The sequence below is a fragment of the Cornus florida genome, unplaced genomic scaffold (genome assembly GCF_030987335.1).
Source record: "Cornus florida cultivar Cherokee Brave unplaced genomic scaffold, ASM3098733v1 CherokeeBrave_3.0.0_Hap2_Chr01, whole genome shotgun sequence".
Taxonomy (NCBI): domain Eukaryota; kingdom Viridiplantae; phylum Streptophyta; class Magnoliopsida; order Cornales; family Cornaceae; genus Cornus; species Cornus florida.
In genome coordinates, this window is record NW_026775571.1 from 53,417,955 (window position 1) to 53,490,043 (window position 72,089).

A 72,089-nucleotide genomic window follows, 5' to 3' on the forward strand; every position below is an offset into this window, starting at 1 on the left:
TCTTCCTGTAACATCAACAAGTTCCAGCTTCCATTTGCCATCAAAGAGTTGAGTGTAGCAGTCCTAGTTATTGAGAGACTCCTAACCACTCTGTGACCAAATCTTTGAACCACTGTCTGTCCATCACACCAAGGGTCCAAGAATGCATAGAAAGTTTGCCCTCCCCTAATACAGTAAGATACATGTTGAAGCATTATTTCTCTAATAGCCACAAGAGACCTCCAAATAACAGAAGAAGTAGCCTTAGGAATAACATTCCAATAGGTACAATTATAAGTATACTTCTGCTTAAACCGGCAACCCACAACCTATCCTTGCTAACTAAGAAGTCCCAGGCCAGCCTATATTTAGAGGCTGTTTGAACATCAACCATTTTTCTCAACCTTAGTCCTCCCTCAGCTTTAGGTCTGGTAATAAGATCCCAATTCATCAAATGAATTTTTGAGCATTGTCCTTGCTCCCCCAAGTAAAATCCCTGCAAATTTTCTGAATTTTATTGCAGGGTAAGTAATAATTCCCACACCAAAAATGGACCATTGGAGTCACCATTGCCTCCAAAAGCTCCACTCTACCTGCAGTAGATAGCAGCTTTGTGTTCCAGCTAAAAATCTTGCTAGAGACCTTATCAATTAATCCATGACAATGAGATTTCTTTAAACCATTTGGACACAAAGGCAGTCCTAAATATGTTATAGGGAAACTGTCTTCAGTACACTTCAAAACCTGTAACAGAGCTTGCTTTCTTCTAACAGCGTTGGAGAACACAATAGTACTCTTTTCATTGCTCACCTGCAGACCAGTGTTGTTTTCAAATTGTTTGAAAATGTCAGACATAGTTCTAGGGTTAGAAATAGAGGCTGTGCAAGCTACTAACAGATCATCTACAAAAAAATATGTGACTAATAGATGAGTGAACTTTATTCGCTGAATGGAGAAGTGATAATTCCCTCTTCTGCACAACACCTTGAATTATTTGAGATAAATGTTTTGTAACAAGTGTGAAAAGGAGAGGAGACAGAGGGCAGCCTTGTCTTAGACCCTTACCAGGTTGAAAGAAACATGTTGGAGACCCATTGATGAGAATAGAGTACCTGATAGAATGAAGAATAGTCGAGATCCAAACTATCCACACATCAGAAAAACCATATCCTTTCAAAGCATTGATAAAAAAAACTCCCAAGAGACTGAATCATACGCCTTCTTGATGTCTACTTACATGGCAATAGAAAGGTATCTAGGACAGTTAAAATCATTGACCATTTCATGAGCCATTATAAGTGCCTCCTGAATCCTTCTCTCTTTCACAAAAGCACACTGTTCAGGCCTTACCAACCTCTGAAGCACCACAACCAGTCTGTTTGCCATCATTTTAGTAATAATTTTATAGACCAAATTGTATAGGACTATAGGTCTGTAATCCTCAAGCTTTTCTGCATTACCCACCTTAGGAATTAATGTAATGAAAGAACTACTCATCCCCATAGGCATATGACCACTTTGAAAGAAGTGTTGCACTGCTTGAAGGACATCCTTATCCACAACAGACCAGAAAGTTTGATAGAAACAGGCTGGGAATCCATCTGCCCTAGGGGATTTATCAGGATGAAATCCCATAACCACAGCCTTGACCTCTTTTACGTTAAAGTTGAAGAGAGAAATAGAAAATGAAGCACGCACAAAGCCAAAAGGGCTACATCATCTTTATTTATTATATTCTCTCTTCAACTTTAACATGGTATCAGAGCAATGATCCTAGATCGTTTGCATTTATTGGCTTTGTTCCGACCCACTTTCCCGGCTTTGTTCCGGCCATTTCCCCGGCTTTGTTTTGGCCTTTTACCAGCTTTGTTCCAACCCATTTCCCTGGTGTTGTTCCGGCCATTTCCTCAGTGTTGTTCCGGCATTTCGGATGCTTTTTGCTCCACGACCGTTTTCAACTATTTTCCGGTGTTGTTCTAGCCATTTCCACGGCGTTGTTCGGACCTTTCGGATGTTTTTCTCTCCACCGTCATTTTTAAGGTTTAATCTCCAAACTCAAGTTGGCTTTGGGAAACCCATCTTGACTTTGTGGGAGAATATTGAGATAATATATATTATACATATATATTATATTCTGTTTCCTTTTCCCTTCTTTCCTCCTTAAATTACACATTGACAGAATATTTGATATGAGAATATTATAAGATAGATTTTAGCCAACAATAGAATATTGATTGAAGTGATTTATGGTATTGATTTAATTAATGTATTTTCCATATTTATCATCTCTATTCTTTCCTCTATAAATAGGGGTGATCCATTCTATACAAAGATTAAGAGAGAATATAATTAATAAAGATGATGTAGCCCTTTTGATTTTGTGCGTGCTTCATTTTCTATTTCTTTCTTCAACTTTAACATTTTATAGGTAACAACCCTATCCACCAACTCATTATCCTCTTGGTGTAACACTATATTTGAACCATCAGACCTCTTAGCAAATAACTTTTGGTAGAAATCAACAAACAGTCTCTAATAGTGTTGGGATTAATAGTAACTTGACCATCCTCATTTTTAATAGAAAGAATTGCATTGAAATTCCTACGGCAAAACACCTATCATTGTCCCTTGACCAAAACACTCTGGATTTCTGGGCAATCAAAATATCCTGATCTTTAGCAGCAGCTTGATAGACTTCTCTAGCTTTCTTTTTCAACTCAAAAACTTCCTCTGAAGGATTACTTAACAAGTTTAACTAAGCCTCTTCTAGATGGTGTTCCCACATTCCCATATATATTCTTATTCCATTCCCAAAGAAAGCATACATTCCTTAGACACCAAATTTTAAAGAATGGAATAAGAATATACATGGGAATTTATACTACCCACATTCCCATGTATATTCTTATTCCATTTCTTTTTCGTTTGTTTTTGGCAGTTCTTAACTCAGCCGAGTGCTTGTCTGGTAAAAACTTGAAGATTGGAGTGGTTTTGTCAGGAGCCCAAGCTCCTGGAGGACACAATGTAATCTCTGGGATCTTCCGTGAGGATCTTAATACGCTATATCAGTTATCCGTTTGGATCTAATTTAATTTGGATTGTTAGTGATTTTAATATCTTTTTGATGTCTGGTAGATTACTTGCAGGATCGTTGCAAAGGAAGCACACTATATGGATTCAGGGGTGGACTTTCTGGGATCATGAAATGCAAATATGTGGAGTTGAACTCGCAGTTTATTTACCCATATAGAAATCAGGTTAGGACCCCCATTTTTTTTTTAAGTATAATTTGTAGTTTTTTTAATAAATTAGAACTAGTTGGCTTGAATATTCTCTCTCTTGTCTGAGTTATTTGTATATCCATGATCTCTGTTTGTGTATATTATCTTTTGACATGCTGGACAGACTTCAGTCATGAGTAGTTTTGGTTCAAATTCAATATCCTAATACATTTTGTTTGAAAATAAAGGGACAACAGTACAAAAAGTGAGCAATGGATTGGCAGGGACATAAACCCAGCTCAAATAATCTATTTGTATTTCTTTCCACCAGGGTGGCTTTGATATGATCCGTAGTGGAAGAGACAAAATTGAAACCCCAGAACAGGTGATATTTCTTTTGGCTTCACAAGATATTGCGCGTAGTGATTCTTTTAAATTAGGACAATAGTAAATATATTTTACTCTTATGATTCTTGTAAATTAACCTTTCAAAGTTGAGTCTGACCAAGTTCACATGTACCCGATTTCAGTTTCAGCAAGCTGAATAAACGGCATTAAAACTTCATTTGGATGGGCTTCTTGTAATTGGTGGGGACGACTCGAATACAAATGCTTGCCTCCTTGCCGAAAAATTTAGGTCAATTCTTTATTTTCTATATCAAAACTCTGGTTGTTTTTTGTTTTAATTAAATTTTACTTTTGTGTTCTCTGAATTTTTGAAAATCGGATTATTGAATTGTACTTTCTGTAGTTGTTATGCACTCCTCCTGGTCTGACATTACTTGTTGCATTGTATTCAGGAGTAAAAATTTGAAAACTCGGGTGATTGGATCCCCTAAGACCATTGATGGGGATTTGAAATGCAAAGTTCATCGAAAGCACTAATGAGCAATCGAGTAATTTGCGAGTCTCTCTTTTTTTTTTTACTATTTGAAGCATATCCTTAGGATTTTAGACATTAAATATTCTTTTATTTCTATTGAGACATAGTTACACTCATAAATGCATTGTAATTTTTTTTTTTTTTTTTTTTTTTGACTCTATTGTGGATTGGGTTTATTTGGTTAGTAAATTTGGTTTATGAATGGATTAATGATGATTATAAAAATTTTATTTTATTTTTTTAAAATTGTTTCACTTAAATATATTATTATAGCCTTTAAAAATAAGTGTCTTTATAATGGACTGGATTTGTTTGATTAGTAAATTTGATTTATGAATGGATTGATGTTTATTATAAAAATTTGACTTTTTTTAAAAAAAATTGCTTCATGTAAATATATTATTATAACCTTTAAAAAGTAAGTGTCATTTTTCGCAGCATTTATACAATTGCGGCCATGCCTATCGCGACCCAGCTAATGACAGCAAATAGAAATGTTGCCAAGTAGTTATGGCAGTATTTTTTTATTTTTATTTTTTTACTTTTGACAGCAAATAAAAATACTGTTAGAGACCATAATTGTTGTAGTGTCTTTGTCGGATTTGCGCTCCATCCGATCCAATTGTTGTTTTTGAGTCTTCATGGCTGCCCAAAGGGCCTGCACTCTCCGATCATCGTCACGAGAGTGGTTGCTACCAAAACGAGCAATCGTCATCAAACCAGGGTACAATATGACTTTGACGAAGATTATCTTAAATCCACAAGATAGGTAGTTTAAATTCACAAACTAAAAGAAAATTCATGAAGGAATATGATATTTTATAGATAAAATTGATTGAATGATTGAATTTTTCTTTTGCATTATATGTATATTTATAATAAAAGTAAACCCTAAAATTATAAAGGAAATTAATAACAAAAAAGAAACTAATTGCTTAAGGAAACTAAAAATATAAGAAAATTACCTAAAACTAAAATCTCTCTAAATATATAAAATAAAAATAAATAAATAAACCTAATTTTAAAAATACTAAAATCCGTCCTACATCATTAACCTACAAGTTTTGATTGTTCGTGTATACAAAATATAAGGAAGTAAAACGTTCACTTTTTAAAATTTAGTAAAGATGATCAATCAAAAGTTATATCACTACTCTTTGTGAAGATGGAGAGATTAGATATTTATTTATTTATTTATTTTTCCCTCACGATTTTAGTCTTACTTTTTAAGAAGACAAGCATTTATGATGCGTTTGGTGTGCAAGAATAGAATGAATGTCTATTTTAACCATTCACTTGTTTGGTATGCAATTTAAAGTAGAAATGGCCATTCTGTTAGATTGAATGAAAGTTTATTCCTGAAAATGAAAATCCATTCTACAACTAAACCTGTAGAATGAGCATTTCATTCCCAAGTAAAGTTTTCTTAAAAATTAAGTTTCCCAAAAAATCTTCATGTTACAAGTTCAAAAACTATCACCACCACCATTGCCTTCCACCACAACCACTGCCGCCTTTCACTATTACCACCACTGTTACTACCACACCCACCATTGTTGCTGCCTTCAACCACCACATTACCACCTCCATTGCCTTCTACCATCGCTACCTCCATCGCCGCCGCCACCACTATTGTCTTCCACCACCGCCACCTTCATTGTTGCCACCACCACCACCAACTTCCCCAACTACCACCACCACTACCACCTTCGACCATCACCACCATTACTGTGATACCCCTCGATTCTAGAGTCACGGGTGATCAAGTCCGAGCACAGATACAAGGGATACCAAACAATTAAGTATATAAACAAGCATTTGAATACAAAAATAATAATAAATAAATAAATAAATAGTAAGCTGAAAGAAACTAAATAATAAATCCTTATTTTACAATCCTCAAATAAATAATAATTAAAAATTTAATAATAAAATCCTCCAATCCTCGGATACTAATAATTAATTAAACTACAACCCGGGAATCCATATTGTAGACCCCTAATAATATCCTAACTGAAATAACTGAACTAAAATAAAACTAATAATTAAACCATGAAGAAGAATGATGAGCGCTGAAAAGTGCACATTTAAACCCCTTAAGCTTGGGTGTTCTAGAACCTTTATTTATCTTACTTTCCCACTTTAGATTGATTTTGTATTTTTCTATTTTCAGGTACTTATCCCCAAAATAAGCTAACTCAGCTAAATAAGAGCATAATTGAAGCAATCTTGAGATTAATCAAAGAAAAGAGCAAAATAGGAGCAAAAGGAAGCAAGTGGTGGAAATTCAGCATGTTCAATCAATCTCAGAAAATATTAGATCGATCGAAAGTTTATCGATCTCAGCATTCTAAGATGGATCCAAGCTCTTTTGTCCTTATCCAAAAATCTCACAAAGTTTGATCGATCTAACTTTCTTTCGATCAATCAAAAAGATTCCATCTTATCTACTTGTACCACCCTACCTACCACATTTGTCTCTATCCCAAAAATATCTTCAAAATATCTTAGATTTGTTTTTATCCAAAAAGGCACCGCCATAGAGGATTGATCCAGCTTAAATTCGATAGATCTCAGCCATGTTCGATCGATCTCACCACAAATTCGATCGGTTGAACTTCCCAAAGCCTGAGAAAATCCAATTTCTAGCTCATTAAAAGTTGTCTCATATCCAAACATTAGAAGGAATATTGGTGTACAAGCCCAGCTCATTTGGGGTGATATTTAACCTACCTATATAAGGAATATGAGCCAATCTTGAGAGCATATACTTGATAGTAGATACATACATTAGAGACACAATTTCCATATTCTTAGAGAGGAAAAGAAGAAAGGAGGAGGTTAGAGACACAAGCTTGGAGTTCTTCCATCAACCAAGAAAAGGAGCAATCTCTACTATAGAGTTAGCCCTTGAGGGTTAGAGGACATCATCCATGAGTGGCTAGACATCCTCTTGGGGTTAGAGTTAGCCCTAAGCATGCTTTCTATATCTTGATTTATGTATTTTTTAAGGGATTTGTAATGTGATACATGTTTCGACACTTTTATATATATAGATCTTATTTATTCAATGATTTGTGTGGTTTAATGCTTCCAATTGATCATTTCATTCTATCCATATGTCTATGTATGCTAGAATAGATGTTCATCTGTTTATCTCAATTTTTTTTGTTATTGATGCATGTCTATGTGTATTAATACTCTAGATATTGTCAAGACATAGTGCATGCTTAATGGAATGCTCTTGTAATTTATTTGATTGTTCATACTCATTTCTTGATGGATTGTGCCTCTCCCTTAGTTTAATTAGTTTAATTTCATGTCATTAGCTTAATTGTAATGTAGTTGTAGTTTAGATGTTAAATGGGATGACAATCCATGCTTATTGTTTGATGTTCTATACTTATGAAAGCAAGTAGCATATATCTCTAACCTTGCGATGTGTTTAGATTGTGAGCTTAAAGGAAGGATTAATGGCTTAGTTTGATATATTGTGCTATCCACCATGTTGCTTAGACAATATATGCTTAATTTGTCATCCATACTTGTTGAAATAACCGCACACACATTATGTTGCAATACATGTTTTTCCCCCTCATTAATCATTCAATAAGGGTGTAGAAAAGCTATGCTTAGTGGTGATCTCTAAACCCCAAGATCTCTCTCTTATTTTCTCTCCATTACATTTAATCATTTACTTTGGTTTAAATTGCATCTTAGTGTAATTCAACCACCAACCAATCTTTTGATCACTCAACCTACTAACCTTAATCTCAATTCCAAAACCTAGTACGACCCACCAATCCCTTGGGACTATCCTTACTCACCCTAACTATATTTTTTGTGAAAGGTAGTAGTGGCAATTTCTAAATATAAAACTTGGCCACATTCATCACAGCCCTACACCATTATCTTTTGGTGTACAAACTTTGGATTTGGGGTGCGACCCCCGAGACCACCAAGTTTTTGGCGCCGTTGCCGGGGATTGATTGAAGGCAACATCGTATTTGTGGAATCAATTAGGAATTAGTACTCTTTTGATCGTGCCTTTACTTTGTTTTCATTTTGGTTACTTATTGTGTTGGTTCTTGTTTGACTAGGTGCATTGAAAAGAAGGTGAGCAAAGGAGCATTTCAAGCAAAGAGCTAAGCAAAAGCAAGGAAAATGATAAAATGTAAAAAATTTGTAAGGCTAAAATTGAAAATTAAATTGAAGTGCTAAAGGACCCTTTGTGAGCTCTTTCTTAACTCAATCTTTAGTTAAATCATCGGCCTGCGTGGAGGCTTATATTTCAATTCTTAGATAAATCGTAAACCCACGTGGAGGCAATTTACTTTTCTTTGCATATTGTTGATAGCATGGGAGTATGGGAACATTGTATGTGGAGGAAGTTTGTTGATTGTTGATTTGTTGCGAAGGTGAAGTGTTTGTTCATTACTTGTTGCTTGTTGTGTTTTGTTGTGTATGCATGGTCGTAGATCATTGAAACCTACTATTGTCCCTCTAAATTTTCATCTTGAATCCGTTGTTCGAAACCCTAGGGGAAGAGGAAGTTCTAGTCAATCCATTTTATCAATGGAAGGACATAATGAGGACCACGTGGAGGACCTTGGTCATATAGACCAACAAGACATCCTCCACCCAAATGTGCATCATGATAATATGCAAGTACCATTAAGCATATCGAGGCCATTCATTCACCCACCACAACAACAAGGCCAAGTCCTATTGGGAATGCCAAGGCCAATCTATGCTCCACTACCTCCCATCATTCAAGGCAATCAAGGTGCCCATGTTGCATCTCCAATTGCTAATCCTCCCCTTGCTTTAAGAGATCACTATGTGCCTAATGAATACAATGCACCCACATGCATTCAATTGCCATCATTTAGAGCACACCACTATGAGATCAAATCACAAACCATTCAAATGCTTCATAACTATCATGGACTTCCAAGTGAAGAACCTTACAAGCATTTGGATGAATTTCTTGAAATATATTCCACCATGAGATACACGGACATGCCGGAAGAGGTCTTAAGGCTTAAACTTTTTCCATTCACCCTTAAAGACAAGGCAAAATATTGGTTTAACAATCTTAGGCCTTTTTTAATAACTTCTTGGGCAGAAATGCAACAAGTGTTCTTGAAGAAGTACTATCCGGTTTTTAAAACCAATGCCATGAGAACCTCAATTCGAGAGTTTTCACACGGGGATGGGGAAACGTTCCATGAGGCATGGGAAAGATTCAACGAATTACTTAGGAAGTGTCCACATCATAACATACCCAAATGGCAATTAGTTCAATATTTCTTTGAGTGCTTATCGGACAATTATAAGGGCATGGTTGATGCTTCCATGGGTGGCTCTTACATTGATAGGCATGAGGATGACGTGTGGCGTCTTTATGAAAGCAAGAGTGAAAATTCTTTGCATCGAACTTTATCTTCCAAGAATGGTAGGAATTCAAGTGGAAGGAAGAGTGTTAGCTTACATCAAGTTAACCATTCCAATAAAATAGCCGCCGAGATGATATCCTTATCTCAAAGGTTTGATCAATTTTTGATCAACCAAAACTCGGCAAATCAAGTATCTTCTATCCCTAACCATTCCCATCATGCATCCAATGAGACATGTATGACTTATTCAAGTGTTTTACATTCTACTTCTAATTGTCCTCATGGACATGTGCAAAATGAGCATCATGAACAAGTCAATGCAGCTTTTGTTAATCAAGGGAACAATTCTTATGGCAATCATTATAATCCTAGTTGGAGGAATCACCCGAATTTCTCTTAGAGAAACCAAAGGGAAGGCTCAACCCAAGGTGGTTTCCAAGGGAAGTATGTTCCACCTCTGATGCAAAGCCAAGGTTCCTAAGGTTTTAGATCATCATTTCAATCACAAGGAAATCAATTTTCTAATTCTCATTTTCCTAATCAACCATCATATTCTCAAGGAAATGCTAAGAGTCCCGCTTTTGAAGAGAAAGTTTTGACCGCTCTAGGCACTCTAGAGGCGAACACTCAATTGCTTTATTCTTATTCTCAATCCATTACTAAGCTAGAAACCCAAGTAGGGCAAATAGCTAGTACTTTAAATGCTAGAGAGAAAGGGAAAATGCCTTTAAATGCCCCACAAAAGCAATAATGTGTCGTGGAGACTCATTCCTCATCGGAAGGTCACACAATAGAGCATGTCAACGCGGTGACTACCTTGAGAAGTGGGAAGATGTGGACAACCAAGTGGGTATGTCCAATGAAGAGAGTGAACCGGTGCAACCACAAGTTGACACCCGTCCCGTTTCACATCCTATTCCTCCTTCATTGCATATGCATGATCTTTCAAATAAGAATATCTTGAAAAGTGATTTTGGAAAGAAAATTTGCAAAATGATTTCAAAACTTCTTGTGTTGAAGAGACTTCAAAGAAAATTTCTTAAAAGGTTTTTGAGCCAAGAGCTCCATTTCCGGATGCCTTAAAAGGATCCATTTCAATTGACAAGCAAAAGGCCAAAACAAATGAAATTATGGATGTGTTTAGGTAAGTGAAAGTCAATCTTCCACTTTTAGATGCAATCAAGCAAATTCCGGCTTATGCCAAGTTTTTGAAAGACTTATGCACCCAAAAGAGGAAGAACACAAGCCAAGTACCTAGGAAAGTGGTCTTAACCGAGCAAGTAAGCTCAATTTTGCAACATAACACTCTTCTAAAGTTTAAGGACCGGTTCACCTACCACTTCATGCATCATTGGAGATTATATCATTAATCAGGCTCTTCTTAACTTAGGACCAAGTGTTAATCTTCTTCCATACTCGGTATATGTCAAATTAGGCTTAGGAGATTTGAAACCAACGTCGGTGGTTTTACAACTTGCCGACCGATCCATCAAAAAGCCTAGGGGTATCATTGAGAACGTATTGATTAAGATTGATAAATTCTTCTTCCCCGTTGATTTCGTTGTCATTGACACGGAACCGGTCCCGAATCCTAAGAGCCAAATTCCCGTTATCCTTGGCCGTCCTTTCTTGGCAACCGCGAATGCCAACATGAATTATAGGACGGGGATAATGAAGATCTCATTTGATCACATGAAGGTGAAGTTGAATATCTTCAATCCGACCCCTAATTCATTTGACAAGCATGAAGAAGTGAATGTTGTAGAGAAATATCGTAACCTTGAATGTGAAGGAATAGAGTCTTTGTGTGAAACCAAAATTCTAAAAAGTCCATCTTTAACCCTAAATTCCAAGAAAGTTGTTTCAAAACCTTGTTTTGAAAGGGCATGGAAGACCAAGGATCATGTTGACTAAGAACCAAAAATTTCTCTTGAGCCTAATTTAACAAGTTCTCTAGGGAACCATTTGTTGGGTGGTGTTCAAAACATTTATCACCCCATCAAGGAGGGGATGCACTATAAGATGTTTGATCTGCGCTAAAAGAGCCCAACGTCTTGCTATAGACGTTAAAGACTAGTACATTTCGTAGGGTGTCACAACCCTATTCCTCCCTCATTTCTATTTTAAATTTCATTTCTTGCGAAGTCTAGATATTTACTTTAGGTTCATATACATTGTTAGGAACTGTGATTAGGATTGCATACACTTTCATGTTGAAAATGAGCATTTTGCATAAGTTCGATCGATCTCAAAGGAGGTTCGATCGATAAAACTCCATACCTGCATCCACCTACATCCAATCACCTTTCTGTCCAATCGTTTGAAGAAAACCTGCATATTTCAGCTCTCTGTCCCATCGTTCGAACTTGTTCTTAGATCGATCTTTAGTTCTTCGATCGATCCAACTTCATCTTGGATCGATCTGCAGTCTCAACACTTAGAAAATTTTTGAACCTACATCTAACCTGCATCAAAAAGCTCTATGTCCCGTCGATCGAACATGTCTGCAGGTTTTTGCATGTTCGATCGATCGGAGTCATTCTTCGATCGATTCTGAAGAGATCGATCTCTATTCCTTGATTTACTGTTTCAAGTTTGATTTTTGTTTTGAATTTTAAATTTAAAATAATAAATATTTTATTTTGTTTATTCAAAAAAAATAAATAAATAACTAAATTTTTTTAAAACTTCAAAAACAATTTGTCTTTTAGTGAGGAGAGATCGATCACAGTTCGATTGATCTGAGATTTCAGTTCGACCGATCGAACTGGTAACGAAATATTTTTAAAAATCAAATCTAGTGTTGTTAGATCGATACCACAGATCGATCTAACACCCTCTCCTTCGTCCCTCGCTGCAACTCACCTCCCCACCTTCGACGAACCCTCCGGAGACTCCATCTCACCTCGAATCTCTCCATTTTATCTCGGATCTCAAATCTCATCTTCATCTCATCTCATCTCTCGGTTTGAGGTAAGATCCGAACCCCCCTCTTTTGATTTCAAGCTTTAATTTCATGAATTCATGCTTTAAATGTTAGATCTAAGGTGTTTTAAAGATGAATCTTGCCATTGATGAAGCTTGAAGCTATGTGTATATATGTATATATATATGTATACATAGGTTTTGTATTTTTTTTTATTTTAATTTTGATTTTGGGGGTCACGGGCCATGGAAAGTGACCAAATATGTTGATTTGTTGTGTAGAGGGGCCCACAAGCTTGTTTGTGAGGCCCCCATGCCATCCATGTCACAGATCTGTGACTTTTTGAGTTTCACCTCACAGTTCGATCGATCGAAATTTTTCTCAGATCGATCTCACTTATTCCCAATTGATAGAACTTGCATTGATCTTACATTTTTGTGATCGATCGAACTTCACAGATGTGCATCACACATTTCACACAACATCTCTTGTGTTTTATGCTATCTCATACATGCTCAATGCCTGTGTTTTCCACATTGGATGCATTCCATACTCATACTGTCTAGCATGCTTCACATCATGTCACTTATTCCTTGTCACTTGAATAGATTCATGTTCCTTATCTGTTTTGTCTATCATATTTTGACATACATGATTCTATCAACTGTGCTTTAATTCTTTATACCGGCACTGACTTCCTTTTTGCAAGTTTTCCTTTTATTTTGTAGGCCATGGCTAGGGTAAAAACTGTTGCTCGCGGACATTATCACCGCAGGGCCAGGCGGAGATTGGACGACGAGGTAGGTCCATCTCATGCCCAGGACCCCATTCATGAGTCCGATCCAGAGCCCTCTCATATTTAGGAGGAGCCAGCAGAGCCCACTCCACCTCAGTCTCCATCCGCTGACAGTCGACTACAGTCTTCAACTGAGACATCTTCTTCACAGGCTGACGCTTAGGCTGAGCACATACCATCATCACCACCACCACCAGCTCAGCCAGCCCAGGATTTAGACCGGCCATTGCCGAGATACTCACGCCTTCGAATGGCGCATGAGTCTGTCTTTGACATAGACTACTTCTCCTGGTCTGTTCTTACCAGAGCAGCATATGACGATATAGACCAGAGGGGCATCTCAGCCATTCTAGCCCCTGTTACATACCCAGTGTACCCGAGGTTGGTCTGAATGTTCTTCCATAACCTCCGACCTGCCCTGAGTAACCTGACGGAGCTGCGGACTACCATTAATGGCCACCCTATCAGTATCATGGTGGACACTCTTTCCAGATCGTGCCGTTGTCCACACGTTTGCCCTCCCGATCTCCAGGATACTTATCCTACTCTATGGAGGCCCTCCCATGCAGACATGGCCGTTGCACTCACAGGTCATTATGCCAGTGGCGAGACTTTTGCCACCTGGACTTATCTGCCAGACGACCTGTGGTTCTTCGATTCAGTGCTATACCAAAATGTTTTTATAGCCGGCCACAAGATACAGAGGCGCGGCAACTATCTTACAGCTTTATACGCCTTCTATACAGGGCACCGGCTGTCCATTCCTATGCTCATCTGGAGCATTATAATGAAGCTGTATGTTGACCATATCAGCAAGGTCAAGCCCAAAAGGGCTAACTATCTCCCATTCGGCCATCTCATCACACAGATTCTAAGAGACCAACGCTATCCCTTCCAGCCATGGGAGCGTACTGAGTCTAGGGCCTGCACATTCCAGAAGATGGATTGGGATAAGAGGTACAAGGCTCTTATCAAGAGTCTACAGGATGATGCTGTCGAGGTAGCTGAGGAGCTAGAGAGAGGAGTTGGAGCAGGCAGCGGCAGCAGCAACAGAATAAGCGGCGAACGATGTACCAGTTGATCCGGCTGCCATGCACATTGATATTGACTTAGAGCAGCCCGCAGAGGACCCGAAGCATCACTCTCCGGCTGGGTCGCCCATTCATGGTGAGGAGCAGGCTCAGGATGCACATCATTTTCCTGACCCAGTGGTACCTGAGGCTCCAGCGCAGACACCTGGCTTTGGAGAGTGCATCCAGGCTTTGAAAGATGCCATAGTCTCTATCCGAACAGACATTGTGTCTATCCGAGCTGACATTACTTCACTCCGTACAGATGTCATAGCAGCATTACGTGATCTATCCAGAGACATACGTGGATCACGCCCTACCCGTCCTTCCTCCTCCACTTGATCTTTCCATTCTTCTTATTCCTCTTATATATTTGTGATATCTGCATATTTTTGATACTGTTATATTATTTTTGCGGCCAGTCTATTGGCCTTGATATCTCACTGGATGTACTGTACTTTATTCTGTTTTCTATTTTATCCATGATCTTTTGAATGTCATATTCTTCTATTGATATATCTGTCTGTGACTAACTCCATCAGGTGCATCCCAGTGACTTCAATAAGAGAGAGAGTGTTGCCAAAATTTTTAGGACCACCTTTATACCTCTCTCTATTTTCAGTTGCTATCTCATTTACACTTGCATGTCTACTGTGCACTGTTATTATCCCTTTCGTTATCTGATGAGTTTTATCTAGGTGCCAAATTTTCAAGACCAAAGTTAATCCCAAGTTTGGGGGGGCTATGCCACCTACTTTGCATACTTCTGTCCTGGCTATTCTTTGCTATAGTTGCACTGGTATACTATTTCCTTTTGTTCACTTTGCACATTGAGGACACTGTGCCATTTAAGTTTAAGGGTAATAGTGTGATTTGCAGTGTTTGCTTTAAATTCAAAATTTTGAGCATAACTTGTGTATTTGAGGGATTTTCTATGATTGGTCCATAACTAGCTATGATTTTGATCTTTTGAGGACTATATTGCTTAAAATTTAAAAATTGCTTGACTTGAGAGTCCAATACTCCTTGTATGCCTTGTGGATGCCATTTAGGAGTAAATTTTTTAAAAGATTGATATCATGCTTGCACTTGTGGTCTACATTATCCTGATTTTGTTATTGTTTTGAGATTCACTTTAGGATTCTACACTAGCACACTAGCATTCATTTATGGGGTACATGCTTTGTTGATTATTGAATTGGTTATATCCTAATTGGGCTAGTAGTGCATTGAAAACTTTCATTTTGATAAAGGTGGATAACAACCCTTTTTCACTAAGTAGCTGGGATTCTAGCCTCATCAAGCACTGAACTTCTCGTGCCGAAAGGTGGAGGGCCCAAACTCTAGGTTAATAAATGAACTTGCTTAAAAATAAAAAAAAAATTAAAAAAAAAGTGAGGATTTCTCCCGAAAGGTGAAAAGTGGAAATGATTAGATGGAGGTTGTTTTGATTTGTAGCCTAATTGATTTGAGTTTGTAAGTCCTTAGGAGTGTTTGAACACCTAGTGCCCCAAAGCCATCTGGTTTGGGAGTCATTGACCTAACGCTCAACCTCATGGATCGTTAGAAAACTTAATAGATCAACACATTGCACCATGCTTCTATCTTTGATCCTAAAAAAAATAAATATAAAAATAAAAATAAAAAATAAAAAAAATTGAGTGAAAAGAATAAGCGCACCTAGATCAATAAAGTTTTAATAAAAAGTTCACTTTTTGTCTTGATGATCGGTACTAGATTTGTGTGTTAGTTTATGGGTAAGGATGTGATCATTTCTTTAGTTGGCTAAGATAGCAACATACTTGATGTCGGTTCACTCAAAAAGGATTCTAGAGTTGTTTTGATTTGCATGATCATTTTCTTGATGTGTGGAGGACCATACTTGCTTGCTTGATATTGAAATTTTGGGAGATTGCTCAGAAAGGGTTGAAAAATTGCATACTTGAGGTAGTTTCTCCCAATACTTGTTTGCAATATTGGTGCCTCTTTTAAAAGAATGAGCTTAATGTTTATGGATATTATTTCTGGAAACCCTCACGAGACTTCACTCATCCACTAAGGATAACCTAGGGGTTTAAAAGGCTTGTTGCATATGCTAAATATAATCGTGTTCCCTACTAAAGTGGCGTTATCCATTTATTGTTTTCTAGTTCATAGTTGTATAGTTGTTCATTTCATTCCTTTACTTTCTAGTTCATTGTTAAGGACTAGCAATATTTAAGTTTGGGAGTGTGATAAACACTAAAAAGTGTGCATTTAAACCCCTTAAGCTTAGGTGTTCTAGAACCTTTATCTATCTTATTTTTCGCTTTAAATTAATTTTTTATTATTTCTATTTTCAGGTACTTATCCACAAAATAAGCTAACTCAGCTAAATAAAAGCATAATTGAAGCAATCTTGAGATGAATCAAAGAAAAGAGTAAAGTGGGAGCAAAATGAAGCAAGTGGTGGAAATTCAGCATGTTCGATCAATCTTAGAAAATATTAGATTGATCGAAAGTTCATTGATCTCAGCATTCTAAAATGAATCCAAGCTCTTTTGTCCTTATCTAAAGATCTCACAAAGTTCGATCGATCCAACTTTCTTCCGATCGATCGAAAAGATTCTATCTTATCCACTTGTACCACCCTACCTACCACATTTGTCTTTTTCCCAAAAATATCTTCAAAATATCTCAAATTTGTTTTTATCCAAAAAGGCGCCACCATAGAGGATCGATCCAACTTAAATTCAATAAATCTCAGCCATGTTCGATCGATCTCACCACAAGTTCGATCAATCGAACTTCCCAAAGCCCGAGAAAATCCAATTTCCAGCTCATTAAACGTCGTCTCATATCCAATCATTGGAAGGAATATTGGTGTACGAGCCCAGCTCATTTGGGGTGATATTTAACCTACCTATATAAAAAATATGAGTCAATCTTGAGAGCATATACTTGATAGTAGATACATACACTAGAGACACAATTTCCATATTCTTAGAGAGGAAAAGAAAAAAGGAGAAGGCTAGAGACACAAGCTTGGAGTTCTTCTATCAACCAAGAAGAGGAGCAATCTCTACCATGGAGTTAGCCCTTGAGGCTTAGAGGACATCATCCATGAGTGGCTAGACATCCTCTTGGGGCTAGAGTTAGCCCTAAGCATGCTTTCTATATCTTGATTTATGTATTTTTGAGGGGATTTGTATTGTGATATATGTTTTGACACTTATATATATATAGATCTTGTTTATTCAATAATTTGTGTGATTTAATACTTCCAATTGATCATTTCATTCTATCCATATGTCTATGTATGCTAGAATAGATATTCATGTGTTTATCTCTATTTCTTGTGTTATTGATGTATGTCTATGTGTATTAATGCTATAGATCGAGAGATTGTCAAGACATAGTGCTTAATGGAATGCTCTTGTGGTTTATTTGATGGTTCATACTCATTTTTTGATGGATTGTGCATCTCCCTTAGTTTAATTAGTTTAATTTCATATCATTAGCTTAATTGAGTGTAGTTGTAGTTTAGATGTTAAATGGGAGGACAATCCATGCGTGTTGTTTGATATTCCATACTTATGAAAGCAGGTAACATATATCTCTAACCTTGTGATGTGTTTGGATTGTGAGCTTAAAGAAAGGATTAATGGCTTAGTTTGATATATTGTGCTATTCACCATGTTGCTTAGACAATATATGCTTAATTTGTCATCCATGCTTGTTGAAACAACCACACACACACTATGTTACAATACATGTTTTTCCCCCTCATTAGTCATTCATTAAGGGTGTAAAAAAGCTATGTTTAGTGGTGATCTCTAAACCTCAAGATCTCTCTCTTATTTTCTCTCCATTATATTTAATCGTTTACTTTGGTTTAAATTGCATTTTAGTGTAATTTAACCACCAACCAATCTTTTGATCACTCGACTTACTAACCCTAATCTCGATTCCACAACCTAGTACAACCCACCAATCCCTTGGGACGATCCCTACTCGCCTTAACTATATTTTTAGTAAAAGGTAGTAGTGGCAATTTCTAAATGTAAAACTTGGCCACATTCATCATAGCCCTACACCACTATCTTTTTGGCGTACAAACTTTGGATTTGGGGTGCGACCCCCAAGACCACCAAAGAGTCCTATGTAGAGTCGGAAAAGTGAATGACTGTCTTCGCTCGGCACGAACAATCTCTAAGACTGGAACTGATAAGCACCTGAAAAAATAATGGTGGGTCAGGCCCACAAAAAAGTTCTAATCTACTACATCCCAAACAGAGACCCGGTATACGTACACATCCTAATTAATTCAACAATAACTAAATAGTCCATATATAGATATATACACACTAAAGGAACCTCACTAGACTATAGAGTTGTCTCAACCTGAATAGTAGGCAACATGTAAAATGCACATATAGTGGGCATGAGTACCTAAACCTACCAGGGTACACAACTACATTATATCTAGTTACACATCCCTGGCAATACATGCACCCTAACCACTGATCCTGAGACTCAAGCTCATATCATGGCGTATAATTCTATATGTAAAATCAGTCTTATCCAACCATCAAAAATAAACTATCCAATTATTATTTCAATCATATGTCATCCAACTATTCCGTTGACCTGACATGAATAAGTAGGACTTAACACTGTGAATAATCCATTCCCTTATTAAAAATAGGTAGGACTTAACTCTTAAGTTAATCCATTCCTAATATGCCCCCATCCTATAATGGTGTATTAATCCATATCATAATCAAATAAAAGTTTCAAATTCAAGGATAATGTAAATAATGTTTACATATAATAATCCAAATAAATATGATATAAATCATATATACATCCTTTGTATTTACTTGAGTAAAAATATAAATTCTAAATAGCATGCATTTAATTTATATCATAAGACATTAACATGCATCTCAACTAAATTGTACATCTCCATATTCTGATTAAATTAATTTAAATCTAACAATTGATTAAAATAATTTAATCCAACAATATTTAATTAATTTATCCTTTTAAAATTAATTAAATTTCATAACTTAGCATGTAAACTTAAATCATGCATTCCAATCCTTAATGAATTTATTTAAACTAAATAAATATTTAATTCAGATCCATCAATCAAAACCAAATAAATATTAATTTAATATAAAAATTATCTAATCAAAACAAAATAAATAAATAAAAACATATATAAGATAAGTTAAAGAATATATAATTACCAATCATTATGTCAATCATCTTACCCATCATTATATCAATCATGCATTACATAACAGATTCATTATATAACCATATTAATGTGTTTTCCTTAAATGACTTCCTCGTTCGACGTGCTACTTTAGGAAAACTAAATTCTGGCTTCTTTCACATATTGCACAACTGATTCATGCTACCAATTTTATGTGTTTTTTTCCCTCGTTCGGTGTGTATATGCAAACAAAGTAATCTAGTTACAATTGTATAACAAACTAAAATCTCTCTCCTAAAAGCATTGTTCCTCGTTCGGCATACGCACTCAGTGAAGAAAAACAAATATTGACTACACCTTTATGTAACAAACTGACTCATGCTTTAAAAAAAAACACAAACAATAAAGAACCCAGTTTGGTAGAAGCAAGGAAAAAAATCTAAAATCTATTATTAAAACACATGAAATATAATTTCTAAATCAATTCATGTAATTGAACTCAATTAATTTATTTAAAAACCTAGAATTAATATAGCATGCATAAAGTATGAATCAAATGAGAAGAGAAGAATTAAAACTTGCCTTTAGGAATTTGATAAAAACTCTAACCTTCTTCTTCCTTTTCTTCTTCTTTCTTTCTCTCTCTAAAATATATTACGTGATTATATTTTTTACCCTCTTTTACAACCCTGTAGTTATATATTTATAGGCAAATAAAATAACCCTAATCTTTTTCCCAATCCAAGTCAAACTAATAATTAAAATAAAATAAAATTTAAATACTAAAAAGGTAATTAAAATATATTTTACGTATGTAATCTTTTTTTATATAACATATAAATATACACATCAGATTATTACTAAAGAACTTTCCTTATATATATATATATATATATATATATATATATATATATTATATTATATATACATATACAATTATCCATGGATAATTATCCGTACTCATTAAATCCCTTATCCAAATAGTCCATGGGACCCAATTAGTTGATTTATTACTACTATCCATATCTAATTCCTTAAAAATATAAAAATAAAAATAAAAATAAAATAATTAAATTCATAAATAAATGCATATCATCATATACAATTTAATTTAAACAAATAAGTCAAAAACACATAATTTTAGCACACCATTTAATTTAAACAAATAATTCAATTAATACATAAACAATCAAATCAATTAAACAAATAAAAGGAATCAAATCAATTCAATTAACACATAAACTATCAAATCAATTAAAATAACTAAAAAAAAAAAAAACCGAGACTATCCTTTTAAAATCAGGGGTATTACAATTACCACTACCACCGTCAACACAACCGCTACCTTCCACCATAACCTACACTACCACCGCTTTCCACCACCACCACACCGTCACCGCCTCCATTACCTTCCACCCGCACCTCCACCCCCACCGCCACCTCCATTACTTTTCACCACCATTGCCACCTCTATTGTTTTCCACCACCATTACCACCATTGCCTCAACTACCTTCCTCCACCACCACCTATACCACTACTGTCTTCCACCACCACACAGTCCACACCACTGCCACCACCACTGTCTTTCACCATTATCCCCTAGATCACTAACGCCTTCCATCACTACTTCTACCACCGCCTTCTACCAACCCCATTACTGTCTTCCGCCACCGCCACCACTGTCTCCTTCTAATACTACCACCTAAACCACTATACCTTTCCACCTTCAACACCGTTGCCAGTTCTTTAAAAAAATAAAAATAAAATAAATAAATATTATAGAAGAATGTTATTTTGTTAATTTGTTTTATTTGTCACTAAGAAGGGTATTTTGGAAAATTCAATTTGAAATTTATTTCATTCTAAATTTTAAATTGGTCCAATCAAACACTAGAATGATTATTACCATTCAATTCCTATACATTTTATATTTACAACCAAACAATAGAATAAGAATAATCATTCTCTTCCATTTCTATTCTCTGTTTTTTATTATCACTTGTATTCTGTTCCATTTATGTACACCACATATAACATTAATACATTCTACCTTTTTAAAATTACGAAACTACCCACTTAGAATAGTATTAGTTAGGGTAAGTTTTTGAAAAATTATGATAATACCATTTATCACTATTCAAAAACTAAAACTTCTAGATGGCCTCAAGCACCTAAAGAGAGGTTTTAATCTTACACCGGAACATTCAATTAATTTTTTAACTTATATAACAAGTTAACTTATTTATTTATTTATTTGTGACCAAAATCAGAAAACTATCATGACTACTGATACATGCATGTATTCCAACTATTCTTAATAATTTAATATCATTCAAACGGACTCAACAAGTTTATTTGATTTGATATTTCTCAGCATGACTCTCCCATGAAGACCATCATCATTATTAGGGGCACCCAAATTAATACAGTAAATTCTGAATCACTGATTTTGGTCCACCTAATCTCTAAGACCCAACTACTACAGAAGGTTCTTTTTGTTTGACGTTGGACCAATTATAGTACTGTCATAAAATTACCCCCAAACCTTTTCGATCTGTCTATTTTTGTTTTATATTCACTCATAGTATGATGTTTCGGGATATCATATTTCTAAGTAACTTTTTTTTTAAGAATTCAATATTATCATATGTTTTTTATAAATTAGTTGTTTGGAGTAGTTTTAATCAATATTTACTTAAATTTGTTATATCGCAATTATGATTAATAACTTTATTGCAAATCATGTTAGTTTAAATTTATATAACAATTCCCCCCTTCCCCCTTTTTTTATTCTTTCACCTTAATCCATAGACCACAATCTTCAGTGTTCCAATTACAAAGAAGTCAAGAAAACAATATAGATGTAAAATGTAGTAAAATTCATTATCCCCTACCATCTCAAATACATGAAACGTGCTAAAGACAAAATTAATATCTACACAAAAAAAAAAAAAAAAAAAAAAAAAACTTACAATTGACAGTTAAGAAGGAAAAATTAGGCATAAAAAGTAAATAAAGTTAATATTTAATAATTCTCCATGACAAATTTTATAGGACGGATGGAATAATAAATTAGGACGAACTTGCACTCTCAGATGAACTCAAAAGCGCTTCCAAGGAAGGACTTGCACTAGTACTGTCAGATGAACTCAAAAGTGCTTCCAAGTACTCTGCACCCAAGTCCTCCAACACCACCACTCTCTCGCTCTCCACCCCTCTCCCTCTGCTTTTCTTGCTCCCCCTGCTTCTCCTTTTCATGGAGTGCTTTCTCTTCAGAGCCAACACAGGAGAACACCCAACCTCAGTACTGCACTCCATGTCCCGAAGCGATTCGCGGACTTTTTCTTCCGGGAAATTCAGAATAGCCCCAGGACCTCTCATTGAAAAAGCAGCTTGATCATAAGCCAAAGCAGCAGCTTCTGGACTGTCGAATGTGCCCAACCAAACCCTTATGCCATTCCTAGTGGAATCCCTTATTTCCGCGGCAAATTTTCCCCAAGGCCGCCTCCGAACGCCTCTATAAGATTTTTCCTTCTTGGGTTTCTCTTCGGCTTTCGAACAAACCTCGTACTCTTCCTTAATCCGATCACCGGAAATGGACTCTGCTAAGACATTGAAAAGAAGCATTTCTTGGGAGTCATTTTCATTGAAGGGAAGGGAATTGCTGAATTTCAGGCCATCACTAGAAATAGTGCTTTCCGATGACCTGAACGGCGGCAAAAAATCAGAATTTAAAAAGTGGAAGAGAGAAAAATTCATTGAAAGAGGTTGGAAAATTTGTACCCCTCTGTTTTTAGTTGTGATAGTCGACCTTGGGGATGAGCATGTAGTGTGGCCTTGCCTCGTTTAAATACAATATAAGGAAGAGAGTGGGACTTGAAATTTTGGAAGTAGTACTGTTTAATTTGATAGAGAGTGGAAGAGACAAAGTGGGGGCAAAAGAGTAAAAAGGTGAAGAAAAGTGTCTAAAGATGAGATAATTGCACACGTGGGTCAATTGAAGATAGGCGGCGTGGTCAACCAGCCAATTGAATTGACGTCAGCATCTATCTCATCTTGTGGTCTGAGTTTTTCTGGGACTTGTCCACGTGGCGGATTATTTTTTTGACAGATGGACTTGGTAACTTGGGAACCACGACTACCTTTGGTAAATAAAATATTGAATGCGCCGCAATACCATTGCTACGTCCACACAATAAACTTGCAATTCAATTAAGTTAGTGTCAACGTATAAAAATGCTCTAGTAAGATGTGTCCGACTCACTTTATATCTTTTTTATAATTAGAGTGCCACTACAAGCTTTCAAGGCACTTGAGTAATAACTATTTATAATTTTTAATTCTTTAGATGCATCGGCTAGATTAAAGATCATCTAACTTAATGGTATACTTTGAGGATAAGAGGAAGAGTTTGAACCCAACAAGATAAAAGAAGTGTCTTTGAAATAATAGACTCGGAACATATGCAAATTTTAATATTTCACAAAATTACTATTCTAAAGTTTGAATACACACCCAAAGAATTTAATAACTTCCATAATACTTTCTTACTTTTTAAAATAAAATAAATTAAGGTTGAAGCCAAAATAAGCAAAAAGTTAAACAAACACAACGAATTAACACTAACTACAAAAATTACTTTATTATGTCAATTTGGTTTCTATGTCAAAGTGATTGTGAGAGGTAAAAAAAAGTAATAATAATAGGTCCAAAGTGATTGTATGAGGTAAAAAAGTAATAATAATAATTAATTAGTGGCATGTAGTACATTACATAACTGCCCTTTTGGAAGACAAATCTCTAGCCAAACACCAGATAAAAAGACGGACAAACACCCTACTGTGTTTTGACTCTGTACAATGCAATTTCTACTCATCCAATCTCATCATTAGTTGTCTAGAAATTGATTTCTGAATTAGGTTCAAGAACTAGTTTAGTATGTGAATTTGATCTCTCTTTTCCTCAGATGGACTGAAAATCAATTGGTGACATTTTACGCCATTTATTCAAACAATGATCATTTTGAAAAGTTTAGCTTCACATGGATCGAAAATTAATCAATTGATAACAAATATCATGTACATCAAATTTCTAGCTCAGCCATTTATTCGGACAATTCGAGAACTTATATCCCTACATGTTTTTATCAAAGAAAATGATAGGGTCATCCAATGATTTCTCCGAATAAGTCCCGAATTTGACGTATTTTTGTCCACCTCATTTACTTAAACAGTTTTTAAAAAATAATTGTTTAATACGTGATAAGTATAACCAATCACGTTAAATTTGATATTAATTCGAGAATTCCTTTTTAATTCCCATACCATTACTCTTTTATCAAATTCTCTTGCTACTTCATCTCATATATAAAATTTTCGGTTCACACTCTTAAGCAAATCTTGTTGGGTTTATTTCCTTCTATATGGAAGAAAGCCCAAGTGGGTTTTATTAAAGCCCAAAGCACAGTTCTTTAGGGTAAATAACCTTAAGGAAGTCAGAATTAAAAAGGGAGAGAGATCAGCCGTTTTTTTCACAAGAGAGAAGAAAAACGCAAGTTTTTTCTATTCTGCCCAGATTTCATCAAACGTCCGATCCTGCTTCGTCCATGGTCCGATCGAGCAGAAATTTGGAGGAGAAGTTCATGACATAATGTGTTAAAATCTGAACGGTGGAGATCAAATTTTGAGCTCGGGAACAGTGATTCGTTTCCGTGAACAGTAACCGGGTTTTGGTATTTTTCTCTTCAATTCTCTTTGTTTTTGCCAAGATTGGTGATATCTTGATAAGATGTATTGTAGCCTCTAATTATGATTACAGAAGACTTTGTGTATCCATTATTTAGTTGAAAGTGGAGATTTTAACTGGACTAGGTCTCGTGGTTTTTGTTCCTCACACTGGGAAAATTTTTCACGTAAAAAATTGCTTGTGTTCTTGTGGTTTGATGTGATTGATTTTCTTTTATATTATTTTCAGCACATATAAAATTAGAGATACACTATATTTACTTGTATATAGGGAGAAGAGTTATTCCACTGTATTTGTTTATTGTTATCTCTTCCAACAAAATGGTATCAGAGCGCCAAGTTGACAGATTGCCAGGTTGGCAGTTTGAGTTATAGAAGCAAATAAGAGTAGAATGATTAATCTCAATGGTTCAAATTATCACATATGAAAAGGAAAAATGGAGGATCTTCTTTATGTGAATGATTATTACCTATAGGTGTTTAGTGTTGAAAAACCAAAAAATAAGTCTGACATGGAATGGACTTTGTTACATCGACAGGTGTGTGGGTATATGAGGTAGTGGGTCGATGATAATATTTTGAACCATATTAGTGGAGAGACGAATGCATGTTCTCTATGGAGTAAGCTTGAACAGCTATATGCTAGAAAGACTGGAAAAAATAAATTGTTTCTGATTAAGCAAGTGATGGCTTTGAGATATCAGGACGGGACTCCTTTATCTGATCACCTGAATACATTCCAAGGAATTATTAATCAGCTGGCTGGAATGGGTATTAAGTTTGATGATGAGATATAAGGGTTATGGTTGCTTGGTTCATTACCAGACTCGTGGGAGACGCTCAAAACTTCATTGTCTAACTCCGTTCTAGAAGGTGTAATCACAATGGATATGGCCAAGAGTTGTTTGCTAAATGAAGAGATGAGAAAAAAAACACAAGGATCCTCTTCATAATCAGAGATCTTGGTTACAAAAAAGTGGGGGAGAAGTAAGAGCAGAGGTCCAAAGAACAGAGATAACAACAGAAGCGAGTCCAACAAGTTTGCAAATGTTGAGTGTTATCATTGTGGGAAAAAGGGACACATTAAGAAATATTGCAGGCAATTGAAGAAAGAAAATAAGAATGAGAAAGGGAAGGGAACGAAGAATGGAGATGACAAAGATGGTGATGACAGAGTTGCTACCACTACTCCTGCAGACTTCTTCATTGTTTATAATGATGAGATGATAAATGTTGCATACCATGAGACCAGTTGGGTAATTGACAGTGGTGCTTCAATTCATGCTACATCTCGAAAGGATTTCTTTACATCTTATAAATCTGGTGATTTTGGAACAGTAAAGATGGGCAACGATGGCTTGGTTAAAGCCATTGGAATTGGGGATGTGTATTAGAAGACGAATAATGGCACGAAGTTAGTTCTCAGAGATGTGAAGTATGTTCTTGACATTCGTTTGAATTTGATTTATGCAGGTAAACTTGACAATGAAGGGTATTGCAGTACTTTCAGTGATGGCCAGTGTAAGCTCACTAGGGGTGTTATGGTTGTGGCTCGAGGCATAAAGCACTCTACATTGTACGTTCTGCAAGCAAATATCTCTAACGACATTGTTAATGTGATGGAGGATAATGATACAACAAAGTTGTGGCACAAGAGACTGGCTCACATGAGTGAGAAAGGATTAGCTCTACTAGGGAAGAAAAGTCTACTATATGGACTGAAAAAGTACACTTCTGAAAATGTGTACTCATTGTTTGTCAGGGAAGTAGAGCAAAGTCTCCTTTAAGAATTCTCCTCATTCGAGAAAGTCAGAGATACTAGATTTGGTACATTCAGATATGTGTGGCCCTATGAAGACGAAAACACTTGGTGACTCCAGATACTTTGTGACCTTCATAGATGATCATTCAAGGAAGTTGTGGGTATATACCTTGAATTCAAAAGACCAAGTGTTAGCAGTGTTCAAGCAATTTCAAGCCCTAATTGAGAGACAGACTGGGAAGAATCTGAGATGCATTCGTACTGATAATGGCGGAGAGTATTCTGGTCCTTTTGATGAGTATTGTAGACAGCAGGGTATCCGGCATCAAAAGATAACTCCGAAAACTCCTCAGTTGAATGGCGTAGCAGAAAGGATAAACATGACACTGGTTAAGAGAGTGAGATGTTTGCTTTCATAAGCCCAGTTGCCAAAATCCTTTTAGGGGGAGGCATTGAGCACAATTGTTCATATATTGAATCTTACACCCTGTGTTCCTCTACAGTTTGATATGCCAGACTGAGTTTGGACAGGTAAGGATGTTTCCTATAATCATCTACGTGTTTTTAGGTGCAAAGCATTTGTGCATATTCCAAAAGATGAAAGGTCCACACTTGATGTGAAAACACGACAGTGTATATTCCTTGGCTATGGCCAAGATGAGTTTGGGTGCAAGCTTTATGATCTAGTTGAGAAGAAAATTGTGAGAAGCAGAGATGTCGTGTTTGTAGAAGATCAGACGATTCAGGATATTAAGAAAGCAGGGAAATCTATGCCTCAGCAAGGTGATATCTTGACTGATGTAGATTCAGCTCCTTTGAAGAATCTGCCATCTCAGGTTGAGAATGATGTTCAAGATGACCACCAGTGTATAGGTGATGTGGATGTTCCCCTACAGGTTCAGGGAGATGTTGAGACTAATGAGCAGTTTACAGCTCCAGAGATTCCACCAGAGATTCCATCCAGGAAGTCTCCTAGAGACCGACGTCCTTCCACTTGGTATATTCAGCAGAGCAGTATGTGTTATTGACTGACGGGGGAGAGCCCCAGTGTTTTGTAGAAGCCATAGAAGATGAACACAAGATAGAGTGGGTTGAGGCCATGCAAGATGAGATGTAGTCATTGTATGATAACCACACTTTTGAGTCAGTAAAGCTACCTAAAGGAAAAAGAGCTTTGGAAAACAAGTGGATTTACAGGAAGAAGCCAAATGGGTTCTCTTCACGGCCACGGTACAAAGCTAGATTGGTTGTCAAAGGGTTCGGTCAGAAAAAAGGTATTGACTTTGATGAGATCTTCTCTCTAGTCGTAAAAATGTCATCGATCCGTATAGCACTCGGCCTAGCAGCTAGTCTTGACTTGGAAGTTGAGCAGATGGACGTGAAAACTGCATTCCTTCATGGTGATTTGGAGGAAGAGATTTATATGAAGCAGCCAGAGGGTTTCAAAGTGAAAGGGAAAGAGGATTATGTGTGCAAGCTGAAGAAAAGCCTATATGGTTTGAAACAAACACTAAGACAGTGGTATAAGAAGTTTGAGTCTGTTATGGGAAAGTAAGGCTACAAGAAGACAACTTCTGATTACTGTGTATTTGTTCAAAAATTCTCTGATGATGATTTTATTATTCTACTGCTTTATGTGGATGACATGTTAATTGTTGGCAGGAATGCTTAAAGGATTGACCAGTTGAAGAAGCAATTGAGTAAGTCATTTGCTATGAATGATTTGGGGCCAGCAAAGAAAATTCTTGGCATAAGAATCAGTCGTGATAAGAGTACCAAGAAATTATATTTGTCACAGGAGGAGTACATTGAAAAAGTGCTTCAGAGGTTTAATATGGACAACACTAAAGTGGTTAGCTCTCCTCTTGCTACCCACTTCAGACTGAGTACAAAGCAATGTCCTTCCACAGATAAGGAAAAGGAAGACATGGAAAGAGTTCCTTACGCCTCAGCAGTAGGAAGTTTGATATATGCAATGATTTTTAAAAGACCAGATATAGCCCATGTAGTTGGTGTAGTTAGCCGATTCTTGTCAAATTCGAGAAGAGAACATTGGAATGCAATGAAGTTGATCATGAGGTATCTTCGAGGCACTTCCAGTTTGAGACTTGGTTTGGGAAACGGACAACAATTATTAGTTGGCTACACAGATGCAGATATGGCAGGGGAAGTGGATATTCGTAAGTCTACTTCGGGTTATTTGATCACTTTTGTAGGTGGGGCTGTAGGTTGGCAATCGAGACTTCAGAAGTGCATTGCTCTTTCTACCACAGAGGTAGAGTTTATTGCAGCAACGGAAGCGACTAAAGAGTTGCTACGGGCAAAGAAGTTCTTGAGAGAACTTAGTTTCAAGCAGCAAAGGTATGTGTTGTTTTGTGATAGCCAGAGTGCTATTCATCTTGCTAAGAATTCTAGTTTCCATACAAGATTTAAGCACATTGATGTACGATACCATTGGATCAGAGATGCGTTAAACAATAAGTTACTTGAACTTGAGAAGGTTTACACTAATGATAATGGTTCTGATATGTTGACAAAGACCCTACCAAGAGAGAAGCTTGAAGTTTGTTGTTCAATCGCCGGGATGGCGATTGCCTCCACATAGTGGAAAGGGGGAGATTTGTTGGTTTTATTTCCTTCTATATTGAAGAAAGCCCAAGTGGGTTTTATTAAAGACCAAAGGCCAGCTCTTTAGGGTAAATAACCCTAAGGAAGTCAGAATAAAAAAGGGAGAGAGATCAGCCATTTTTTTCACAAGAGAGAGAAGGAAAATGCAGGTTTTTTCTATTATGCCCAGATTTCATCAAACATCTGATCCCGCTTCGTTCGTGGTCCAATCGAGTTGAAATTTGGAGGAAAGGTTCACGACTTAATGTGTTAAAATCTGAACGGTGGAGATCAGATTTTGAGCTCGGGAATAGTGATTCGTGCCAGTGAACAGTAACGGGGTTTTGGTATTTTTCTCTCCAATTCTCTTTGTTTTTGCCAAGATTGGTGATATCTTGATGAGATGTATTGTAACATTTAATTATGATTAGAGAAGACTTTGTGTATCCATTATTTGGTTGATAGTGGAGATTTTAACTGGACTAGGTCCTGTAGTTTTTGTTCCTCACACTGGGAAGTAAAAAATTTCTTGTATTCTTGTGGTTTGATGTGATTGATTTTTATTTATTTATTATTTTCAGCACATATAAAATTAGAGATATATAATATTTGCTTGCATATAAGGAGAAGAGTTATTCCGCTGTATTTGTTTATTGTTATCTTTTCTAACAAATCTCTCTCATACGCACACTGTACATGACACAGATAAGAGTTAACATTGCGTGCCAGGGGAACGTTACTGATACATACATGATAATGATTTGTGTCTATATATATATATATATATATGAGTCAAGTCATTTCTAAACATCTTAACCTTTTGTTTCCATTCTCAAGTCAACTCCTTTTGTGATTTGCTTTTTAAAGTAGGAATTACTACTAATTCATAGGATACATTTGTTTACATGTATTTTTTAGGATTTTTTTTTTTTAGTGTTTGATAATCGTAAAATGTTAACGAAAAAAAAATATATGAAATTTTTTAAAAATAATTTATTCATTAATTTTTGACAAATTATTAATTTTACACTCTATACTCGATGAACTTGATATCAATCTCGACCTAGATCTTTACCAAGCATTAATATATGTATATATTATTTTAAGAAATAAAAAAAATATTTTACATCAAAATAAAATGCAAATGGAGCTATAGTTCAAGATCCATAATTTATAAGAGTTTCATTTGTTCACGCATGAGGAAGAAGTTGTTTGACACATGCAAGGAGATTCCTTGCAAACGCGTTTTAAAAATCTTAAATTTAGAGATTAGACAAAACCATCAATATTGATCAATATAGTATGAGGCTGGTCCAGACAGTTAAAATACCTTACATAGTCCACCGGACTAATTAAATGTGTTTAATAACAACAATAACTATGTCACTTAAAATAGGATAAATTTTTAATTGATGGAACTATGAACACTTAAAACTCCAAAAAGTATCAAAATAATTTTCAGTTTAAAATAATCTCTTAAAGTTTAGGCTCCTAAAATTTCCGGTACTTAATTTTTATATTCATCACACAACAATAAAGATTTAACGCTTCTTTCTTTTCTAATAGAAGATGTTTAATTTCCAGAGCTCATCTTAATTCGAGGCTAAGCACAATTTAGACAAAAATGGATAAGACATCCTCAAGATGTTTCTACAAAATTGCATTTTCACAGCGTAATCACCAAATATACACGACACATTTCTAGTGCAACAATGCATGGCTTTATTTTTATTATTAGTAATATTCTTTAATTACGGAACCAAAATTATACTCCATTTGATGGTGCATAACCAAATAAATATATTGATAAATAATTAATATATATAAATATAATACTAGTAGATAACTAATATATATAACATTTTTATATATTATATTGTAATGTAATGTAATATATATATATATATATATATATATATATATATATAATTTTAATCGAATTGTATTACTTATAATTTATATTTGATTTGTTAAGGTAACGGATTGTCAAATTATCAATTTTTTTTTTTTTTTAATTCAGATAATTGGACAGAGTTTGGATTAAAATCCGACCCAGGTCTAATTCAAATTGCACTCATATATATATATATATATATATTTGGTGACAATGGGATTCATGTGAACTGATTTATCTAGAATCTTCACTTGCTGCCAACTTTGCATGCATTCGCTTACTTTTAAAACGCACGCGACGATTGTGAGACCTTTGAACATGAATGGACAAAACTATGACTGTCAAAATCTTCCTCACAAATTGATTTAAAAATTGATTTACATCTTATCAAATCATTATATAAATTGAAAATTGATTGGTTTCTTTTGAAGTGTCTAAATACAGACCCTCGTGAATCAAAAAGTCATCAAAACTAAGAGATGTTGTTGATCTTTGAAAGTCCTCCAAAAAGGAATGGATACTATAGCTTCGATCGTGACTCCTCATTCAATTCAAGTATGAGTCTACCACTTGGGGTATGTTTGGAAGTCAAGAATTTCAAGTGAAATTTCTGGGAAACTCATTCTAGGACTGTCGCTATTCTTGGAATGGTCTTATGACGTGTATAGATATACAAGAGCAAATTATATTAAGAAATCAACTCTAATATTTTCATCCAATCCCCCAATACTTCCTTCTTCGTGGAGACCGCTAATCTGAAGAGGGGACAATCAAGTCCGTACTATGTGATTTGAACTGAACCTACTCCTTTTTTTTTTGATGAGGAGTGGATCCACTAATGGACCTCTCCTTCATAGAATTTAGTGGGTGAGATTAAATTGATAAATAGAATCCACTAATTATATACAATCTCAACCACTAGATTTTGTGTTGGAGAGGATCCTTATCTGCGAATACCCCTTCACAGTGGCATATGATTGGTTGAATATCATTATGAAAGTCATAGTTAATGTGTCTTTTCTATTTTTTGAAGCTTTAAAACATAAATTTTTAAGACCAAATTATCCTTTAAAATTATTTTCTCTTTCTATATATATATAATCTTTATTCTTTCCTTTATAATTATTTTTGTTTCCTCCTCTCAAAATTCATATTTGTGAATGATTTTGAAAGAAGAAGAAAAAATAAAACGATTATATGAAAAGTGTACGTGCGTGCACACACATTCATATATATAACCATATCATGAAGGGACTCTAACCATCTCTTCAACGTTGCATTAACTGAAACTCAAATTCTACAATTTTTCTTTGACTAAAACTTAATCTCATAATATTACTCCAATTAAAACTTAAAATGATAAATATTCAATCCATCAAGCAAGCATATCTATATATATATATATATATAAGACAATTGAATTAAAAAGAAATATAAGCCAGTTGAAAATTTTTTTTAAAAGAAAAATGGATTTTTTTCATATAAGGATTGGGAATAATCTTTTCATATAAGGGTTTATTATTATTATTATTATTATTATTTTTCTCTCTCTTAATCATTCACAAATATGAATTTAGAGAGGAGAAGGAAAAAAAGGAAAAAATCAATTACAAAGGAAAGAATGAAGAATTTATATTTGTACATGTACCGAAAAGAAAGAGGAAAGAGTTTTAAAGAGTAATTTGGTCTTAAAAATTTATGTTTTAAAGTTCTATAAAAATAAGAAAGACATATTAATTATGACTTTCATGATTGTTATTTCAACCAATCAGAGATGCGACTGTTGAGGTACGCATGATCACACTGTTGGAAGTGATACAAGTCTAAAAAAACATGTACTTACCAAAAAAAAAAAAAAAAAAAGATAACAATCATATTTGATAGGGGAAATTTGAAATAGGATACTCCAAACAGATTGGATAAGATAGTCCAACCGCGATTAACCAGTTTTAAACTTAAATGAAGGTGGGTGAGCTAATAAGAAGCAGATAACAATTCAAAAGGAAGAGTCTCCTCGATTGTCTCCTCGTTTCTCAATAAGTCGCAACAACTCTACCAATGTCTTGTTATAAGTACAACCTCTTACCAACCAACCAGGTATGAGAAAAATGACATATTAAATTCCTGCATTTATTTCAAAGCTTTGATGACTGATTTGATCGTCGGAGAGATTTTGGCAGGTACCACACTGGTGTCGTTAAGACTCATCTCTTTTATTGCAGGGAAGCGATATCGTTCTGGGTCGTGCAAAATCCTACTCCAACAATAGTTGGCGCCGTCTATGGGAACGTATACTGATTTCCTAAAGAAATCGGGGTTCTGACACGATCCGATCTATATGACGGGGGCAGACTCAAGCATTGAGCCTCGCATTGGCAAAGACTAATTCATATCGAGCCTCACACAGTTAAGGCTCGTCCATATCAAGTATTTGGCAACGGCTTACTAGATCAAACCTCAAACTAGCAAAGCTCACCCACATTGAGCCTCTAACAAGATTTCATCCAGATTGAGCCTTGCGTTGGGCAAGGCTCACCCACATCGAGCCTCTGACATGGGCTCACCCATATGCATTTGTAAAGCTTACCCACATCAAGCTTTTAGCAAGGGATTATTCAGATCAAGTCTCGCACTGGCAATGGTCACCCACATTAAGCCTCTATCTAGAATACACCCAGATTGAGCCTTGCACTAGTAAGTATCACTCACATCGAGCCTCATATTGGCAAGTCTCACCTACATTAAGCCTCTGGCAATGGCTTATCCAGATCGAGCCTTGCACTAGTAAGGCTCACCCACATCAAGCCTCTGGCAAAGGCTCACCCATAATGAACCACATAAAGGCAATACAGGGTCTTCCACAAAGGCCAGGCTTGGTATCTTAGTAAGGCGAGACAAAGTTTCTCACCATGGTTAGTAGGTCTTCCACAAAGGAGGTCTTACACCAAGGCTTGACAAGTTTCCCAGTAAGGCCAAATAAAGTCTCTCACTAAGGCCGACAGGTCTTCTATGAAAGATTCTCACACCAACGCAAGGCATGGTCTCCCAGTAAGGCTAGACAAAGTCTCTTACCAAGGTTGGCATGTCTTACACGAAGGGGTCTCCAACCAAGGCAAGGCCAACCAATTCTCCCACCAAGGCCAGGTAGATCTCCTACTAGGGCAATGCAATGAGGTCTCGTATGAATGACAGACATATCTTGCACCTATGTCATATAGGTCTCCTACTAAGGTAAGGCCAACTAAGTCTCCCACCAAGGTAGGGCCAGCTCTTCCATCTCCCACTAAGGCCAGGCTAGGCAGGTCTCCAACCAAGGTAGTGCTAGGTAGATCTTGCACCAATGCCATGCAGGTCTCTCAATAAGTCAGGGCCAGCTAGGTCCAGGAAGGTCTCCCATTAAGGCTAGGCTAGACAAGTCTCCAACCAAAGTAGGTCCAGATAGTAGTACAATCGAGCCAAGCTAAGCCGAGTAGATATTGGTTTGGGCTTGGGTTGACCATACAAGAAACGTGTCAGACCTTGGCTTGAGCTTGACTCGAGCTTCCCCAAAAATGCCCAAGCTCGGCTTAACTATGTTCAAAAGAGATTGAGCTCAGCTTGATAGCTCGATTAGGTAAACAACCTCAAAACGAAGAGATTCTATATGTGAAGTATGCATATCCATATACATATATATATATATATACATATATATAAATATAAAAAGAGAGAAAGATACTCTAAGTAAATATATGAACATTCAAAAAATATATATAATTATATATACACACATACATAAGAGAGTATAAATTCATACATGGAACAATAAATTGCAACTATCCTTCACCCAAATTTTATCATTGCTTCAATATTCACTTTTGATTCAGCCATCCAAATTGATAAATGGAGGAACGATATCACCAAAATATGACAAAGATAAAGATAGAGACTAGAAATGGAGAGGGAGAGGTAACCATGTGTATCATTGTCATCTTCATCGACATTGAAGAGCAAGTTGTCAGCACGATAATGCTCTGCCCAAAACGCTAATACTGATGCGCATCTAGGGTTAGGGTTTGACCATTTGATATAAGGAGAGAAAAGAAAGTTAGGTTTATATGGATGGGCTTATGAATATGGAATTAAGAATATGGGGTTGAACCGTTTTATTTATTAAATGTTTTTATGTTATCTTTTATTTATGAATTGGATTGGGTTGGGTTAATTGAAATGGGTATCCTTAAGCTAATAATATAAGAAATGGGCTTATAATATACATATACATAAAACATAAACACACATATATATTAATGTTTAAGAGCTCAAAACAAGCTTGTTCACGAACGTGTTCGCGATCTAACGAGCCGAACAGGGGAGTGTTTGAGATTGGCTCGTTTATTAACCGAACATCAAAAACTTGTTTAGGCTCAATTTGTTTAGCAAATAAATGAATACGAACCGAGCCCAAATTGAGTCAAGCCCGAGTAGTTCACGAACGGCTTGGCTCATTTGCAGCCCTAGGGTTAAACAGTTCTCTCACCAAGGCCAGGTAGGTTTCCCACTAGAGCAAGGCCAGGAGGTCTCATACTAATGCCAGGTAGATCTCACATTAATGTCATGCAGGTCTCTTAATAAGGCAGAGCTAACTGGGTTCCCACCAAAGCTGGCCAGGTCTCTCACTAGGGTGGGGTTAGGAAGGTCTCGCCAGAAATTCTCTCACCAAGGCCAGGTAGATCTCTCACCAGGGCAAGGCCATGAGGTCTCATATGAATGACAAATAGATCTTGCACCTATGTTGTGCAGGTCTCCCACCAAGATAAGGTCAATTAGGTCTCCCACAAAGGTAGGCCAGGTCTCCTATCTCCCACCAAGGCCAAACTAAACAGGTCTCTAACCAAAGTAGGGACAGGTTGATCTTGCACCAATGCAATGTAGGTCTCTTAATAAGGCAGGGATAGCTACGTCTCCCACCAAGGTAGTGCCAAAAAGGTCCCCACTAAAGTCAAGCTAGGCAGGTCTCCAACCAAAGCAGGGCCAGACAGTTCTCTCACTAAGGCCAGGTAGGTTTCCCACCAGAGTAAGGCCAGCATGTCTCGTACCAATGCCAACAGATCTTGCACCAATACCATGCAGGTATCCCATTAAGGCAAGGTTAGGTAAGTCTCCCACCAAGGCAGGGCTAGGTCTCCCATATCCCACCAAGGTTAAGCTAGACAGGTATCTAACCAAGGTAGGGCCAAATAGGTCTCCCACTAAGGCCAGTCAGGTAGGTCTCCCACCATTTCCAGGTAAGTCTCCCACCAAGGCTAGGAGGTCTTGCACCAAGGCCAGGCAAGGTCTCCCACCAAGACCAGGTAAGGTCTCTCACCAAAGCCAGAGAAGATTTCTTACAAGGCCAAATATGTCTTGCACCAGGGCCAGATAGGGTTTTACATCGAGGTAAGCCAAGATCTTCCACCAAGGCAAAACAAAGTCTCACATTAAGGTCAGGTGGGTCCCACTAGAACCAGGTAGCTCTATCACTAAGATTAAGTAGGTTTTATAACAAGATCAGGTTGGTCTATCACTAATACCAAGTAGGTCTCAACCACCAAGACTGGGTAGGTGTTAATAGAAATCATGCAGAGGTCAGTTTGCTAGCATACAAAACCATCTGATAATGATATTTTTTGCCAATTTGTTAATATCTCGAGACAACCCTGAAGAAATGACATAATTGGTCTAATCCAAGGGAGAGGATAAAAACTTCATTATTTAATATATAGGTCGCATCCCGAAGGCATTTTCAAACACGACTTCTCCTTTTATATAGGGCGAGCTGAGTGAAGTTCATAAAATATAATTTCATATTTAAAGGATAAGCTCAGGAAGCTTGGGGAAACCTACTCCTTTATTAAAGGACATAGTTCGTGGAAACCTACTCCCTTATTAAAGGGTGAGCTGAGTGAACCTAATAAAACATACTTCCTTTATTAAAGGGCAAGATGAGTTAAGCTAATAAAATATACTTCCCTTATTAAAGGGTGAGCTGAGTGAAGCTTGTAAAAATACTTCCTTTATTAAAGGACGAGATAAATGGAACTCGATATATTCTACTTCCTTTATTAAAAGGATGACTCATACCTACTCCTTATTAAAGGATTAGCTGAGTATAACAAGATGAAAGCGATAATACATGCTTAGCTCGTTTTAAAAACAACTTCAATCAACAAAAAGAAAAAGAAAAATAATGTCTATTACCAACTCTAGACAATCAAGCTCGGCAATACGGGGCAACTGATTAAGGAAATTTGAAATAGGATACTTTAAACGGATTGGATAAGGTAGTCCAACAGCGGTTAACCAGTTTTAAACTTAAATGAAGGTGGTCGAGTTGATAACAAGCAGATAACAATTCAAAAACAAGAATCTCCTCGATTGTCTCCTCAAATTTGTGACGGCCCAAGTTTTTACAACCTAGTGCGTCAATGATGACCTTAAGTTGACCCGGTGACGGATCCAAAATGCGGAAGCATGATCGGTTGATCAACTATACATCAACCTTTGCAATAGCACGAATCATTGTAAAATAGGGCTATTGGTCGGGTAAGTCGAACCACTGGGACTGCGCTAGTCTTAAGGCAACCTAAGTATCTAGAGTTATTTAAGAATGATAAGGTGTAATAAGGAGTTGTTGATTGGTTTGTCATTAAGCTAGTAATTGAAGTGTGCATAAAACAAGAATGCTAGTAAATGTAAAGGAAGGAGATCTAGGTAGAGAGGGCTAGGGAAGTGAATCCACTACCTATCCATAAGCATGTTAATACATGATTTACTTGGGGAATAATATATACACATAATCATGAAATGCAACAACATAAAATTGCTACATTACCTTCAAGAATTTTTATGAAATCAATAGGCAAGAATAACTTATCAAAGTATTGCATGTTTTGATTACCTAAACTAGGTTGCAACCTTAGACATACTCACTAAGCATAGAGTTATCAAGCCCTTAATCACATAGTAGAAGCACATGACATTAGGAATCAAGAATAATCTATCAAAAGAGAACCCTAAGCTATAGACTATCAAATTTCCCAAGCATTATGCCAATAAAAACATTTCCATAAACTCATTTTCATTGTCACTATGAAAATGGAAGCAAAATAATCATAAGAGGAAACAATCTTAAGACAAGATGTTAAACTCAAAATGATCATTAATAGACATTGAAGCTCTTCACATCAAATAAAGCTCTATTTCATGGAAAGGTCATATATATACATTACATCCCCAAATGTAAATCAAAAACAAGACATGCTTACAAGAAGGAGTTTCATCACCTCCCTAGAAGGGAGTTAGTTACCCATTGCCAAGCTAGAAGAAGGAAGAAGCTCCATCTTCATGGCCATTTTCGTGCAACCTCCTTGGAGCTTCAAGAACACCTTTCTTGCTCTCTTCTCTCTCCTCTAATCTTGTAGAAATGTAGGATGATGATATTGTGTGGTCCTCCCTCTCTCTTATCAAGCTCAAGTTAAGGCTCTCTCTCCTCCAAGGAACACCTCCAACCACTTCATAAAGAAGGAAGATGGCATTGAGGAAACCAATGTGCAAGTGGCTGAAATTGAGCCATTTCCGAGTGCAATCTGCCAGAATTTCGAGGACTCGAAGGGTGGTCTCGAGCACTCTAAATTAGTGTAATGTGCAACATGCTCTTCTTGCTCAGCACTGACCTACTTTGGTAAAATGGCTATAACTTTGTGCCCTAAACTCCGAATGACGATCTGTTTAAAGATTTGGAGAGCTGATTCAGTGATTTAAAAACTTCATGTTTTGATGAACACCCAATTCTCAGGTCTGGTTGGTCGAAAATGGGGAGAAAGGCAGTACTTCAGTGCTGCCAGGCAGTTCTGCGCACCTCTGTTAAGAAGATCATAACTCTCTGCTCCAAACTCCGAATGATGAACCGCTTGAAGATTTGGAAAGCTGATTCAGAGCTCTAAATCTTTCATGTTATGATGGAAGTCCAGTTCTTGAGTTTGCTAGGTCGAAAATGGCGACAAAAGTCAGGTTCTACTGCTGCCAGAAATTCAGAATTGGCACCCTTTTTGTTCAAAATTCCACAAGGCATCATTTTTGCTTCCTTTTTGCACTTTAACCTGAAAATGCACAAAAGCATGCAAATGGAGTTAATCTGCATAAAATAATCAATTAATGGACTTTATTAATGTAATTTAGGGCACTTGAATATACAGTATTCAGCGCTTATCACACCCCCAAACTTACATTTTGCTAGTCCCTTAGCAAAACCAAAATGGAAAGCTCAATGGAATGAAAAACATGGGAATGCTATTACAAAAATATCCACCATGGCAAAAATAAACATAAACATAGCTCAAATACAACTTGAAACAGATAAAGAGCTGGAGACGGGATCATTGGGAAGACTACCTTGCATATATGAAGCATTGATACAAAAATTGGCAAAAACCATTTCAACATGCATGCATCAACATCATAGTCCATATGAATAATTTAATTGTCATCTCTTAAATGGAAATAACTCAAACTCTAGTGAAAGTGAATTGAATTCTCAACATGCGACTTTTACTTTCTTTTCCAATTCCAAGGCACAAGTTTTCAAATCAATGAATTCCCTTTACATGAAGTCCTTAAGGCATGATTTTATTTTCAAGACAACTTTTGTTGCCTGTTGACAATTTATTGTAACTCATAAGCGAAGCATAGAATGGTTGTGCAATGCTGAAGTCCTTTAAGCTTTCTAACCAACCCTTGTAGTAAGCGTTAGGCCAACAACTCCTAAACCAGATGGCTTTAGGGTGTTAAGTGTAGAGACACTCCTAGGGCTTAATAGCTCAAGTTGGAAAGGCTACGAACTCCAACGAACCATGCTTATTACAATTTTTTTGAATGACCGTGCAATGTTTAAGTCCTTTAAGCTTTCTAACCAACCCTTGTAGCAAACGTTAGGTCAACAACTCCCAAACCAGACGGCTTTAGGGTGCTAAGTGTAGAGACACTCCTAGGGCTTAATAGCTCGAGTTGGAAAGGCTACGAACGTCAACTGGTCATTTTTTTTCTTTCTTTCTCAGTTTTTTTTTTTTTTTTTTTTTTTTTTTTTTTTAGACAACTTAAATCATGCCAAAGATATTTATCTATCAAGTTCATCAAATCAAATTAACTAGGCCAAGGTCAAGGTCGATCAAGTTGCATGCCTCACAGTTAAGTTTCTAATGTGCATCTGTGCATTGTGAAGCTTAAAAGAGTGTCAAATCCAGTGAGAATTTAATTGAGACATTTATACAGACTAATTTGAATCTACATGATCATTTCAACTCAAATTTTTCTTTATTTTCAAAAATTTCAATTGCTTCTATACACAAGGTATTAAACATATATTTCATCTCTGACAAGTGTCAAGTTATACTATCATTGCTTAGCAAAAATTATGAAACCAAAAATGCATAAATGCACCCCCAAACTTGAATGTCACATTGTCCTTAATGTGAGAAGACAAGTAAATCAAAATAAGAGCAAAAAGGGGGAGAAGGAACAATAATACCAAGTGGAGTGACAAAGGCGAAGATGTTCAGCTATGTGAGTGCGCAACTGCGTCCCCCAAACTTGGACATGAAGACCTATCAAAATACAACGAATATATACAGGTAAAAGCATAGGTCTTTTAAGAAAAATCAAAACAGAAATGAAAACACTAAGATGAATGTTATTGCAAGGTAAAAATCCATACAAAATACAAATTGGCACACATGAGTCATAAGTTAAAAATGGAAAACAAAAAAATGCCAAAAGCCGTGCATTTAGAGAGATGAAATTGGTTTAGGCAATTCGTCAAACACGTGGTGTGCAAGACAAAAAGGAAGAGGGCCAAAGGTTGATTAGAGATGAGAAAATCCAAAATTTGGCCCTGCAAATGCAATACACAACTCCCAAACAATCACAAATCCTTCACACAAGCAATCCCATCCTCCATTGATCAAAAATTGAAAGAAAAAGAGGGTTAGGCACTTACCCAACAATGGAGAACACAAGGCCCATTATTTGTGGTTAATGGAAGATGTGGATGAGAGATTGATGGATGGGTGGGTAAGCATGCATGGGGAGTGGAAGGAAATTGATAAGCATGTATGGAGAGGTGCATGCATGTATGCATGGTGGGAAATGTGGGGTGGAAGTGGTGGTGCATGCATGAATGCATTTCCTTGTGTGGTGGTTTGGTTATGGAGGGATGGAGTGGTTGAGTTGCAGAGAGGGAAATATGGGTTGTGTGTGGGTTGAGGTTGAGTTGGTTTGCAGGTGAGGGAGATGGGGAAGATGGTTGATGCCGAGAGGTGGTAAGGGTGATGGTTTGGTGAGGTGAGTTGTGAGAGATGAGGGATGGTTGGAAGGTGAGTGTGTGCTCGAGCACTCCAAATGGTGCATGGAAATTTCGAGCACTCGAAGCATGGAATTAGAGTGCTCGAAGTGAGGGCAGTGGCCGCAGAATGGGTTGAGATGTTTCATGGAGTTTTCAAGCACTCCAAATGGGAGATAGAGGGCTCGAAAATGAGGCAGTGAGCTCGGCAGCTAGAATCATTATGCCAATGGAAAATTTTTTTGCAACTGTTGCACATTATGCCAAGTAATACATGGATGGATTTTCAAACCTTGCATGCATTATTCCAATCCAATGCATGGATGGATTCTTAGAAAAATTTTGAAAACTTTGCAACTGCTTTCTAATGCATAGGAAATTCTCAAACTTTTGAACTTCATTCCATTCCAATGCAAGGATGGAAAATTGTTAAACTCTACACTTCATTGCAATGCATGGAAAATTTTGAAAATTTTTCTGACTGTGCAATTTTTCTTTAATGCTTGGATTAATTTAGTAGAAAAAATTTGAAATTGCACATCATCTCAAATGCATGGAAAATTTTTTAAAACTTTGCAACTTCATTTCAATCCAATGCATGGAAAATTTCTGGAAAAAATTTTTAAATTGTTTAACCTCTCTTCTAATGCCTGGATGAAATTAAGAAAATTTTTAAATTGCACACAATCTCTCCAATACATGGATGATTTTGAGAAAATTCTCAAAGTTTACAAGAATCATGTTAATGCATTAAGATAGAAACTTCCAGGAATGAAAGTGAGAATTGAGATAATCTAAGAGGCCAGTCTAAAATTGTGGAACACAACTAAAAATATTTCCAGAAAAATTAAACTTTTGGCTTTTCTAAACCGTTTCCCAGAAAATTTCAAGGCACGAGCAATTGAAGACAAGGGAAGCATGGAAATTGGAAGAATTGCTTCCCATGAGTGCTAAATTTAATGTCGATAGCTAGACGAACCAGGATCGGGATCTATTGGAGAGATGGATCCTTAACGCTCCGTATGCAACTTGCCTTCTTCATATGGTCTCAAACTTGGATCAATGAATGGTGAGGGATATTGATCCTTCCGAAGAGAAACAAGTTTGGCCTTAGAGGATTTGAGCATCGCTTTTAATCTCATTTCTTTTATTTTCAGATTTAAGCAAAGGTGTTGCTTGTTCGAGATTATGGAGGCTCGTTGAATGTCACTATCTTGACTAACAATGGGAGGATCATGACCTTTCATATTTGCAATCTCCAAGTCATATACCTCATTATACTCAAATGGTTTGTTCACAGGTTGAGTATCATGGACAATGATTCTAGATTGGGCCAGAATGATTGGAAGAATTTCCAGCAACTTGCCAACATTCTCCTTACCCTTGTCCGGTGGTTCACCTTCAAAATGTTGAGGTAACTCCGGTGAAGTAATGGAAGGAGATGGACAATCCCAAGATAGAAATGGATTTGGTGCTTCCCATAAAGGAGAGCAAAATGGTGATGGATTATCAAGCAAGGAGTTGACTTCACGAATGGATTTGTCCACACCAAAATCCTCAAAATCAAAAGGGACCAAGCAAGCATGTAGGGGATCCTCCGTTGAAGGAGGTGGGATTGGATTTTGAATGTGTTCATCAGCAATAGTGATTACAAAACACTCATTGTCATCTGAAAGAAGTTGCACAGCATTGAAGATATTGAGCTTAACATTCATATTCCCAAAAGAGATATCCATCAATCCGGATCTACAGTTAATGGAAGCATTAGCTGTAGCTAGAAAAGGACGTCCGAGAATTATGGGAATGTGTTTTCTTAGATTATGGACTGGTTCCGTATCAAGAACCACGAAGTCTACCGGGAAGTAGAATTTGTCCACTTTTATGATCACATCTTCAATAATTCCCCGTGGTTGCATAAAAGATCGATCAGCAAATTGCAACACTATCGGAGTTGGCTTTAGATCTCCCAACCCAAGTTGTAAGTAAACCGAGTATGGGATCAAATTCACACTAGCTCCTAAGTCAAGGAGGGCCCTCTCGATTTTGTTGTCACCAATGACACAAGAGATTGTGGGGGCACCCAGATCCTTATACTTCGGAGGAGTGCTGTGCTGAATGATCGCACTAACATTTTCGGTTAACCTCACTTTCTTTGGTGAATGACTTCTGGAAGTGCGCTTTTGAGTGCACAAATCCTTAAGGAATTTTACATAGGGAGGAATTTGCTTGATAGCATCCAAGAGAGGAAGATTAATCTTTACTTGCTTGAAAACTTCCCACATGTCTTGAATTTTGCAATTCTTATTCCCAAAATGTGTCAATTCTTGGAAACGTTGAGGAAACGGAGCTTTTGGCTCATAAGAAGTTTCCACATTTGGGGTGACATGAGTGGGCTTTCCGTGAATGGTATTTGGACAAGAAGAGCTTGAATTTGGACTTGAAGAGCTTGAATTCGGATTTTTCAAAGGAGGGTTTTTCTCACTTGTGTCTCCATTAACCTTGTTGTCAACCACTCTACCACTCCGAAGGGTGGTGATAGCTTGAACTTGTTCATGAGTCGGCCCACTCGGAGGAGGGGTTTCATCAATCACATGCATTCCTCTAGGATTTTCAAATGGTTGAACGGGAAGCTTACCCTTGTCTTTTTGAAGAAGTTGGTTCACTTGGTTAGCTATTTGTCCCATTTGATTTTTGAGCCTAGCTATGGATTGAGTATGGGAGTGAACCATTTGGAGAGTAGGTTGCAAGGATGTCAAGAAATGCTTGTTGGAATCCATGATTTGCTTGTTTAATGATTCCATCATTTGCACATTTAATGATTCCATCATTTGCTTGTTTGCAGCCACTATCTCATCAATTGGATTCACAGGAGGTTGATTGGAAACATTTGGATTGTAAGGAGGACGGTAGCTTGAAGAGGCTTGAAATGGTCTACCTTGATATTGAGAAGAGGGCTGATTTTGCTGCCCTTGGTTTTGGAATTGGGAATTTTGTGGGGCTTGTTGCCACCACGAGAAATTCGGATGATCTCGCCAACCCGGATTGTAGGTGTTGGAATATGGATTGTTCCCGGGCCGTGAGAACATGGTATTAGCTTGCTCTTGGTTGGGATTGGGAAATTGCTCCGGTGTGGGGCAATCTTCCGAGAGATGAAATGGACTATTACATGAGGCATAAACCGAACTTGCCGAATTTTGAGACAATGAAGGAGGAAGATGTGGTGCCATCAATTGGTAGAATTTATGAGCTATGGCATCCACTTGAGATGATTCCTCCCTTATAGATTTTGGTTGAGAAAGGTTGGTGTTCTTTCCATTGGTTGAGGCCGGAGCCCTACGAGAATTATGTTGAAGTGAATTTTCGCTTATATTCTCAAGTAGGGTCCAAGCCTCATCCGCATTCTTGGACATGAACATCCCACCACAAGAAGAATCAACCATGAATCTATGGGTTTCGGTCAAGCCGGCATAGAAAGCTTGCACTAATTGCCATTTTGGGATCAAATGATGAGGACATTTCTGAAGAAGATCTTGTAGCCTTTCCCAAGTCTCATGGAGTTGTTCTCCATCAATTTGAGAAAAGCTTAGAATGGAACGCCTCATTTGGTTGGTTTTACTCACTGAATAATACTTCTTAAGGAATTCTTGTTACAATTGAGCCCAGGAAGTAATGGAATTGGGAGCGAGGGAGTTCAACCAATATTTTGCCCTATCCTTTAGGGAGAATGGGAAAAGATGGAGATGGAGTGCATTGTCCGGAAAACCTCTCAACCGGATGGTCGAACAGATTTCAAGGAACTCATCAAGATGCTTATATGGATTTTCATTATCAAAGCCATGAAATGATGGAAGCATTTGGATGGTGCTTGATTTGATCTCATATTGAGCTGCATCGATGTTTGGCATTACTATGCAAGAAGGAGAAGCATAGGTGGTAGGGATGAAATGATCTCTAAGAGTCATTGACTCGATATTAGGAATTTCAGCCCTTTCATTCCCCGGATTTCCTATATTATCTCCCATTGTATTAAATTCAGTTTCAAGATCCCTTGTAAGAGTAAATTCCCTAAGGTTTCTTCTAAGAGTTCTTTCAAGAGAATTGATATTAATGGGCGAATCGATTGTGGGTAAAGAGAGTGACCTACGACCGAACATCAACAGCACAGCATATAATCAACAAAGCAATTCATTATCCACAACTCCACATACGATGTTCCCTTTCTCCTCAATTATCAAGACAGAAAATAAATGGCCATGACAAGGACCGATGCTTATACACAGAATTAAAACAATAATATAGCCTCAACAAGGGCTTGCAAATAAATTAACTACTTCTAAACTTAACACATGCACGATATCTTACAATGTGAAACTAAAAGGTCAAGAAACTTACCTGGGGTCCTCTAGACTTACGCTTTGCTAGCGTTCCCACAGCGAGATTCGAGTCCCTAGAATCTTACAACACGAAAATGGTCAAAACACACAAGGAATATTCACAAGACACAATATTAACAATCAAACTAAAATTAACCCTAGAACCTTGGTCGCTAAACCGTATGCAAGTCCCCGGCAACGGTGCCAAAAATTGATCGGTTGATCAACTATACATCAACCTTCGTAATAGCACGAATCATTGTAAAATAGGGCTATTGGTCGGGTAAGTCGAACCACTGGGACTGCGCTAGTCTTAAGGCAACCTAAGTATCTAGAGTTATTTAAGAATGATAAGGTGTAATAAGGAGTTGTTGATTGGTTTGTCACTAAGTTAGTAATTAAAGTGTGCATAAAACAAGAATGCTAGTAAATGTAAAGGAAGGAGATCTAGGTAGAGAGGGCTAGGGAAGTGAATCCACTACCTATCCATAAGCATGTTAATACATTATTTACTTGGGGAATAATATATACACATAACCATGAAATGCAACAACATAAAATTGCTACATTACCTTCAAGAATTTTTATGAAATCAATAGGCAAGAATAACTTATCAAAGTATTGCATGTTTTGGTTACCTAAACTAGGTTGCAACCTTAGACATACTCACTAAGCATAGAGTTATCAAGCCCTTAATCACATAGTAGAAGCACATGACATTAGGAATCAAGAATAATCTATCAAAAGAGAACCCTAAGCTATAGACTATCAAATTTCCCAAGCATCATGCCAATAAAAACATTTCCATAAACTCATCTTCATTGTCACTATGAAAATGGAAGCAAAATAATCATAAGAGGAAACAATCTTAAGACAAGATCTTAAACTCAAAATGATCATTAATAGACATTGAAGCTCTTCACATCAAATAAAGCTCTAATTCATGGAAAGGTCATATATATACATTACATCTCCAAATGTAAATAAAAAACAAGACATGCTTACAAGAAGGAGTTTCATCACCTCCCTAGAAGGGAGTTAGTTACCCATTGCCAAGCTAGAAGAAGGAAGAAGCTCCATCTTCATGGCCATTTTCGTGCAACCTCCTTGGAGCTTCAAGAACACCTTTCTTGCTCTCTTCTCTCTCCTCTAATCTTGTAGAAATGTAGGATGATGATATTGTGTGGTTCTCCCTCTCTCTTATCAAGCTCAAGTCAAGGCTCTCTCTCCTCCAAGGAACACCTCCAACCACTTCATAAAGAAGGAAGATGGCATTGAGGAAACCAATGTGCAAGTGGCTGAAATTGAGCCATTTTCGAGTGTAATCTACCAGAATTTCGAGGACTCGAAGGGTGGTCTCGAGCACTCTAAATTAGTGTAATGTGCAACATGCTCTTCTTGCTCAGCACTGACCTACTTTGGTAAAACGGCTATAACTTTGTGCCCCGAACTCCAAATGATGATCTGTTTAAAGATTTGGAGAGCTGATTCAGTGCTTTAAAAAATTTATGTTTTTATGAAGACCCAATTCTCAGGTTTGGTGGGTAGAAAATGGGGAGAAATGCAGTACTTTAGTGCTGCCAGGCAGTTCTTCGCACCTCTGTTAAGAAGATCATTACTCTCTGCTCCGAACTCCGAATGATGAACTGCTTGAAGATTTGGATAGCTGATTTAGAGCTCTAAATATTTCATGTTATGATGGAAGTCCAGTTCTTGAGTTTACTAGGTCGAAAATGGCAACAAAATTTAGGTTCTACTGTTGCCAGAAATTCAGAATTGGCACCCTTTTTGTTCAAAATTCTACAAGGCATCATTTTTGCTTCCTTTTTGCACTTTAACCTGAAAATGCACAAAAACATGCAAATGGAGTTAATCTACATAAAATAATCAATTAATAGACTTTGTTAATGTAATTTAGGGCACTTGAATATACAGTATTCAGCGCTTATCAAAGCAAAAGATAAGAACCAAAGTCTCTAGGGATATAAATCATCTCTAAGACACAAAAGTGACCTTCTATGAAGTCACGGAACTCAACAAGAACGAAAGAAGAAATGAAAGTCAAAATGGGTAAAATTCATCAATAAAGGGCAAAATGGTTAATTTACAAATAAGAAGAGAAACTTGAGTTTAAACAAGTCAAATAAGGTCCATACAACCTAATCTAATCATTTCAAAACCTTTTAAGAGATTCTAAGAACTTTGGCCAAGAATTCCACAAAACGCCCATTTCCGGTTTAAGCAAAAACTGACACTATGTCACTAAAACATTAATAACTCTCACTGTGATTTGAATTTGAGAATGGAATTAGTACCATTGGAAATCTGACTCAAAATCCTTGAGTTTAGGCTCAAGAATCACCCCATTTGGATTACAAATGAAGGAGATATGAACGTTTGAAGTTAGAGTAACAATGCTGATACAAAACTGAAAGACTGGTGTGCATGAGTCATTTAGGTCGACTAAAATGAACAGAAAGTCACCTAAAAGCTGGTTTTTGAGGAAAGGTCATTTCGGTAGGCCGAAATAAAGTATCGGTCGACCGAAATGAACCCAAACAGTGTTTTTGGCTACTGGAAAGTGAGTTTTTTACTGTGCAATAAATTTTCAAAAGCTATCAGTCAACCGAAATGACTTGAAAAAGTGCTGGAAGACCTGCTATACACCAAAAGTGTTAAGGCTTAACCTAAGCCTCAATTCCCTTCATGAATTGGTTTAAAAACAAAGGTTAGAAGTTGAATTTCAAAGAGATATGAGCATATGAACATGTCAACAAACGTAATATGAATATTTGAATGTATTACAACGGCTCACAGCCTTATACATATCAATTACAAATATTTCATATGTCAAACCTCCAAAGTTGGTTCAAATGTATTTTTTTTAAGCAAAATATGATACCAAATGAGCATAAGTGTTAAAGTAAACATGTTTGGCCCTTGGCCTCATTACATACATGTTTATAGTGTCAAAAGTAATATTTAAGTAGCATTACACATCAAGGAAGCCATCTTAGCTTCTAAAATACCATACATCCATGGTATACAAAATATATCATCCAAATGTAAAGCATGCTAAATAAGTGCATGTCAATATACAAAAATGTTCCAAATTGCTCATGAGCCTCTAAGGGTGATGAGCATCCAAGAACATAGTCTCTTTACTTGTAAAATAATCTAAACAACTAGGGTGAGTAATCAAGTTACTCGTAGGAAGAAGCATATGCGTATACCTTAAAGTTTCAACATCATTGCAAGATTAATATAGACGAATACAAGGGATCATTCCACTTCTATGTTTAAGGTATTATAAGGGATTATCTTAAGCTAACTTAAATGATTCTATCACAACACAATATCAATATCAATGTACTTAACAACATCAAATTGCCAATAGCCAAAATTACAAGTAATAATTAAACATAGGTTGTCAACTTGGAATTGAATGTGAAACCAAATAGTGGAAAACTTGAATATCAAATCCCGGATTAAACCAAGACCTAAATGGTTATTTCGGGCAGTAACCCGCTGGGAATACCACCCTAGTGCACACTATCTCAAATGGGAAGAACTCGTACCTCCCACACATAAGCCAAACTCTAGCCATAAGAATCGAAACAATGTCCCAAGAGAATCCACGATCAAGATTAAGTTTAAAACTTATATACCACAATTATGGCATGTAAACCACCTTCCATGCACAAGAAATTTGAAGCCACACAAATCATATCTTAGGGTTCCAAGTCTAGAATGGCATAATAAATGACAAGTTCCCATCATGAAATAATGTACAAAACAATACCACAAACTTAATTATCAATTAAATCGTGCCTCAACAATAAGCTTTATATACTAAAAGCAATCAACAAGAATATAAAATTATTATCACAACAAATATAACAATTCAAATCAATAAGAATTGTATATGACATCAATAATTCTACACAATATAAATACATATCATACATGCTTAAATCAATAAATCTTAAGTCACATGTGAGGATTTCCTATAATATGTAAGATTACAATATTAAAAGTATGTACACAATATATATTAAACCCTAAAAGATTATAAAACACTTAAAGCATAAACATACTACCACCCTTACTTCAATAGAGAATTGAATCTCCATAATCCAAAGCAACTAAGCCTAAAATGAAAAACTAAACTATGGTTTTGTAGAGAAGAGTGAGAGGAAACTTTTACTTCCCAAGGTTTAAGGTCTAAGGTGGGTGGAAGGAGGCCAAAGTGAGAAAATAAGCTCTAAACCAAACTTTTCTTCAATGGTGGCTAAGTTAGGGTTTGAGAGTAAAGAGAGTGAGGAAGATGAAATGAATGTGGTGAGTGGAGGATCTGGTATTCCTCCACTCACTATGTACTCTTACACTACCTCACATACATACACTAATGCAAGACTAAATTTGGAACCTACACTTGTCACTAATCCATGGCTCCTTCTGAGGCTTAATCCTAAGCCTACACTTATCAACCATCTAAGCCAACAAGTGCAGCTATTCTAGGCCAACAAGTGGGTGAATCCTCACCTTCCAAATGTCACAAGATTCAAAGCCGGAATCAAATCTGAGTACAAAAGTGAGGTTATGCAAAGAAAAACAATAAACGGAAAAAAGACAAAATAGGGAAAAAGACGAAAAAAGAAATTACTGAAAAAAAGAAAGGAAAGAAAATGACCGGGTCATTACAACCTACACTCCTTAAAAGGATTTCGTCCCCGAAATCAAGTCATACTTAAAAGTGAGAACAAATTGGGATACCGAGAGTGAACTTCCTTTTCGAGCTCCCAGGTAGCCTCCTCAACGCCGTGATGTCTCCATAAGACATTAACCAATGGAATGGTCATGGTCCGCAAGGCTTGCTTCTGTGAATTAAGAATCTGGACTGGACTCTCCTTATAGTTATATTCTCATTAACAACAATATCTGTCCACTGTAAAATATACAATGGATCTGGCTCGTACTTTCTCAACATAGAGACATGAAAGACGTCGTGAACCCTATCCAGGTCTGGTGGCAACGCCAAATGATAAGCAACTTCACCGACGTGCTCTAAAATCTGAAATGGTCCAATGAACCTAGGAGACAACTTGCCTGTCTGCCGAAATCTTAGAAGTCCCTTCCATGGAGAAATCTTAAGAAAGACGTGGTCCCCTACCTCAAAATATAAAATATCCTCCTTATGTCAGCATAACTCTTCTGCCTACTCTGAGCTGTAGCCAACCGTTGTCAAATTAACTTAATCTTCTCTGTAGTCTTAAAGACAATGTCAGGACCCAAGGCGACTGCATCACCTACCTCAGTCCAACAAATTGGAGATCTGCAAGGTCTGCCATACAACGCCTCAAAATGTGCCATGCCAATACTGGTCTGGTAACTATTGTTATAGGTAAACTCAACCAAGGGTAAACAGTCTTCCCAACTACCCCTAAAATCCAAAATGCAAGCTTGTAGCATATCCTCCAATATCTGAATAGTACACTCCGACTGACCATCAGTCTAAGGATGGAATGCTGTACTGAAATAAAGCCCTGTGTCAAGAGCCTCCTGAAAACTCTACCAAAAGTGAGATGTGAACCCGAGATCCTTATCCGAAATAATGGATATTGGAACCTCGTGAAGCCTGACAATCTGCCCCACATACAATCCACTAAGTCTCTCTGCGTCATTTGTTACTGCCATAGGCAAAAAATGAGCCATCTTAGTCAATCTGTTAATAATGACCCAAATAGCATCATTCCTTGCTTTGGATCTTGGAAGTCCCGTCACGAAATCTATAGTGATGTGCTCCCACTTCCACTCTACCACTGGTAGTGGTTGCAAGTTGTAATAAACCTATCGGTCTCTGATGCTCTGCCTTCACTTGTTGACAAGTAAGGCATTTAGCCACGAACTAAGAAATATCCTATTTCATGCCTTTCCACTAAAACTGTCTCCACAAATTGTGATACATCTTCGTACCACCAGGATGAATTGCGAGTTGAGAATGATGAAAATCCCGAAGAACAACGTCACGACAAGACAAAGGAACAAACATCTTTCTTCTGTACTTGAGACCACTGTCTGAATGCAAGGCCAATCCTCTATATTATCGCTGCTTGAAATTCGAACGTGGATGGACTTTATCTCCCTATCTTTCTACTGTGCCCCAATAATGCTGCTAACAAGAGCCGGTTGAGCCACAAGACTAAACAAGATAGCCGGTGAAACATCTTCATACGACTGTAAACCAAGATCTGCAAGCTCTTCTAGCATCTTCCAACTGTGGACGAAACTGCTAGCAATAGTACTCCATGACTTCCTACTCAATGCATCGGCCACTACATTGGCCTTTCCCGGATGATACTGTAACTCAAAGTTATAGTCTTCCATAAACTCGACCCATCTGCGCTATTTCAAATTCAAATCCTTCTGAGCGAAGAGATATTTGAGACTTTTGTGATTGGAGAAAACCTCGAACTTCTCCCCGTACAAATAATGTCTCCACTCTTTCAAGGCAAAGATAACTACTGCCAACTCCAAATCATATGTCGGATAGTTCAACTCGTGAGTCTTTAACTGTCGAGACCCATAAGCTACCACCCGTTCAGTTTGCGTCAGAACACATCCTAAACCTTTTCGCGAAGTATCACAATAGACTACGTAACCCAAACCACGTACAGGTATGATCAAAACTGGAGTTGAAGTCAACTTAACCTTTAACTCCTGAAAAGCAAAATCACAAGCCTCATCCCATATAAACTTGACCCCCTTGCGAGTAAGTCGAGTCATAGGTGCAGCTAGCCGAGAGAAATCCCAAACAAATCTCCTGTAGTAGCCGGCTAGGCCAAGAAAGCTCGGAATCTCAAACACTGTCTTTAGATGCTCCCAATCCATCACAAACTCAATCTTCGACGGATCCACTGCAACACTTCCCCCCTGACACAACATGTCCAAGGAACTTCACCTCCAGTAGCCAAAATTCACATTTCTCGAATACAATCGGTTATCCCTAAGGATCTACAAAACTTCTCTCAAGTGATACTCATACTCTTCCCTTGAAGCTGAGTACACGAGAATGTCATCAACGAACACCACCACAAATCTATCAAGATAGTCATTGAATACACGGTTTATCAAATCCATGAAAGCTGCTGGAGCATTGGTCAAACCCAATGGCATCACCAGAAACTCATAATGGCCATACCGTGTGCGGAAAGCGGTCTTGGATATATCCTTATCCTTAACCCTTAACTGATAGTAATTCGATCTCAAATCAATCTTCGAAAAACATGTCGCTCCCTTTAATTGATCAAACAAGTCATCAATCCTAGGCAAATGATACCTGTTCTTGATCGTAGCGTGATTCAACTTGCGATAATCGATGCAAAGTCTCAAAGACCCATCATTTTTCTTCGCAAAAAGAACTGGTGCTCCCCATGGTGAAGCACTAGGATGAATAAAGCCCTTAGCTTTCAAATCATCCAACTGACCTTTCAGCTCATCAAGCTCTGCCGATGCCATATGGTACGGTGCCATAGAGATGGGTGTTGTACCGGGAATGACATCAATGGTAAAAATAACTTCCCTTAAAGGAGGTAACTCTGTCAATTCTTCTGGAAAGACATCAACAAAATCCTCAACAACTGTCGGAAGAACACGACCCAAATTGCTATCCTCGTCAACTAGCAAACTAGTCAAGTAGGATCTATGGCGACTCTAGTCACCAATGCTGAAAACCATCAACAGGTGGGAATCGCTCTGATCTCTAATAAAATGAAAACAATCTCCCTTAGGAGTACAAACGGACACCCTCCTGCGGAAACAATTGGTCATAGCCCGAAAGAATGACAACCAATCCATCTCGAGAATGACGTCAAAGCCTGCCATGTTGAGAACAACAAAATTGAACTCTAATGTCCGCCTAGCTATCTCAATAACACAACCTCGACAAACACGATCCAAAGACACTGGACCCCAACTGGTGTGTCAACATAGAGAAGACTATCCAAAAGTGTGACCTCTAGACCCAATGAATGTGCAAATGATGCAGAAATGAAAGAATGTGATGCACCTGTGTCAATAGGAAATCGTGCCCAAGAATTAAAAACTGGAAAGATATCTCGAACTGAAGAGGTGCTTGTGGAAACATCTGCCTGTGGAAGAGCGTAGACTCGTCCTTAAGTCTCTGAGCCCTGCTGTGAACTACCATGATAGTCTGACTAACGTGTAGAAACAGTAGGTGTAAAACCCCTGGCTGGATAAGTGCCAATTGGCACCACTAGCTGTGGTGCCTGAGGAACTCTGAAACCAAACTAAACCACTGCAGACTGTGCCAGTACCATCTATGAATCTGTGCCACTACGTGACTTATACAACAACTTTGGAAAATCCTTTTAGAGATGACCTAGTTGCCTGCAATAGAAGCAAGCTCCCTGCCCTGCTCTCGTAGAAACTGATGTCTGATTGGCTTGTGGTCGAAGTTATGGGCAGTGAAGCTTGATGTGCCCCAGCTGCCGATAATGGTAACAAACCGCACCCTAGGCTAATCCCGAAGATACAGGAACTGTGGGAGCAGAATGAATCTGCTGCGGTGCCCCCTGTAAATATGTACTGTTCCCTGCCTTGGCCTTCTTCCACTGACTCCCGGAAGATAATGGAGTGTCGCCGCGAGGCTGCTTGTGTGAATCCCTGATCCGTAACTAATCCCGTTCCTTTGTCTCAGCTAGGAAAACCCTTTGGACTACCTCTCTGTAAGTACTCAAATCAAGAATTAAGACCCGTAGCCTGATGTCAAGATATAGCCTATCCTGAAACTTCATTGCCTTGGCCTCATCTGTCGCCAACATATCATCAGCATAACGAAAGAGAGAAGTAAATCATGTCTCGTACTCAATGACACTCATAGTGCACTGATAAAGACCTGTGAAGTGTATCCTCATCTTCCGCCTCATAGCCCTAGGAAAGAAACGCTTGGAGAACAATCTCTGAACTCATTCCAAGTCATCAACTCAACATTATGGATATTGGTTATAGACCTCTACCAGATATCTGCATCTCCCATGAACATAGAGACAGTCAAAGAAATCCTCAATCTATCCGTAGGTACTGCCATATTGTCTAACCTACAAACCATAAGATCCAACCAAGCCTCTGAGACTAGCGGATCTGAACTCCCCGCAAATGAATCAATCTTAACCCTCTGTAGTCGCATGAAATGCTCTATTGTCTCATTGACTATCGGTGCCTGTGCTGGTGCTGGAACCTGTATCCCTACCACCTTTCTACGTATCAATTCCTGGAAAGATTCAGCAATCCCCTGATTGATTCCCTGAGCCACCTGCTCCTTGTAAGTTAGTGTCCACGGCAGATTAGCATCCACGCCATGATTTGGAATCCTAGGCCTCCCCGGACCCTTTGTAAACTCGGTATCATCCACCTGCTCCTCAATGCCGTGATGTGAAGACTTTCCACTCGTAATAACTATGATGCTAAACATACGAAAGGAAAGAGGTCAACAATAATACAAGTTATCATGACCGAATGCAACTCATACTATGAATACACAAAAACATGAAGCAAGACAAGGTATGCAACATACGGTCATGCTAAAGCAATCAAAGAAAGCCGTTTAATCAATTAAGCACTTAAGCAAATAAGCATACATATCAAACAAAGATGCTTTTAATCCTATACGCATATAAGCATAAAGACATGTCATAGTACCAAGAGTGTTATCAAGAAACACCTAAACATGTTACAATGCCAAAACATGTTATCAAAAGCACGTGAATATATCAAAGTAGATCAACAAAAGCATGATATTCACCCAAAACCCGTCGTTCTAAGATATTTAAACCAAGGAGCTCTGATACCACTTGTGACGGCCCAAGTTTTTACAACCCGGTGCGTCAGTGATGACCTTAAGTTGACTCGGTGACGGATCCAAAATGCGGAAGTAAAAGATAAGAACCAAAGTCTCTAAGGATATAAATCATCCCTAATACACAAAAGTGACCTTCCATGAAGTCACGGAACTCAAAGAGAACGAAAGAGGAAATGAGAGTCAAAATGGGCAAAATTCATCAATAAAGGGCAAAATGGTTAATTTACCAATAAAAAGAGAAACTTGACTCTAAAGTAGTCAAATGAGTCCATACAACCTAATCTAATCATTTCACAACCTTCTAAGAGGTTTTAAGAACTTTGGCCAAGAATCCCACAAAACGCCCATTTCTGGTTTAAGCAACAACTGACACTATGTCACTAAAACATTAATAACTCTCATTGTGATTTGAATTTAGAATGGTATTAGTACCATTGGAAAGCCGACTCAAAATCCTTGAGTTTAGGCTTAAGAATCACTCTATTTGGATTAAAAATGAAGGAGATATGACTGTTTGAAGTTAGAGCAATAGTACTGATACATAATCTGAAAGGCTGGTGTGCATAAGTCATTTCGGTCGACCGAATTGGCCAGAAGGTCACCAAAAGCTGATTTTTGAGGAAAGTCACTTTGGTAGGTCTAAATAAAGTATCGGTCGACCGAAACGAACCCAAACAGTGTTTTGGGCTACTTGAAAGTGAGTTTTACTGTGCAATAAATTTCCAAAAGCTATCAATCGACCGAAATGACATTTCGGTCGGCTGAAATGACTAAAAAAAGTGCTGGAAGACCTGCTATATACCAAAAGTGTTGAGGCTTAACCCAAGCCTTAATTCCCATCATGAATTGGTTTAAAAACAAAAGTTAAAAGCTAAATTTCAAAGGGATATGAGCATGTGAACATGTCAACAAACGTAATATGAATATTTGAATGTATTACAACGGCTCACGGCCTCATAGATATCAATTACAAAGATTTCATATGTTAAACCTCCAAAGTTGGTTAAAATGTATTTTTTTTAAAGTAAAATATGATACCAAATGAGTATAAGTGCTAAAGTAAACCCTTGGCCAATTACATACAGGCTTATAGTGTCAAAAGTAATGGTTAAGTATCATTACACATCAAGGAAGTCATCTTAGCTTCTAAAATACCATACATCCATGTATACAAAATATATCATTTAAAAGTAAAGCATGCTAAACAAGTGCATGTCAATATACAAAAATGTTCCAAATTGCTCATGAGCCTCTAAGGATGATGAGCATCCGAGAACATAGTTTCCTTACCTGCAAAATAACTCAAACAACTAGGGTGAGTAATCAAGTTACTCATAGGAAGAAACATATGCGTATAGCCTAAAGTTTTAACATCATTGCAAGATTAATATAGACGAATACAAGGGATTATTCCACTTAACGTCTATGTTCAAGGTGTTCTGAGGGATCATCTTAAGCTAACTTAAATGATTCTATCACAACACAATATCAATATCAATGTACTTAACAACATCAAATCGCCAATAGCCAAAATTACAAGTCACAATTAAACATTGATTGTTAACTTGGAATTGAATGCGAAACCAAATAGTGGAAAACTTAGATATCAAATCCCGGATTAAACCAAGACCTAAACGGTGATTCCGGGCATTAATCCGCTGGGAATACCACCCTAGTGCGCACTATCTCAAATGGGGAGAACTTGTACCTTCCATATTAGAGTCAAACCCTCGCCATAAGAATCGAAACAATGTCCCAAGAGAATCTACGATCAAGATTAAGTTCAAAACTTATATACCACAATTAAGGCATGTAAACCACCTTCCATGCACAAGAAATTTGAAACCACACAAATCATGTCTTAGGGTTCCAAGTCTAGAATGGCATAGTAAATGACAAGTTCCCATCATGATATAATGTACAAAACAATACCACTAACTTATCAATTAAATCATGCCTCAAGAATATGTTTTATATACTAAAAGTAATCAACAAGAATATAGAATTATTATCACAACAAATATAGCAATTCAAATCAGTAAGAATTGTATATGACATCAATATTTCTACACAATATAAATACATATCACATATGCTTAAATCAATAAATCCTAAGTCACATGTGATGATTTCCTATAATATGCAAGATTACAATATTAAAAGCATGTACACAATATATATTAAATCACAAAGGATTATAAAACACTTAAAGCATAAACATGCTACCACCTATACCTCAATAGAGAATTGAATCTCTATAATCCAAAGCAACCAAGCCTAAAATGGGAAACTAAACTAGGGTTTTGTAGAGGAGAATGAGAGTAAACTTTTACTTCCCAAGAGTTAAGGTCTAAGGTGAGTGGAAAGAGGCCAAAATGAGACAATAAGCTTTAAACTAAGCTTTTCTTCAATGGTGGCTAAGTTAGGGTTTGAGAGTAAAGAGAGTGAGGAAGATGAAATGAATGTGGTGAATGGAGGATCTAGTATTCCTCCACTCACTATGTGCTCTTACACTACCTCTCTCACACACACTAATGCAAGATTAAATTTGGAACTTACATTTGTCACTAATCCATGGCTTCTTCCTAGACTTAATCCTAAGCCTACACTTGTCAACCATCTAAGCCAACAAGTGTACCTATCCTAGGCCAACAAGTGGGTGAATCCCCACCCTCCAAATGTCACAAGATGATGCATCCAAGTCTCTTCATCCCAATGCCAACAAGTGGCTTTATAAGAGTGTGACACTTGTCACACTTTTTAAAAATTATAAAAAGGTCATTTTCCAAAATATCTTCTAATTTAAATTGCAAGATGGTCCCTAAGACGAAAAATAATTACTTTGCAGAATTATACTAAAGCCCCAAAAATTAAGAATGTTTCCAAGGAAACTATGCATCCATGCCCTTTACGAAAAAGAAAGTAACTAACATGCTTTTCTACGAAAGTAAAACTACATTTACCTTGGAAATCAAATATTATGGATGAATGCAAGCCGGAATCAAATCCGAACACAAAAATTGAGGTTATGTAAAGAAAAACGATAAATGGGAAAAAGACAAAATAGGTAAAAAGACGAAAAAAGAAATTACCGAAAAAAAGAAAGAAAGGAAAATGACTGGGTCAGTACAAAATCTCCTCGTATCCCATTAAATCACAACAGCTTTACTAGTGTATTGCTATAAATACAACCTCTCAACAACCAAATAGGTATGAGAAAAATGACATACTAAATTCCTGCGTTATTTCAAAGCTCTAATGACTGATTTCAACGTCGGAGAGATCTTACCAGACATTACACCGGTGCTGAAGACTCATCTCTTTTATTACAGGGAAACGACGTCGTTTTGAGTCGTGCAGAATCCCGCTCCAACAATATTCAATAGTCATTATGTTTGGCGTAGATAAATTTCATAGCCACCAATGTAAATCATTACCCTATAATGCAATTCTTAAAAAAAAAAATGTACTTACCGAGAAAAAGATAATAATCATATTCAACAGTCATTATGTTTGACATTAATAAATTTAATACTCACCAATCTAAATCATTACCGTATATGCGCGGCGCGGCGTGGGGCGGGGTGGGGGGGGGGGGGGGGGAGTTTTTTTTTGGATGGTAAAGCTCACATACATGCCTCCACTAAGGCTCGAACCTCTGACCTTTCCTTTGAGGGGCCAAATTTGTATAAGTTGGGTTATTGCCCATTTGGTGGCAAAAAAAATTTTGTTAAAGAAATTTTTATTTTTTCGCGCAATTGTTTATACACACATGTATGCACATATGGATATGGTAATGATATGTTTATAGGAACTAACAAAATAATAGAATTACACTTTTATATTAGATGATATATATGGACATCAGAAGTAAAGCTAAAACTGTTTAATTAAAATTCTATGAAATTCAAAAGAATAAAAGTTGTAGTTATTTCCAAACTTGCTATAATTGAGGTCAAGAAAATAACTCTAAAATTTTTGGGAGGCTAATTGAATATTTTTATGAGTTTTGGGACCACAAGTGGGGTTTATTTACAAAATAGCAAATTTAAGAACTATATAAATAATTTTTCATTTTTTTTGGGAGGCGGGGTGGGGTGGTTTATAAAATAATTTTTTTAGAAGGTACTACAAAAAATTGAAATTTTTTGGAAGCATACTAAATGATATGATTCTAGGTGTAAAAATGAGTACTTACCAAAACAATATGATAATCATATCCAACAAAAATTCTTACTTAGGGGGGTGTGCAAGAAAGAGGTCATTTTCGTATATGTATATAGCAAATAGCTCGTACAATTAAAGCTTTGAGGCGACTTAAACACTTTATTTTCCATTTCAAAAGAATAAATTGTAACAAAAAAATTCTTGAACATTTTTTGAATCTAATTATTTTTGTAACCACATTTTTGGTAAATAGCGTGTAGAGAGGAATGTGATTTTATTGGGGTGTTTCGCAATCCGACTTAAAAGTTTAAGCCATTAGGTGGTGCTAACATCTAATCCATTTATATCCATTTTACTGGATATGAGCTCTGATACTAACTATAACGGATCGGGTGTTTCGCGGTCCGACCCAAAAACTTAAGCCATGAGGTGGTGCTAACTCCCAATTTATTTATATCCATTGCACTTGCCATCAAATCCAATCTTGTCCCTCCTTAGCCTCTTTGAAATTTCTTTTGAACCTCTTAAAAACTTGGTTTAGGTGTGTTTGGTTAGCATTAAAAACACTTTTACCCAATTTTAGCTGAGCTTTTGAATGACGCTAAAATTTGTAACTTTTAAATTACATTTTGAGTAGAGTTTTATTATTTTAGGTAATTATTTTTCATTAGACAATTTTAGTCCTTAATATTTTTTATAAAGACAAATTGATCCTTTTTATTTTTATTTTATATATATATATAGTCATGCTATTAAAATGACATTATTGTAAAACGAATAATAAAAGGGTTTTAAACAATATTGTTACAAACAAAGTAAAAAAATATTTTTGCTGTGAAAACTATTTTATATAATAGATTATCAAACACCTAACATGTTTTTTTATTAATAGTAATTTTATGATAGCTCTACGGAAAATGTGCTTTTTGAATTCCAATAGTAATGCCAAACGGGCATAGTGAAAAAGATTTGTTACTCAACATTGAGTAAGAGATCATTTTTATATGTGTTACACAAAATTCAGCGTAATTTGATCATTCGACGAATCCTTTTACAATGGGCACTCATTTGCTAGGCTACTAAGGTCTTCCCATGAGGAAAGAAATCTCCTCCCGTGAACGATGCATCCTACTCCACTCCAATTCAAGATGTGCTTTACAAAAAGGTTGGAATATTTGCTACACATTTTAACCTTTTTGTAAGGTGCATTTCGAACTAGTCAGAACGTGTGCTACCGATCCACTGGATTTTGAAAATGTATTATTAAATTTATCGCTAATGTGAATCACTATGTATTTCCTTTGAGAGGTTTGAACCTTGACTTTCTATTTTGCATGTTGAGAAAGTACTAGTAAATTTCAATTCTTGGTAAACATATCAAATTTAAAGTAGGAGAAGTACGCAAATGTCTCGATAGTCCTATGGGTTAGTGCCTCCGGTGGATTTGACTCTCTGCACCTATTAATTTAACTTCTAACCCCTTCTCACCTTGTAAAAAAAAAAAAAAAAAAACTAGGAGAAGTATATATGAATTTCACATTAAAACTATAGAGTTAATGCTATTTATTATATAACAATACTTGCAAGAATAATGGTAAGTAGTCCCACAGTCGAAGTGTTCATCTGTATTATGTGAGTGTAAAATGATGTCATTATAGAGTCATTTAATATAATGATATTATTATGATATTATCTTTTATTCATGTAAATTTAATCGAATGAGTCCGAATCTAAACTCAGCAGTATTACTTTATTAACAAATAAAAAAAATTCTTTTCAAGGCCTAGCAGCCATCTACCTTCCCAAAAAGAAGATAATCTAGTTACAGTAATAATACAAAGTATGGTAATCCAATCTTTTGTTGCAGATGTGAAAGATGATGTTTGTTGATGGGATTCAAGGATATTAATAAATCACATAAAACTACATGATTTGATTTATTCAACAAAGCTGGTTACATCAGGGACGAAAGCTTTCAAAACTATGAGCTGTGTCCAATTACAACTTCCTACTCCAGAATATGTGTAGTCAATGTCTAAGTTTGTATATAATTGTAACCCAATTTCTTAACCAATACGTAGTCCATTAAGCATTCGTCGCACCGTTGGTGTTCTTTGCCTTTTGATGAGTGCTGAGGGGTGCTCTATCACAAAATTTAGATTGAAATCTAGTTGGCTGATTCGAGACGTGTTAGTGATAGTCGCGCAACTGAACTATAGATGATGTAGCACTAAGTTAGGACTTTATTAACCATTTTAACAGATATTATGAGCTCAACGTTATGAAATTCTTGTAAAAATATATGATTTATTATTTTCGTTCTCTTAAATCTCTACCCTCAAAGTTCATGAAAATTGAAATTTGGTCCACTCCATGATGTATGTAGACCTAATTTTGAGTGAATAACGGATTCATGTGTTCTTACTTGCTTCTTTTTTATTTTATATATATATATATATTTTAATTTTGGACAGCAAACTTAGGTCCAGATTCAATCCGGTGATATCTCCTCTATTTTTGAAAGTATAAATGAGATTTTGAATCTCCACAAAGACAAAAAGAGTATAAATTTCTTGCGAATTGAAAAAAAAAAATTAAAAAAATATCCATCTTTAGAAAATTTTAAATTATAAATACCGACAAATATTACAACACCCTGTTAGACAACCCTTACATACCTTTATATATATCAACAACTTTGTAACTCGTAATATTGTTTACTTGAGTACATTATCCTCCATTTCTAGGCTACCAAAGAACATATAATAATAATAATAATAATAATAATAAATTCCCAAACGTGAAAAACAGTCTCCTAGTCATTGTTATATGACTCACACGTTAGGCGAGATATGATGCTTACAGATACAGGGCACATGGTCGATTCCTATATTTTTCCATCTTCGTCTACCAGCTGTCACTGGGTCCCACCCTTTACTTATCCTTTTACACCGACTTATTATAATTGGTCCGTTTCATGAATCATGCCGTCGCCGATAATTACATGGCGCCAGAACACCTGTTGCGGTCACAGTGGTTTTTTCCTTGGAGACTCGGACTCAGATCACACTCATGGTCTAAACAGCAGAGTTTCAACACGGAATACGATACATCATAAACACATTTATAAGTAAAATTATAAAAGTGGGAAACATAAATTAAGTATGAACACAATTATACATAAATATAAAATCTTATTTATATACACTTATTGATAATAAAATTTTATTTATTTTTAATTTTTATACTCGAATTATTTTGACAGAATTTAAAAAGAGAAATTACGCGATTATTGTAAGGATAATTATATATACAACTATTCCATTACTTTGTAATTATAATAGTATTTTGTTCTATACAAAGAAAGTATCATTGTGTATTTTAGTACTTGTGGCACATGTATGTAATGCCAATTTTTCCTAAAAAAAATAAAAATAAAAATAAAAATAAAAATAAAATAAAAATTAGACATTTTAAACTATGTTCATATTATTTCATTTTTTTTTTTTTTTACATCATATTATTTTAAGATTGTACAGCATAAATACTCTTGTGTTGCGTTTGGTATGCATGAATAGAATGTAGTGAAATGTCTATTCTAACCATTTCTTTATTAATTTGATATGCATTTTAAAGTGAAAATGACCATGGAATGAAAATTCATTATAAGGGACCAAAATTCATTCCCCCAACTAAATACAGGGTACTATTCCTAGGTTAAATTATTATTATTATTATTTAAAAAATCAAGTCTATAAAAGACCCTCACATTCCAAGTCCAAAAACCATCACTACTGCCTTCCACCATTGTCACCTCTATTGCCTTTCACCACTACCACCTCCACCATTATCATTGCCATTGCCGCCATCATTGCCTTCGACCACCACACCGTTACTGTCCTTACCACCACCGCCACCTTTCACCACCACTACCTCCACCTTCATTGCTTTTCACCATTGTCATCGTCAGTTACGGACCTAGAAAATTTTGTGAGGGGAGTAGAGTTTTAATTTGTGGGAGCAAACTTATATAGTGGGTCTATTTTTATAATTTCAATTGAGTTTTTTAATAAAATTTTAAAAATGTAAAGTATAAAATGCAAAAAAAAATTAGTGGGCTAAATTATAATTTCAATTGGGTTGCTTGGTTTCAGCACTATTATTTGAGGACTGCATCATTTTGGAATGTTGTTCCTAGGATTAATTCATCTACTGTGTGGAGAAGCATATTGGCTTTTCGCAATATTGTCAAGGAAAATTGCAGGTATAGAATTGGTGATGGCCTAAATATAAAAGTTTTCTTGGATCCACGGTGTGAAGGGAAGCTGCTAAGTGAGTTATTTAACTATAGGCTGTTAAGGTGTCTAAGTAGGAACAAAAACATCAGTATGCATGAGCTTATTATAGAGGGAGAATGGGATGTATTTCAATTGAATAATACTACTCAACAGCTAATTCAGATGTTCAAAAATCAAAAAATCCATGGCAGGGAGGATCAAATTCAGTGGGTAACCACATTTAGTTTCAAAGCTGCTTGGGAAGCAACTCGTTTCAGATTGCAGGAAGTCAATTGGGCTGGTTTGTGTTGGAGTGGGGGGAGACCTAGGTGGTCAGTTTATGCGGTTCTGGTGATGCAAAATGCCATCTGAACCCACTCTTATTTGCAGAGAAAAGGTTTTGCTTTGGTTTCTAAGTGCTTTCTTTGCTACAAGGAAGTGGAGAGTATTAATCATTTATTTTGTTGCAGTGAGTATACAAGAAAAGTATGGGACATTTTTGCAGGAATTGGTGTTTGGAATGCTCAAGATTGCAATGGGATATATGCGTTGGCAGAGTTCTTTTTTCAACAATATCAAGGGAAGGGGAGGAAGATGAAGATGGCAAGAATCTTGTTTACAGCCTCCTTATATTTCTTATAGGCTGAAATAAATAATAGAATGCATAATGATACAGTGCGAGAGTCTAAGGATTTAACGAAGAGTATTCTTTGGGAGGTACTTGATGTCATAGGGGTATGCCTTCAGGACATTCTGTAGCTCTATTGTTTTTATTGGCTTGTTTTGAGTGTTTTGTTTTCCCTTTCTAAGGGTATTGTCTTTATTTTGGTAAGGGTATTCCCTTATTTGTCTTTGTACTATATTGTTCATATTTTTATATAAAAAATCCTTCATTTAGGAAATAATAATAATAATAATAATTTTAGTACTGTGGGAATTTTCATAAATTCTTTAAAATTTAAAGTAAAAAAAAAAAAAAAATCCAATAGGGGCAAATTGTAATTTTAGTGGGGGCATCTTCATAAATTCTAAAAAACTTAATGAATAAAATGAAAATATAAAAAATCCAGTGGGGACGGATGCCCCCACTAGTCCCACATTGGGTCCGTGCCTAGTCATCGATACCACCACCACTGTCGTAACCTTCCACCTACACCGCTACCGCTACCACCACCACCATAACTGTAACAACTCAAACTCGGGGGTCCGAATCGTTTACCAGGTCCTTACCTGAACCCGAGGTTGCCTAAAGGTACTATGGTCAATTCCAACGTCGATACACAAAATACGTGCCATCCCAAAGCTTATATAAAAAAAAAAAAAAAATGATCAAGATCACATATACATGAGATGTCAAAACAGTTAACTAACCTATTCATACTTGTGGAGGAGCGTCGTCTGCCACTTCTTCCCGTAACCTGAAAAATGTAATAATATAATAGGGTGAGTCAACCGCTCAGTAGGAAGTGTCTAAGACATACCTCTTATGACCCCGTGAATCCACACAAAGAATAGAGTACGAGTAAACGTGATCATGCCTCGGAAAAATAGGTAAAGCAATAACAACATCAACAAAAATGTAAACAAGTCATCCGACCACCAAGTATGCACTACGTGCCAATAAAATGCCATATCATGCAATGTCACTCCCCATTTATGAAACAATACCGTTTCACCTTTTCAAACTGTTAGTGCTATCCGACCCATGGCAACTCCATGGCGTCACGAGACGAGGATTGGCTAGCTATCCTCGACCACATGGCAACTCCATTACGTCGTTTCGGCCTAGGTAATTCAACCTCGCTAGGGTCTCTCCCTAACCTTTCTAGACCACACTAACGCTACGGACCACTAGGTAACTCCTAGGCGCCCGGGTTTTTGTAAACGCTTTTCAAAAACATTTTTTCAAAACAATTTCATTTGCTTTTCAAAACGTTTCCCTTTTTCTTTCCCAATGAATGCATAAATGCTTCATGCTTTTAAATACCAATTCAACAATAAAATTTTACACATTCCAACTACATCAACATCACATTTTGGTAGGGAGTTTTAAACATTTATTTTCACAACCACAACATCAATTTTCATAGCAATTGGAAATCACAAGACGTAAAACATGTCGATACTAAGCATGCTTTTTCACCACAATAATAAAAAAAAAAAAACATGTACATGAATTTAATTAACACTTAGGACACCTTTATCATCTTGAGAAAATACAAATACAATAACTATAGGCAAAATAATTAAAATTCAACATGTTTATAATCAAATTAGAGGGCAAATTCACGATAAGTCAAAGAAGCCATGGATTAGAGCACCCCTACCTCAAATATAGAAGAAAACACCAAATTTGTGGCCAAAACTGAAATCCAAAGATGCTCCAAACAAGTATCAGCTCCGATCAATACGAAGTCCTCATCGTGCTCATCGATTTTGCTTTTAGTGGCAAAGTCTAAAACTCAACAATAGAGGGTGAATCTAAGCTTTGAATGGTGAAAAGAAAAATATAGAGGAAGAGGGAAAAGCTGCGTGTTAGAAAGAGAGAGATATGACTAATTGGATGAAATGGCCTCATAGTCATTATATTGAAAAAGTAATGGTGGGTCCCACTGATACTAAAATATTATTTAAACATTAAACATTACATATATATATATAAATGTACATACACTAAACCCACTACAACACATATTTAAACACAGTTACATAAAATACATCAAATAATAATGCATAATATGCAATGAACTGAAAAAATAATCCCCATGCTTAACCACTCCGGTAGCGGGTTCCACCTGGGACCTCCTGGCCCGAAAAACTAAAAAATGCCGAAATAACAAATGATGCATTTCCAAGAGTCCTGAACTCAAGGAAATGCTCCAATCAACTCTAGAAACTCACCTGGCACACCCACAATGTCCGGAACGCAAAACGAAACAAGGATTATCCAGAAAAACTTAGAAAAATGGAAAATGGGAAAAATAAAAAACATTACATTCTACCCTCCTTAAAGTATTTCGTCCTCGAAATCTACCCCCTAAAAGAAAAAGGGACCCACAGCCACACACCTTCCCGAGAAACACCTCATTAAACCGCAAGACTAAAAGCTAATCAATCTTATTGCCTTTGACCCCGTACTTCAATAAGCAATCACACACCACTGCCACTAAAATATAATGCTCACCACTCTATGAAGGAACTCATCACTCACAACATAATAACACAAAACCAACTGAATTTTACACCCGGGTCAAAACGAACATCGATCTATTCTACACTGCCATGCAAGACTCCAAAACCTGAAAGAAGAACGGCCACTAAACCACTAAGCATAACAATATCCAATCACGACTTATCCTTTAAAGGATACACAAAACCCCAGACTAGGAACCCATACATCTCCTAATCAAGTTCAAACACAAATCTACACATTCCTGTTAGACCAAGCACTCGCTATCTGATGCATAGCTACACCATCGCATAACTGCACCAGCGATTACTAACTACACTACACGACCATTATCATACTTAACAACCTCAAGATGACTAAACAACGAATCTCCAAACGACTACATAAACATGAGTCACCAAATTAGTAAAACGTACTATCCTGTACCCATAACACAAATCCTCAAAACAAGATCTTTAATAATCAATGGTCGCACCACGACCCTCTATCGAACACTGGATCCTACCTATATACCTCGTTACCCAAGACAAACTTCCCGAATCCACACTATCACACCGACATAACACATAATACCATGCTCTCACTACCCCCTGACAAATCAAAACAATCATTGACCTTTGACCAGACATCGTACTAAAGAGGGACTGATTCAGGAGAAATGGTTGGCCAGGCCATTCTCATTATCAATTTGGTCTCAACACCAATGTCGTTCATGTTCTCAGGTCCAAACCTCAAACACAATCTTACACATTCTACAAGACAACCATGAGATCTTCTCACTATTAATCCATCGCTCTATACAGTCGCATACCTGCTCTAAAAATCCTATTCATGCTTTAATCACACAACCCATAATAAGCCAAAAATAATACGGCACCAAGTACCACAATACGACTATCTCATGCCTGAAATCTCAAAACCAAATCAATCATTCCCATTATTCCTCTACGGAATCCCACATTCACATCACTAGCTGCTTAACACTCAAACAACACCTACACATGTCCTCAAGACGCTGCTCAACACAAATATTTATGAAAACATTGGAGTACATGACTCACATCACATAACCTAATCATCCTCAAACTTACAGTTCATGACACATCCCCTAGCCATCACCACTAGTACTAGACACCGTAAACACACAATCCCTATTGGACAACTCGTGTCTCACACACCACCAGTCAAAACCACTCTCAAAACAAGAATCACTAAAAATAAAGACCCTACCCCCTCCATCGAAGTGTGTCGACCCATACAACCAAACCTTTACTGGTAAACTCTAACAGCTTAGCAAACCACACACGGGGTTAGCCTATCCACGGACGCGCACAACTCCTAGATGGAGGATAAAACATACTATAAAGATGTCATAATCAGGACCAGAATAAATGGAAGGTTAATAAACCCCATTCTCATAAAAGACTGATGATTGGTACCTGAATGCACCTAACACCCTATCACACGCTGCTCACCAATCATCCAACTATGAACACCTAATCTTACCTGAGAAGAATTAAACTTCTTACACACAAATAGAAGAACCAATTGGATACCCGTATGAAACTACGAACTTGAATCTAGGTGATCTCGCCACCAACGGACGGTCAAATACTATCAACACCGAAACCTCGCATATATTATTCCACGATACCCATCCTAGCCAAAATCAAACAGATTCACACCACCCATTCGTCGAATACTAGGATACAGCTCACAACACGACCATCAGACAAGAGCATCAATGCTCACAGCGTACCAACACTAGAAATGATCACTGCTCGCCGGACAACACATCCCGTTCTATCTAGAAACCGTCACTCCCAAATGACAACCTTTATGTTATAAAATGACACTTTACCACCCATTCCATCTCTATCTTCCCAAGCGAGACTGCCTCGAACACCGTGCACACAAGGCTCATGACCTCAGTCACAACAACCCACTACTCGTCAAAAGAAAAAGGTGTCTATATGGCAACATCATCCTTACTGATTCTAGAGACTAAACCGTCCACAATCGCCTCAATTAGCTCACAATCCTATCACCCACTTGATAACACACAACAAGCAACTCATACTCTCTAATCCACCCTCGGATCATACCTTAAACCATTCTACTTATCAGTACAAAATATCATGCTATAACACCATTGTTGCCTAAGTATTGACTCTAAAAGGGGGTGAATAGAATCTATGGCAAACAATGGTCAATTTTCAGTTTTGCAAAATATACTCAACACCTTTTAATTAATGAGTAAGTTCAAATCAGTTCCTTATGCATTCATGTAATGATTAATTCAAAGCTCTAAACAGTTTATAGCTTCATGGTTTGATATTATAGCTAAAATAGAAACTTAAGCAATCAATGACATAAATGTAAAGGAGATAAGGGAAGAGAGATTGCAAACAGTCACACAATTTTTGAGAGATTGCACCCTTCATCCTTTAGTGAGAGAGAAAAGAACTTTTGACATGATTTTTCTTTTGTGCTTTGGGTATTCATTTTAAGAATCCACTTATTCTTGAGTGAAGATGATTAAACCTTGACATTGGAGTTGTTCCCAAATGTAAAAATTCCTTCATCATAAGTTTTGAGAGTGTGGAAGTTAGAACAATCTCTTGTCATATGCTACCCTTCAAGTATCCCTACAAGATAAACTCAAGAGTTCTTCTTTTGGTACCTAAATTTCCTCGGGTCCATATGAGTTAGGTAATGGAACATAAGTTTCTTTTGGAACCCAAATCTTTTTAGTCCTTACCTTCTTTCTAAATGGATAATTTTGAATTATGTGTCCTAACATTTTACAATAATTGCATTTATGATATTGAAGAGAAATTTTGCAAAATGAATCATTTAAGCACTTTCTCTTTTTCAATAAACATGCATCTTTAATATGAGGATCATATTCTATCCCATTTTTGAAAAAGACATCTTTTTGCTTACCAAGCATAGTACCTAGGTTTTCCTTTCTTTTTATGAATTTAGCTAAAGTATCATTTTGATCATCAATGATTTTATTTAAAGAATCATTTTTATGGACAATATTAATTGATGGTGATTCCTTAGATAATACACACTTCTTTTCCTTTTTGAAAGGCTCATTTTTATTTTTGACTCTTGAGAGCTCAAGTGAAAGAGAAATGTTTTCTTTCTTAAGAATGGAATTCTTAGAAATTTCTTTCTCTAGCACCTTATATAGATCTTTAAAACCTTAATGTGATTCATTATGTGCATCAACTAATTCATCAGATGAAATATCTAAATCAAATGAATCATGGTTATAGTTTACCTCATCTTTGTCGGCCATGAGACAAAGAGTAATATTTTCATAATGATCAACCATATATTTGATGTCATTTGCTTCTTTGCTAGAAGCGTGGAGAGTTTCATTCTTCCTTTGAATTGTTTCATTTTCTTCACTATAAGAAGATGAGTAAGCTCTAGCAAGATCATTCACATGATTAGTAATGTTAATAGAATTAAAATTCATCTCATTATTTGAACCATTATCATTCATGGAACAAGATTCATTTTCATTGATAAGCATGTATAAATATGATTCCTCTATATTACTAGTACTAACATGTAATATCTCAAGTGAGTTCCAAATTTCTTTTGCCGTTTTATAATTAGCAATTCTATTGAAATCATTTTTATTCAATGGATAATAAAGATCATTTATGGCTTTAACATTGTATTGAGTTAATCTATGGTCATTTGCATCCCATTCTTTTTGATCTTAAGGAACCATTGTCTTTTCTACTTCTTTCATGGGAATGAATGTTCCAGTAACTATGACAAGCCAAATTCTATAGTTTATGGATTGGAGAAAGTCTATCATTACATTTTTCAATAGCTATAGTTGGTTCCATAAAAAAATGGAGGTCTACCAATACATTGTCCTTCTAGGTGTGTGAATATGCCATTGTTGGCCATGATCGTACTATAAGATGATTAAGTTCTTTTAATTAGAGTTGGTTCTGAAACCAATTGTTGTCCAAGTATTGAATCTAGAGGGGGGTGAATAGAGTCTATGACAAATAATAACCAATTTTCAGTTTTGCAAAATCTACTTAACACCTTTCAATTAATACGTAAGTTCAAATCAGTTCCTTATGCATTCATACAATGATTAATTCAGAACTTTAAACAGTTTATAGCTTTATGCTTTGATATTATAGCTAAAACATCAACTTAAGTAATCAACGATATAAAATGTAAAGGAGATAAGAGAAAAGAGATTGCAAACAGTCACACGACGATTTTAGCGAGGTTCAGAAACTTCTACTCCTCAGCTCAAGACCCCTCTTGAGACTTCCCAATCCACTATGGAACCTCCTTATGGGTGGAAAGCAAACAT

The 72,089-nt window shown here is 36.5% G+C and overlaps 2 protein-coding genes and 1 pseudogene across 2 annotated transcripts; 1 reads left to right on the forward strand and 2 right to left on the reverse strand.

Moving 5' to 3' along the window:
• Nucleotides 1–1,746: 1,746 nt before the first annotated feature.
• Nucleotides 1,747–4,450, forward strand: LOC132272390 (pyrophosphate--fructose 6-phosphate 1-phosphotransferase subunit beta-like). Its single transcript, XM_059773549.1, has 6 exons — nt 1,747–1,891; nt 2,918–3,022; nt 3,115–3,236; nt 3,532–3,585; nt 3,731–3,837; nt 4,001–4,450. Exons 1-5 carry the CDS (start codon nt 1,747–1,749, stop codon nt 3,746–3,748), a joined length of 444 nt encoding a protein of 147 aa, XP_059629532.1. The 3' UTR covers nt 3,749–3,837; nt 4,001–4,450.
• Nucleotides 4,451–9,269: 4,819 nt separating this feature from the next.
• LOC132284323 (small nucleolar RNA R71) lies at nt 9,270–9,368 on the reverse strand (annotated as a pseudogene).
• Nucleotides 9,369–22,473: 13,105 nt separating this feature from the next.
• LOC132297176 (ethylene-response factor C3-like) lies at nt 22,474–23,322 on the reverse strand. Its single transcript, XM_059794899.1, has one exon. The coding sequence runs from the start codon at nt 23,235–23,237 to the stop codon at nt 22,551–22,553; it is 687 nt and encodes a 228-aa protein (XP_059650882.1). The 5' UTR covers nt 23,238–23,322; the 3' UTR covers nt 22,474–22,550.
• Between the last annotated feature and the right edge of the window lie 48,767 nt (nt 23,323–72,089).

Bases quoted from the DNA above. Each gene is read 5' to 3' on its own strand.
- LOC132297176 (XM_059794899.1), bottom strand. From the start codon at position 23,237: ATGAATTTTTCTCTCTTCCACTTTTTAAATTCTGATTTTTTGCCGCCG.
- LOC132272390 (XM_059773549.1), top strand. From the start codon at position 1,747: ATGATCCTAGATCGTTTGCATTTATTGGCTTTGTTCCGACCCACTTTC. The intron at 3,023-3,114 runs GTGAGGATCTTA...GATGTCTGGTAG, and splicing joins TGTAATCTCTGGGATCTTCC to ATTACTTGCAGGATCGTTGC. The intron at 3,237-3,531 runs GTTAGGACCCCC...TCTTTCCACCAG, and splicing joins TTTACCCATATAGAAATCAG to GGTGGCTTTGATATGATCCG.